Source organism: Primulina huaijiensis, chromosome 17 (genome assembly GCF_012295235.1).
Source record: "Primulina huaijiensis isolate GDHJ02 chromosome 17, ASM1229523v2, whole genome shotgun sequence".
Lineage (NCBI taxonomy): Eukaryota > Viridiplantae > Streptophyta > Magnoliopsida > Lamiales > Gesneriaceae > Primulina > Primulina huaijiensis.
Window position 1 is genome coordinate 7,887,683 of NC_133322.1, and position 72,089 is coordinate 7,959,771.

The following is a 72,089-nucleotide window of genomic DNA, read 5'->3' on the forward strand; positions in this document are numbered from 1 at the left end:
TAGATTTTCTGATCTTACATCTTTTCGTAACAGATTGTATATTTTTGCAGCTTAGCTTTGTCATCACCAAAAAAAAGAAATTTTTAGAATATTTTTATTACCCTTAATTTTTTATGATTGACAAAATACTACCAAAAAAAAAGGAAATTTTTAGAATATTTTTATTACCCTTAAAATCTTTTCGACAGTTGAACACTAATATAAATATGCAGTGCATTTCAAAGAGAACACTACCAAAACTATTTTAAAATCACCGACACTTTCAAGAAATCAAGAGCCTGCATATTTCCAAGATTTTTTAGCACACATAAGAGTCCTCATTTCAGACTCATCAACCAAGGCACACACTTATCAGAATATATCAAATCTCAAAAGATCAATTTGTGCTACCTCAACCAAGTCAAACAGTTACAAAACTGACCATTATGTCATTGTTATCTGTTTTGTTATGTTGTCTGGTGAACTGATGGTTCTTAAATATCAAGGTCTTGTAAAGTGATAACTAAGAGTTTCAATTTAGACAATGTGATAAGTCTTAACTGAAGCGGGCTATTACAAGACGTTGTAAAATCAACATCTTTAAGTGGAAACCTTTCCAAGTTGAAGAAAAGACGACGTAGAAGTTTTATCTCCGAACATCCATAAAAATCTTGAGTCATTTACTTATGCATTCTACATTCTTGCATATTAAAGTTTTCAGACCGCTTTTTGTTGAAACTGTCAATTGTTTTTATTTATCACTAGCCAAACCAGATAATTTCTACACTTATTTTAGTCTAAAGTGGTCCAGTTAAGCTAGTCGTTCAATAATAATTCTTAACAGTTCAAAAACTGTTGAGAACGGTTTAAAGTTAAAAGAATTTTTTAAGAGTGTTTATTTACTCCCTCCTCTAAACACATCTCCGATGTGGGGACCCGGACGCTAATTCATTTCTTAATCATTCTTGGACATAATTCGATCATTTAAATAAATTGGGTCTAAAATTTACAGTGCGGAACATAATATAATCAATCTGATATAAACATTAAAAGTAATAGTACAAGTCTTTTACTAAATACATTTACATCAAACTAGGGTTCAACCACTACATCTCAAGTGTCGAAACCAAATCTACTTCTGGGCTCGGATCTCCACGCTAATCTGTAATCTCTCATCCTCTTCTCACCCTGATCCTGTCCCACCTGTTTTTATGCACACATACAAACACAACAATAGCTGGATAACTCCGGTGAGAATAATATTCCCAGTATAAACAATGTATACATGCAATCATATAAACCGATATAAAAGCATGAAACAGATATCAAAAACATGTATCTGATCTGACAACATGAATCGATATAAAACTGTAAATAAACTCGTGACTCAACACCTCAAACTCGACTCTTCTCTACTCTAGGGATCCCGGTTCTAGGACATTGGCATAATATACCGAATCTCCGCAATAGAAGCTGATCCGCTCCTATGCAACATCGATATAAACCAACATCCAGTGTCTTGGCATATCCGTCAAAGACTTAGCGCCTCCGCCATTGACTAGGCGCCTCCGCCCATGACTGAATACATGCTTTGCTATAACTCAATAGACTAAGCATATCAATCTCAGGAATGGCAAACATCAATGCAATAAAATCAAACCCATAAAGATGCGTATCTCTGGTACAGATGTCGGTCTCGGCCAACTGATCACGGTCTCAACTTTGCTAGGATCGACAGAAATCCCATCTCCAGATATAATGTGTCCCAAAAACACAACCTGTCTCAGCCAAAACTCACATTTCGACAATTTGGCATACAGTTTCTCAGCCCTCAGCGTATTCAATATAATTTTCAAATGTTCAGCATGATCAATCATATTCTTCAAATATATCAGAATATCATCAATGAAAATAATCACAAACTCATCAAGGTACTTCTGAAACACACGGTTCATCAAACCCATAAATACAGCTGGAGCATTTGTTAAACCAAACGGCATGACTATAAACTCATAATGTCCATACCTGGTTCTGAAGGCTGTCTTGGATATATCAGATTCTCTGACTCTCAGCTGATGATAGCCAGATCTCAGATCGATCTTGGAATATAAAGAAGAACCCTGCAACTGATCAAATAAATCATCGATACGAGACAAAGGGTATTTATTATTTACCGTAGCCTTGTTCAGTTGCCGATAATCAATGCAGAGTCTCATTGAACCGTCCTTCTTTCTAACAAACAATACTGGAGCACCCCAAGGAGAAACACTCGGTCTGATGTAACCCTTGGCCAGTAAATATTCCAATTGATCTTGCAATTCTTTCAATTCAATCGGTGCCATTCTGTACGGAGCTCTAGAAATAGGAACTGTACCTGGTACCAGCTCAATGCTGAAGTCTCTCTCTCTGACTGGAGGCAATCTCGGAATCTCATCTGGGAAGACATCAGCAAACTCACATACCACTGGCAAATCAGCCAATGATGGGCTCGATTTCAGTACGTCAACTGCATATACTAGGAATCCATCTGCTCCTTTCTGCAATAATCGAGTTATAGAAATAGTAGATATCAAAGGAATTCTAGCTCTAGAACCTAAGCCGTAGAATTTCCATTAATAAGCCATATCAGGTGTGAATCTTACAATCTTATGGAAACAATCAACGGTTACTCTGTACTTGGTCAGCATATCAATACCGATAATACAGTCTAAATCAGATAGTCCAAGTACAAAACAATCTAATTCAATCTCATGGCCATCATACTGCAGTTTACAATGTTTCACAACATTCACTGATATAAGACCTCTCCCCAACGGTGAAGAGATAGATACTACAGCAGATAATGACTCAACAGGCAATGCATGTCTCAATGCAAATCTTTCAGAAATTAAAATATGGGAGGCACCCGTATCAATCAATACATAAGTAGGATAACCACAAAGAGAACAGTTACCTGCAACAACATCATCTGATGCTTCATGTTCCTGTTCCTCAGTCAAAGCAAATACTCTGGCTTGTTGTCTAGGAGGTTGGCTAACTATCTGAATTCCTTCTGGCCTCTGCTGTGACAGAGTAGTAGTCGGTGGGGGCTGGAAAGAGTGAACAGCTGATGATCGTCTATCAATCTGTGCCATTGATCCAGCTGATTCTGCTCCCTGAGATCCTGGGAACCTCTCTGTGGGCATACTCTAGCAAAATGTCCCTGCTGTCTACAGATGCGGCAACTGCCAAGTACTCCTTGGCATTGCTCTGTGGGATGTCTCCCTCCGCAAGTCCTGCAATAAGCCCTGGTATAACTCTGTCTGGAACCACTGGAGCTAGAAGAACTGCTGCCAGACTTCTTAAACTGTTTCCATCTGGCTTTCAATTGATCTCTTTGTCCACTGCTGCTACTGCCACTCTCAGATCTGGGAGGGGGTTGCTGTGGTCTCGGTGCTGGAAGAACATATGAAGCTCCTTTCTGCCTAATCAGGCCCGCTTCTGCTCCTATGTCTCTGTTCAGGGCATCAACAAAGTGATTTGGTCTCCCAATGTTCACCAATGTAAAGATCTCAGGATTCAGCCCATTGATGAACTGATCGGCCACAGCTTCGTCATTCTCAGCAACATGTGAAGTAAATCGCAACAAGGTAGAGAACTTGACAACATATTCCTCTATGTTCAGTTGACCCTGTATCAAATTAGCAAACTCTGCTCCCTTGTCTTTCCTGTACGATACTGGGAAAAATCATTGATAGAATTCAGTCTTAAAGATTTTCCATGTAATAACGGTACCTCTATGCTCCAATGCTATCTTGGTTGTAAGCCACCAACTCTTTGCAACATCATGCAACTGGTGCCCAATCAGTTTGACTTTTCACTCATCTGTACAATCCAATGAATCAAATAATATCTCGATGTCATCCAACCAACTCTCTCAATCAACAGATGTCTCAGTTCCTTTCAGAGTCGGTGGTTTGAATGACTGAAATCTCTTCAGCAGTGTTTCCATCGGTGTTGCTGTGACATCCATCGGATTAGCTGAGGTACTACCCTGTTCTGGGATTCTTCGAGGAGGCATATCTGATTATCAAAAGGGTTAGTAATCAAATTTGACAAATCTGTCTCAGTCCCCTTCTGATTATCTTACCTATGATCAAGAATCGGTTCTGATTCATTCTCAATAATACATATTTCTAATCAAATTAGATAAGTTAGGTAAAAATGTATTAAAGCAATAAAACATGCTATCACCGCAAAAGCAGGAAAGAAAACTCAATCTACCCCGCTCATTCTCTTCTATCTCAGTCTAAAGAACCTACTGCTCTGATACCACCTGCTGTGTAACAAACCTCCTAGTTTCTTTCTTTCGGCTTTCACCTGTTGGCGATTCAGACATCTGGATACAAACTCTGCAATATCTGCTTTCATCTGTTACCACCAGAACTGTCTTTTCAAATCATTATACATATTTCTGCCACCAGGATGAATACTAAATCGATTATTGTGCGCTTCTGACAATATCTGTTGTTTCAACTCTGACACATCGGGCACAACTGGACGATTATTCACATATAACACATCATCACGAACCTGATATTTGGATTGATGTCCTGTTCTGACCATCGCAATCGAGTTCTGAACATTCTGATCACAAGAGTCTGAAGTATCTATTTTCACGGTCAGAACTGAATATGAGACAAAGAAGATGGCTTGATTTACTGAAAGATTTTGATTGTGAAATCAAGTACTATCCGGGAAAGTCAAATGCAGCAGCTGATGCACTAAGTCGTAAGATATGTTCTTTATCCTTATCGACGATTGGTGTTTCACATTTGATAGAAGATTGATGTTTGTCTAGATTAGTATTTGAAACAGATTGTAAACCGTTGAGACTCTATGCTATTCAAGTCGAACCAAAGCTGATGTTGAGAATTAAAGAAAAACTCACAAAGTGGCAAAAAATCTCGTCAACTAGTGCCAAATCTAGCACTACAGTTCTCAGCATATCCTCCAATGTCTGGATAGTCCGCTCTGACTTTCCATCGGTCTGAGGATGATATGCGGTACTCAGATGTAACTTCGTACCTAGAGCCTGCTGCAAACTGTGCCAAAAGTGCGAAGTAAACCGAGGATCACGGTCTGATACAATCGACTTCGGCACTCCATGTAATCTGACCAATTCTCTGACATAGGTCTCTGCCATCTGTTCATGTCTGCACGTCATCTTGTATGGGATAAAACATGCTGATTTGGCCAATCTGTCAATCACGACCAAAATCGCATCACAACCTCTGGAGGAACGTGGTAGCTTTGTCACAAAATCCATGGAAACGTTATCCCATTTCTATTCAGGAATAGATAAGCTCTGCAACAGACCTCCTGGTTTCTTTCTTTCCGCCTTTACCTGTTGGTAATTCAGACACTTGGATACAAATTCGGCAATGTCTGCTTTCATCTGTTTCCACCAAAACTGTCTCTTCAAATCTGAAACATCTGGCACAACAAGATGATTATTCACATATAAAACACTGTCACGAACCTGATACTCGGATTGATATCCTGCGCTGACCATCAAAATCGAGTTCTGAATATTCTGATCAATTTTCTGAGCTTCTTTAATTCTCAAAATCAGCTCTGATTCGACTTGAATAGCATAGAGTCTCAACGGTTTACAATCTGTTTCAAATATTAATCCGGACAAACAGCAATATTCAATCAAATGTGAAACACCAATCGTCGATAAGGATAAAGAGCATACCTTACAACTTAGTGCATCAGCTGCTGCATTTGACTTTCTCGGATAGTACTTGATTTCACAATCAAAGTCTTTCAATAAATCAAGCCATTTCCGTTGTCTCATATTCAGTTCTTACTGTGAAAATGGATACTTCAGACTATTGTGATCATAATAAATCTCAAATTTCTCACCATATAGATAGTGTTGCCAGATTTTCAACGCAAATACAATGGCTGCCAATTCAAGATCATCAATTGGGTAGCGAGTCTCATGTGGCTTCAACTGTCTCGAGGCATAAGCAATGACATGGCCTCGCTGCATCAAAACACAACCCAATCCTCTGTGAGACACATCACAATAAACAACAAAATCACCAGTATCTGACGGAATAGTCAACATCGGAACACTGGTTAGTCTTTTCTTCAACCATAAAAAACTGGATTCACACTCCTCTGACCAAACAAATGGCGCATTATTCTGAGTCAGTTGAGTAATCGGCTTAACAATACTGGAGAAATCTCTAATAAATCGTCGATAATGTCCTGCTAATCCCATAAAACTGCGTATCTCTGGCACTGATGTCGGTGTAGGCCAACTGATCACAGCCTCGACTTTGCTAGGATCGATAGCAATCCCATCTCCAGATATAATGTGACCCAAAAACACAACCTGTCTCAGCCAAAACTCATATTTCGACAATTTGGCATATAGTTTCTCAGTTCTCAGAATATTCAATACAGTTCGCAAATGCTCAGCATGATCAATCATATTCTTCGAGTAAATCAGAATATCATCAATAAATATAATCACGAAGTCATCGAGATATTTCTGAAATATGCGGTTCATCAAACCCATAAATACAGCGGGAGAATTCGTAAGACCAAACGGCATGACAATAAACTCATAATGTCCATACCTGGTTCAAAAAGCTGTTTTCGAGATATCAGAATCTCTGACTCTCAACTGATGATGGCCAGATCTCAGATCGATCTTGGAATATACAGAAGAACCCTGCAACTGATCAAATAAATCATCGATACGAAGCAAAGGGTATTTGTTCTTTACCGTAGCCTTGTTCAGTTGCAGGTAGTCAATGCAGAGTCTCATTGAACCGTCTTTTTTTCTGAAAAATAATACTGGAGCACCCCAAGGAAAAACACTCGGTCTAATGTAACCTTTGGCCAGTAAATCTTCTAACTGTTCTTTCAATTCTTTCAATTCAATCGGTGTCATTCTGTACGGAGCTCTAGAAGTAGGAACTGTACCTGGTACAAACTCAATGCTGAAGTCTATCTCTCTGACTGGAGGCAATCCAGGAATCACATCTGGGAAGACAACAGCAAACTCACATACCACTGGCAAATCAGCCAATGATGGGCTCAATTTCAGTACGTCAACTACATATACAAGGAATCCCTCCGCTCTTTTCTGCAATAATCGAGTCATAGATATAGTAGATATCAAAGGAATTCTAGCTCTTGAACCCTTACAATAGAATTTCCATTCATCAGCCATATCAGGTCTTAATCTCACAATCTTATAGAAACAATCAACGGTTGCTCTGTACTTGGTTAGCATATAAATATCGATAATACAGTCAAAATCAGACAATCCAAGTACAATACAATCTAACTCAATTTTATGGCCATTATATTGTAGCATACAGTGTTTGACAGCATTCACTTTTATCAATTTTGTCCCCAAAGTAGAAGAGACGTATACTACAACGGATAAAGACTCAACAGTTAATGCATGAATCAATGGAAATCGTTCCGAAATAAATGTATGGATGCACCCGTATCAATCAATACGTAAGCAGGATAACCACCAAAAGAACAGTTACCTGCAACAACATCATCTGGGGCTTCATGTGCCTGTTCCTCAGTCAAAGTAAATACTCTGGCCTGCTGTCTCGGAGGCTAGCTAACTGTCTGACTTCCTCCTGGCCTCTGCTGTGACGGAGTAGTAGTCGGTGGGGGTTGGAAATAGTGAACAGCTGATGATCTTCTATCAATCTGTGCCATTGATCCAGTTGATTCTGCTCCTTGGGCTCCCTGGGAACCTCTCTGTGGGCATACTCTAGCAAAATGTCCCTGCTGTCTGCAGATGCGGCATCTACCAAGTACTCCTTGGCATTGCTCTGTGGGATGTCTCCCTCCACAAGTCCTGCAATCAGCCTTGGTATAACTCTGTCTGGAACCACTGGAGCTAGAAGAACTGCTGCCAGACTTCTTAAACTGTTTCCCTCTGGCTTTCAACTGATCTCTCCTTCCACTACTGCTACTGCCACTCTCAAATCTGGGAGGGGGTTGCTGAAACTGAGTAGTAGATGACTGTTGTGGTCTCGGTGCTGATGCAACATACGAAGCTCCTTTCTGCCTGATCAGACCTGCTTCAGCTCCCTTCACTCTGTTCAAAGCATCGGCAAAGTTATTCGGTCTCCCAGTGTTCACCAATGTAAAGATCTCAGGATTCAACCCATTGATGAACTGATCGGCCACAGCTTCGTCATTCTTAGCAAAATGTGGAGAAAATCGCAACAGGGTAGAAAACTTGGCCACATATTCTTCTATGTTCAGTTGACCCTGTATCAAATTAGCAAACTTTGCTCCCTTGTCTTTCCTGTACGATACTGGTAAAAATCTTTGATAGAATTCAGTCTTAAAGATTTTCCATATAATAAATGTACCTCGATGCTCCAATGCCCTCTTTGTTGTAAGCCACCAATTCTTTGCAACATCATGCAACTGGTGCCCGATCAGTCTAACTCTTCGTTCATCTGAATAATCCAATGAATCAAACAGCAACTCAATATCATCTAGCCAACTCTCACAGTCAACAGATGTCTCAGTTTCTTTCAGAGTCGGCGGTTTAAATGACTGAAATCTCTTCAGTAGTGTTTCCATCGGTGTTGCTGTGACATCCATCGGATTAGCTGAAGTACTATCCTGTTCTGGGATTTTTCGAGGAGGCATATCTGATTATCAAAAGGGTTAGTAATCATATTTGACAAATCTGTCTCAGTCCCTTTCTGATCATCTTACATCTGATCAAGAATCAAGAATCGGTTCTGATTCAATCTCAATAATACATATTTCCAATAAAATCAGATAAGTCAGGTAAACATGTATTAAAGCAATAACACCTCATAAAATAATGCAATGCTAGCATGTAGAAGCGGGAAAGAAAACTCAATCTATCCCGCTCACTTACTTCAATCTCAGTCGCAAGAACCTACAGTTCTAGAACCTACTGCTCTGATACCACCTGCTGTGGGGACCCGGACGCTAATTCAATTCTTAATCATTCTTGAACATAATTGGATCAATTAAATAAATTGGGTCGAAATTTTTTTTTTCAAATACAGTGCGGAACATAATGTAATCAATCTGATATACATATCAAAATTAAAAGTACAAGTCTTATACAAACTACATTTACATCAAACTAGGGTTCGACCACTACATCTCAAGTGTCGAAACCAAATCTACTTCTGGGCCCGGATCTCCACGCTAATTTGTAATCTCTCATCCTCTTCTCGACCTTGATCCTGTCCCACCTGTTGTTATGCACACATACAAACACAACAATAGTCGGATAACTCCCGTGAGAATAATATTCCCTGTATAAACAATCTATACATGCAATCATATAAACCGATATAAAAGCATGAAACAGATATCAATAACATGTATCTAATCTGACAACATGAATCGATATAAAACTGTAAATAAACTCGTGACTCAACATCTCATATTCGACTCTTCTCTACTCTTGGGATCCCGATTCCTGGACATTGGCATAATATACCGAATCTCCGCAATAGAAGCCGATCCGCTCCTACGCAACATCAATATAAACCAACATCCAGTGTCTTGGCATATCCGCCAAAGACTTGGCGCCTCCGCCATTGGCTAGGCGCCTCCGCCCATGACTGAATACATGCTTTTCTATAACTCAATAGACTAAGCATATCAATCTCAGGAATGAAAAACCTCAATGCAATAAAATAAAGTATGTGATTTAGTGAAACTCAAGTCAGATCTATCTCGAGTTATATCCTCCCGGTTCAACATTGATTTATACCTTTCTTTCTATCAGTCTGACAAAATCGAAGTCCTGGATTCGAAGCTGTCAATACTCAATCTGGCAATGACAATCGAATATACAATATTACCATCCCATTCAAACAAGATATCTCAATCTTATCAAAGTCTGACGACATAACAGTGCAATCTCAAAATACCAGCAATACAAAATCAGTATATATCAATCTCAATATCTCATAATCAATCAATAACACAAACTGATACCAAATCTGTATAATCTCAATCAAATCAAATCTGATGATCATAACAATTTCAGACGGTATCCGTTCCTCAATCCGGTTTCGATTATACGATGTCTCATATGTCAAGAACACCATATAGTAATCATATCATGATTCCTTCACTGTCATATTTTCAAATCATAACAAAACATAAGAAAACTTTCGTCCTTGTGAAGCCTTCAACGAGAGGATCACGGTACTGAGCTTAGATCGAAAATCAAACGGACGGATCTTGTATAACACTCAAATTCTTAAAAGGAAAAGCTGGAGGATTTTTGCTAAGGAATTTCGATCTTCTCATCTGCAAATCTGAAGGAGTGAATGCTTGTTATATATATCTCATGCATGGCAAGGCTAGGTGGCTTAATCTATGTACTGCACGTCTCGCGCATATGCGCGACCTTCCTCCGCGCATATGCGCGAGACCTACTGGTCTCTGCGCATCAAACTCTTCTGCTCGCGCATATGCGCGCCCTCTTCTCGCGCATATGCGCGAGACTTACTGTCTCGGCATAATTCAAGTCCACCAGCTCGCGCATGTGCTCACCCTCTTCTCGCGCATATGTGCGAGGTTCTCTGCCTGCCTCGCGCATATGCGCACCTTGTGTCGCGCATATGCGCGAGGTGGTCTGTCCTCGCACATCACATATCACATGATATCTCGAATCGTGCCTCAGAAATGGTCCGGCTCTAATCACATCATTTTGTAATCATTAATCTCGGATTAACAGAATAAAATCTCGGGCATTACATCCGATCCTAACAACTTCTATACACAAACGTCACTTGAAGATAAGTAACAATCTTTGACGGTTCATGATTTGATTGACACAAACTTGCGACAGTGGAATTTTACTTTGTCGCATGTCATATTTAAGCCTATAGATATTGATGAAATCACGAGTATTCATTTTTTTATCAGTTTCCTCGGAGGACATACATGTGTGGCACTTAAGCTGAATTGGATGCTACACAGTTAAGCCTGTTTATAGGCTTCTCACGGAAGACATTCATTTACCACTTAAAAGTGCAAGAAACTGCCTTCTTATTTGGCAAAATTTACGTGATCGTGGTATTGATGTACCATCTCTTCGTGTTCTATGCGGTTCAGGGAGTGAAAAACACTTAATTGCATCTTTTATTGGTTGTCCCTATTCACGGACTTATTGGAGTTTGACAAATTTGTTGCACCTTGTGAATGATTGCACAAATAACATGAATTATTTCTTACAATGGTTCTTTTGTTGTTTGAATTGTTCTCCTCTTCAGGTAATGTCTATGATTCTATGGAATACATGGAAATCACGAAATGACATATGATAGACCAGCAAGTGTCAACATTTCTTTAGCTTCTTATTTTCTCAAGCAATGGATTACCACTCGAACATCTTCTCAATCCCCACACAAATTTACATCTTTACTTGATGAGGTTCTTAGATGGAAACGACCTCCATATGACTATATTAAAATGCAATATTGATGTTGTCATCTTCAAGGAGGTACATCTGGTTGGAGTTGCACCAGTAATTCAGGATTCCAAAGGTGATTTCTTTGTGTGTATATCATGGGCTAATTTAGGTACGTGAAAGCTGAGGTAAATGTGTTGATTGATGCTATAAGTTGGGCTTGTAGCATGTCATATTTGAAGCATATTCTAAATCCGTGGTTGATGATTTTTTTTTTCATTTTGATGGATTACATCGAGTTTGGATCAATTATTATTGAGTATTGTTCGATCTCTTCTCTCACAAGAAGTTTCTTTGTCAGACAACAAGCGAATGTGGTGATTCATACACTTGTTAGTGCAATTAATTTTTATGTTAATCATTGTGTTACAACACTCTTGTTTTTTTCTATAATGTCTTGCTTACATATATATATATATATATATGCACATATCATATTTAATCTTTTATGATATATTTTATTTAAACGGATACAATAGTTAGTGTAAGGGGTCGATTAGGGGTGGGCACGGGTCGGGTTTTTCGGGTTTCGGGTAATTCGGATTGGGTACCCGATTTTTTCGGGTAGCTTTTTCATTACCCGAATCCGATCCGATTTTGGACAATACGCGCCTTTTCGGGTACCCGATAAGGTCGGGTTCGGGTTTTTTTTTGACAAAATAACATTTTATCATATTGTGTCTATCAAATAATATGTGATGCGAAAATAGGCTTATCAAAATAATATTGTCTCGTGAATGTCTACAAAAGTTAAACATAAAAAAATCGAGCATAAACTATTTAGATGCATATATAAGAAATTAACAAGTCTAATCTTGGAATTGATATATATGTTCAATGCTAAGATTTAATTCATTGGCTATGAAAAGAATTCCAGAAGAAAGCGAAACCTACATAACGCATCGCATTGTTGTTACATCTACCAAAGCTTTATATATTGTCCAACTAATTAGCTTAGCGATGATATATTACATGTACAAAATTAGTTTTTTTTTTTTAAAATTTAAAAAAAAAACAGTGATTTTTTTTATTATTAAGGGAAAACGAGTTGGAGAGGTTCTAATATTGAATAGAGAAGAAACACAATCGAGAAAGCAACAAAAGTGATAAATTTTGTATTAATAATGGAAAAACCCAAGAAACACAATAATTTATTTGTTAATGACCTAATACCAAATTGATAACTTGTAAACAGAATGACATCCCTAACACACTAGTGAACAATTTGCAGACTTTCGAGAATAACAAACCAGCAACTGTGAAAAACCCAGCGAAGCCAAGATTCGAGCAAATCCAGTGTCGATTTCAACATGTCTCCAAGAAATAGCGATGGCCGATGTAATCCTAAACTCCTGCCGACCCTCGTTCTAAGTAGATTGGAAACAAACGTACAGCCCATATTTTTTTTTTTTTTTGGCAAAATGGTTTTCCAATTTATTAAACTGGACCGGTCCAATTATAAGTCCATATGTTTTTTTTATTTTTAAAAAACAATCGGGTACCCGATCGGGTAATTCGGGTAGCAATTCTATACCCGAACCCGAGCCGACAAAAATATAATCAGGTTCGGGTACTACCAGAACCCGAATAATTATCCGATTTTATCCGACAATTGCACCCGATCGAGTTCGGATCGGGTGGAACCCGAAAAACCCGATCCGATTGCCCGGGTCGATACTCATTATTGGTGGTGCAAAATAGATGAGCGAGCTACTGAGCAATTCATAAATGTATCTTTCTAGAAACCTCTACGAAATTGCATTAAACCCCCTCCATCGAAAACCTTAATCCCCTAGGGTTTTGTTATCTTCTCTCNTTTTTCTCATTTTGCTTTCGAATAAAAACCCATTTGTATCCAACAGGTTTTACACCTTCAGGTGTAAGGACTATAGGTCCAAAAACATTACGTTTATTTAGCGAATTCAATTCAACCTGATTAGCATCTTTCCATTTTATCCAATCCTGCCGATTTTTACATTCACCAAAATATTTTTGTTCATGAACTTCGTTATCATTTATGATGTCTATTGCCACATTATAAAAAAATATATCATCAATTTCTTCTATATCTTTTTGGTTCCATATTTTTCCAGTATTAATATAATTGATAGAGATTTCACGATTCTCGTCAGTTTCTGGTTCTGACAGAACATCTTCATCATCATGTGTTTCTTCGGGAACAATATTCTTTATTTTGTGATCATCATCGTGTTTGTTCGAGAACATCATTCTTTATTTTGTGACCATCGTGTTTCTCTATGAATTTTCTTTTTCGAGGATTTTTATCAGTGGAACCGACTGGCTTTCCACGCTTCAGGTGTTTAATGACATCATGAGTATCTTCAATTTGTTTCTTCGAAATTTCAATTCGAGCAGGGGCATTTGCAGCATGTATATATGATTTAGTTATCCTTTTTGTGTCTGCAAACGCATCTGGTATTTGATTTGCTATTCTTTGCAAGTGCACAATTTGCTGTACTTCTTTTTCACATTGTTTTGTTCTTGAATCCAGATGTAACAATGATGATACATACCATGTAATTTCTTTTTGGGTATGTTTATGTTCTCCCCCTAACATTGGGAAGATTTTCTCATTAAAATGACAATTAGCAAAACGTGCTGTGAACACGTCGCCTGTCTGAGGTTCAAGATATCGAATGATTGATGAACTATCATAACCGATATAAATTCCAATTTTTCTTTGATGTCCCATTTTCTTTCGTTGCGGTGGTGCAATAGGCACATACACCATACATCCAAAAAATTTCAGATGAGAAATGTATGGTTCTTTACCAAATGCAAGCTGCAATGGGGAGTATTTATGATATGCCCTTGGTATGATGCGAATTAATGCAGCAGCATGTAAAATTGCATGTTACCATATAGAAATAGGGAGATTTGTTTTCATAATCATTGGTCTAGTAATCATTTGCAGACGTTTAATCAATTATTCAGCCAATCCATTCTGTGTATGTACATGAGCAACTTGATGCTGAATAATGATTCCCATAGACATACAATAATCATTGAAAGTTTGGGAAGTAAATTCACCAGCATTATCAAGTCTAATTTTCTTGATTGTATAATCGAGAAATTGATTCCTCAATTTTATTATTTGAGCAAGTAATCTTGCAAATGCAACATTTCGAGTTGACAATAAACATACATGTGACCATCTGCTGGAGGCATCAATCAATACCATAAAGTATCTGAATGGTCCACATGTTGGATGGATTGGTCCACAAATATCACCCTGAATACGTTCAAGAAACATTGGTGATTCAGTTTGGATTTTGGCTGGTGATGGTCTTATAATAAGTTTTCCAAGAGAACATGCTTTACATTGAAACTTATTATTCTGAAAGATCTTCTGGTCTTTCAATGGATGACCATGTGTNCAAAGCATCATTGATAAAAAATTTTGTATCATTAGGTAAAAAAATTGTGCTTTACCACAACCTTTAATCAAGTCTACAGGACCTGATATTGTATTCACCATTGTTTTTGTTGGTTTTAGTTCCAAGAAATATCTTTTATCTCGGAGAATAGTGCGTGTTGTACCTCTATCAAAAGGGCATCACGAAATAATTTCATCATCACACACTAATTTTCAATATTCAATACCTAATTTTCAACANATTATCCGATTTTATCCGACAATTGCACCCGATCGAGTTCGGATCGGGTGGAACCCGAAAAACCCGATCCGATTGCCCGGGTCGATACTCATTATTGGTGGTGCAAAATAGATGAGCGAGCTACTGAGCAATTCATAAATGTATCTTTCTAGAAACCTCTACGAAATTGCATTAAACCCCCTCCATCGAAAACCTTAATCCCCTAGGGTTTTGTTATCTTCTCTCCCCAACAAATTGTACATCGTAATTCACAACCCACCTCCCACAAGACTCTCTTCTCTTGATTCCGCAATCATATTTCCTACTCGGTATTAGCTACTTTTTTTTCCCAAATCAACTGTTGTTGGCACTTTCTGGTTCTTGATTTGATGGGTTTTTTTTTTTTAATTTTCTTTAGATTTTTCGCTTTGAGAGCAGGAAATGGCGACTACCCAGCTGACTGCTGCTGCATCTTCGATTTCAGCGAAAGGGTTTACCCCGTTTGGAGGTCTGAGGGCTTCAAATGCAGTTAAAGTGTCTTCTTTTTCACCTTTGAATCTGAACGGCGAGGCCCATAGGTCGTTCCGTGGTCTTGTTGTTAAGGCTGCTACAACTGTTGCGCCGAAGGTATATTCTTCGAGTCCGTATACGTGGTCCTTTGTAGTCCACACCTTTTATGCTCTTGGTGCTTTTCTTTTGTTGAATTTCTGATCATGTTTTCATTGATTCTAAGTTTATGTTGGTTTTTTTGTTAATTCTCTAGAATGCTGTTTTATTAATTATACTATTGGTCGTAAGATAGCTGGATATTGTATAATCTATGTGGTGTGTAGAACTGGATCTGATGCTTTTGATTAAAATCTAGCGAATGGTTTCCTTATTGACTATGTTTTTTGTGGTGAGAGGGAAACTTTTCTTTGGGTTGGTTGATCGAGAATTGCCGTTGATCTTTCTTGCTTCTGTCTTCCATCTCTGTAGTTTCACATACTGTTCATTCACCTTATTGTGTCTTCATTAGGTGGTGTAAACTGAACTTGAACGTGGATTTTTTAGAGGTCTAAAACTAGGCAACACACTGATTTTGATATGCACACTAAGTTCTAGGTTGATTGAGCGATAATATTTACCTCTGCACCAAAATGTATTGGTGTGCTCTTGTTTTTTGTTAAGGCAATGCTACTGCTGACTAATCTTTATGTTCCCAACTCTTCAGTATACATCACTCAAACCTTTGGGTGACAGAGTGTTGGTAAAAATTAAGGCGGCTGAGGAAAAAACTTCGGGTGGTATCCTGTTACCAACCACTGCACTATCAAAACCTCAAGGGGGTGAGGTGGTTGCTGTTGGAGAGGGTCGTACAATTGGAAAAAATAAGGTGGAGATTAGTTTGAAGGTATGATCCGACCTTTTTAGTCGTTTTTATGTTTAACGGTAAATACTCAGACTTAACGGTTGATACCGTGTTCAGACTGGTACCCAAGTGGTTTACTCGAAGTATGCGGGTACAGAAGTGGAGTTTGATGGTTCAAATCATCTCATTCTGAAGGAGGATGATATTGTTGGTACTCTTGATACTGATGATATAAAGGATTTGAAGCCTTTGAATGACAGAGTTCTCATAAAGGTAGGTTATTCATCCAGCTCCCTATTTCTACTTTTAATCAATTTATATTTTTTATACTAGCATTGTAAGATGTAGCACACATAGTGTGTGTTTATTATCAATTATTCGACCGACACATGGTGTATTTTAAATTTGAAAATTTTTCTAATCAACAATTTTATCATTTTTGTAAATTCAAATGATGATATTCTAAAAAGATTCGAACTCGAATTTCATGTTACTGATTAAAAATGTTACTGATTAAAAAATTGAACTTAATAAAATGCCTGATTTTTCCTGGATTATTGACATAATCCAAAGCATCCCTAGTAGTGATACGATGAAATTACATGTCTTTTCATATAACATCATAATCTTCAATCTTGGGTAAAAGCAAGTTCAGCCTACCTCGATTTCAGTGTGCTGTACTATTACGATACTCACTGAACGTTTATTTATTTTTAGGTGGCTGAGGTTGAAGAGAAAACTGCCGGTGGATTGTTCTTAACCGATGCGAGCAAGGAGAAGCCTTCAATTGGCGCAGTGAGTGGCTGTTATTGAACTTATCCTTAATATGAATGCCTTATGGCTCAATGGAGGTCGAAGTTCCTTGTTCCTTGATGTGCTTCGACCGATTAATAACATGGGCCGGAAGTTAAGCGTATTGGGCACACAAACTTTACTATTTCTATTCTTAAATTACAGGTTGTAGCAGTTGGGCCTGGCCGACTCGATGAAGATGGTGTTAGGAAGTCATTGTCAGTTGCCCCAGGAAATACAGTTATGTACTCAAAATATGCAGGCAACGATTTCAAAGGTAGTGATGGTTCTGATTATATAGCACTGCGTGCATCTGATGTAATGGCTATCCTTTCCTGAGTTCCCATCCTGTCTTTCGTTCATCCCTTCTGTATCCTGCAAATGATGAAAATAGACACTCTTGTAATTTAGAGCCGAACACGGCTTTTTATGGTTCTATGAAATGTAACAGTCCTCAGATTTTTGGCATAAATTTTGTTGGTTTACAAAGAGTTGCTCGTTTCTTGCTTCCAGGGTCTTGTCGTGTATCTTGTTTTCAATGTTTCATGATTGAGCTAATAAGAGTAGAGCGTTCTCGTAGCATTTTCTTTGCATATTACGTGTGTAAAATGATGTTATTTGGGACACCGTTTATTATTGTCATATTAAGAGATTGACGTGTGATGCTCACGGGAAATTTAGGGTCCGATTCCGGCGAGTGTCACTAATCCAGACGCAGGTTCTGAAATAATCCTGAGCCTGAAATCACAAATGAGACCGTTAGAAGGGNACATTTTCAACAGTATTGAGTTGTGTATTTAATTTATTAATCTTTTTTGTGAAGATTGAAGAACAACAAATGGGACGCAAGTGGGAAGTTAAATAGGAACCCACACAGTTGCTCCATTTGTCAACGAAGTAGTTCTTTCAGAACATTTAAGTTTTGAAATTCGAAAAAGGTTGTAGATTCAACATATAATTATAGAGCTTAATTAAATTGAATTTAAGCAAAAAACTGAACATTCAAGACAAATTTTTTCTAAAACTGATTATCGAATCAAGGTGATAGTATAAGACAAAAGAGATACTGATAGGCAAACTGATATAAGGACAAGTGATGAAGCCCAACTGATAGCAATTTATTTCAGTGGACCAGCCAGTCCAAATCCAAGCATTCTATGAAGAATATCATTGTATTCAGTGATTAAGAATCATAGTTCAACTGAAATATCGGATAAATTTTTCTGTACTAACAATCACTGATTCTCGACAGAATGCCAGAATTCATGCGCACTACCAAAATCTCTTAGAAAAGATGATGATACGACAACAACGACATCTGTAATTAAAAACAAATATATGATCTAAAAAGATGACTATTGCATATGAAATCTATAGATAGATCGGTTTGACAAGCTATTAAGACTCTTCAACTCTCTGGAATTCTAATTCTCCGATCTTCTGTATTTTTTTGGAAAAGCTTTTTACATGCCAAATTGATCAAAGCAGACACACACTAATAAGTTATTATCTGATTAATTGATGCATAGAAATTTTTTTTTGAAATCCTTGTAGTTGAGAGTATAGAAGTCTTACCGTTCACTTTGATTAAAATTGAAGTTTATTAAGAGTTTCATTAGCCGACTTTGTTGTACTTTTGTGTATTTTTTAAATTATTGAAAAAATTTATTGACCACCACTCTAAATTTATGTCAGAATCTCAAGTTTATCGCTTTCTTTTACTTTGGTGTATGATACTCACGGGAAATTTAGGGTCCGATTCCGGCGAGTGTCACTAATCCAGACGCAGGTTTTGAAATAATCCTAAGCCTGAAATCACAAATGAGACCGTTAGAAGGGGGCCAGGAGGGTGTTCTGAAAGAGACTGAGGATATATGAGGGGAGCAGCTAAGGGCGCTGCTGAAAACAATATAGTAAAATGAATAATCATACGCTCAAACCTGGTATTTATAGGAGAATACCTGAGCTGCTCATGAGCCCTTCACCTGTGGGCCGTAGAGATGGGCCGGGAGTTTGGGTCTGACCTTGAAGGGTTCATCCCTGGGGTATCACCAGTCTCCCCCTCTCGAGTCGAACTGAATCGTAGGTTCAAAGTTCGATTAATTGCGTTGTTATCGGTTTACAAGGCGTGAGTTGTACATTCTTTCTTTGATGCTCACTAGTCTCCATAAGTTTGGAAACAAATCAAATCGCAATCTTGTTCTGAATGGAAAGATTTGGTCTGAGCTCATCCATAAATAATCATCCACTCCCCCTCTCCTTCTCACTTCTCCCACACAGAATTTCCTCTGCAATTCATTTACCAGCTCTCCCTCGCCTGGCAACCGCACTCTCCCACCTATTCGCGTGCTCATCCCCTCACCCCTTCGCTCACAATCGCGCCCCGCCTCAAGCCAGCAGCCCTCGCCCATCACCATCTCGCCCCGGCCTCGCCCCATAGCTATCTCAGCTCGACAGTCCTCGCCCCTCCATCACCTCGCCTGCCTTCGCCTGCTGCGCTCTCACCTCTCGCCCGGTGTGTCTTCCCCTCGACCGCGTCTCGCTCGCGCCTTCTCACATCACCTCGTAGCATTGGCTAGCTCCTCGCCCCGATCTCCTCGCACAGTCGGCGCTCATCACGCCTAGCCTCGCCCACTCGCCTCACCGCCTCTCCTCGTCAGCCGCGCGCACTCGCCCCCTCACCAGCCTCACTCGTCTCCTTCGCCAGCGCCCTGCCTGGCCCACATGCCCGCTCGCCTCACCACCCCTCCTCGCCCGCCGTGCGCACTCGCCCCCTCGCCCACCTCGCTCGTCTCTCTCGCGAGCGCCCAGCCTCCCCCTCACGCCCGCTCGCCCCTCGCCCCTCTCCCCTTATTGCCCAGCCTAGCCCCTTATCTCCCAGCCTCACCCGCACGCCCGCTCGCCCCTCATCGCCCAGCCTCGCCTTCAAGCCTGCTCGCCCCTTATCGCCCGCCTCGCCCACAAGCCCACTCGCCTCACCACCCCTCCTCGCCAACCTCGCTCGCTTCTCTCGCGAGCGCCCACGTCGAGCAGCGTCGCCCTCTCCTCACCCTCGCCATATTCCACAGCCTCGCCCTCCGTCGATCCCCGTAATTGTCGCAGCGGCAAACATTGTTCGTTAACGACAAACGGAATAAAATTTTCTAACACAGTATGCCTTCGTCGCGCCCATCTTCCAGGTCCTCTACTAAGCTTTTGAAGGGAAATAGTTTCCACTTCCCCGTGCCCTTGACTTCTCTGCCAAAATAGTTCTTAGCAGGAAAAATAAAATTTCAACATCCTCACCATCTAACTCCTCTGCTAGGCTATGCATTAGCAGGAAAATAAATATTCTCCACCCTCACCCTCTAACTCCTCTGCCAGGCGACGTCTTAGAAGGAAAATAAAATTCTCCACCCTCACCTTCTAACTCCTCTGCTAGGCGACGCCTTAGCAGGAAAATAAAAATTCTCCACCCTCACCCTCTAACTCCTCTGCTAGGCGACGCCTTAGCAGAAAAATAAATATTCTCCACCCTCACCCTCTAACTCCTTTGCTAGGCGACGCCTTAGCATGAAAATAAAAATTCAACACTTCCACTCTCTAACTCCTCTGCTAGACGACGCCTTAGCAGAAAAATAAATATCCTCCACCCTCACCCCCTAACTCCTCTGCTAGGCGATACCTTAGCAAGAAAGCAAAAATTCACCACCTCCACCCTCTACCTCCTCTACTAGGCGACGCCAATAGCAGGAAAATTTAAATTCAACACCTCCATCCTCTAACTCCTCTACTAGGCGACGCCTTAGTAGGAAAGCATAAATTCACCACCTCCACCCTCTAACTCCTCTACTAGGCGACGCCAATAGCAGGAAAATTTAAATTCAACACCTCCATCCTCTAACTCCTCTGCTAGGTGACACCTTAACAGGAAAGCAAAAATTCACCATCTCCACCCTCTAACTCCTCTACTAGGCGACGCCATAGTAGGAAAATTTAATTTGTCTCCTGCCCTCTGCTCCTCTACCAGGCGATGCCTTAGTAGGAAAATAAAATTTTTCTCCTTCACTCTGCTCCTCTACTAGGCGACACCATAGTAGAAAAATTTAATTTCTCTCCTGCCCTCTGCTCCTCTAACAGGCGATGTCTTAGTAGGAAAACAAAATTTTTCTCCTTCACTCTGCTCCTCTACTAGGCGACACCATAGTAGTAAATGTTACTTTCTCCCCCGCCCTCTGCTCCTCTTACCGACGATGTCTTAGTACGAAACCAAAATTTTTCTCCTTCACTCTGCTACTCTACTAGGCGACGCCGTAGTAGGAAAATTTAATTTTTTTCCTACACGCTGCTCCTCTACTATGCGACACCATAGTAGAATAATTTAATTTCTCTCCTGTCCTCTGCTCCTCTCACAGGCGATGTCTTAGTAGGAAAACATAATTTTTCTCCTTCACCCTGCTCCTCTACTAGGCCATCCCTTAGAATGAAAATTAATTTTTTCTCCTGCCCTTTGCCCCTATACTAGGCGATGCCTTAGTAGAAAAATGAAATTTTTCTCCTGCCCTATTCTCCTCTACTAGGCGATTCCTTAGTAGGAAAATAAGAGTCAACACCTCCATCCTCTAACTCCTCTGCCTTCCGATGCCTGAGCAAGTAAATAAAAATACATCCCCTCCTCCCTCCAGCTCCTCTACTAGGCGATGCCTTGGTAGGAGGATAAAATTTACTTCTCCTCCTATACTCTGCTCCTCTGCTAGGCGAGGCCTTAGCAGGAAAATATAATTTCTCTCCTCCCCTCTGCTCCTCTACTAGGCGCCACCAAAGTAAAAAAATTTACTTTCTCTCCTGCCCTCTGCACCTCTACCAGGCGATGCCTGAGTAGGAAAATAAAATTTTTCTCCTGCCCTCTGCTTCTCTACTAGGCAATGCCTTAGTAGGAAAATAAAATTTACTTCTCCTCCTTTACTCTGCTCCTCTGCTAGGCGATGCCTTAGCAGGAAAATAAAATTTCTCTCCCCCCAACTCTGCTTTTCTGCTAGGCGATACCTTAGCAGGAAAAATCAAGCTTCAACCTTCCCACCCCTGACTCCTCTACTAGGATCAGCCTAAGTAGGTAAAATTTAATTTATATCATCCTCATAATACTACATCCACGAACTTAATATAAAAACTCGGCTTTATTAAATTTCAATTGATAACGTAAGACAAATTCAGAAACGAAATACTCCAAAAATAAAGTCAAGATTAATATTCTCTAAGGTGGTAAGCGTTCCCGGGCCTCTTTAGAGCCTTATCCAGCGCATTCTCCAACTTTCCTCTCTGCTCCTCTTGTACCTCCACAGGACAAAGTTACCCACTTAGAAGCTTCTCCGAATGACTCTATAACTGTAAGACTGAGCTTAAGCTTCCATGCGAATGCTCGCGACCTCTCTTTTCTTCTTCCTTCACGATTCTTTCATAACACCGACGCGCGACCTTTTGGTCCCCGCACAAGACTCCAACCCCCTTCCCCACAGGAAACTTCAGCTTCTGATGATATATGGACGCTACTGCTCTGAAATCCTTTAGGGCTGGTCGCCCCAGAATTCCAGTGTAAGCGGATGGGGTGTCCACCACGGTAAATGTCACATCTTTGTTATACGCAGAGTTTCGTGTCCCAAAGATAGAGGGATGAACATCTGACCCAAAGGCAGGATGGCGTGTTCTGCAAACCCATACAGCGGGGTGGAGACCGGCTCAAACTCAAATCCCTCCACCTTCATTTGATCCAACGTGCTTTTGAACAAGATGTTCACGGAGCTTCCATTATCAATAAATATCCTCGCCACATCATAATTGGCAATGGTGGCCGTTACCACCAAGGCATCGTTATGTGGAGTCACAACACCTCGGAGGTCTTCCGCCCCAAAGCTGAGGGCGGGGTCTTGTGGTAAGTCTGCACCCTAGATATCTCAAAGTTCTCCAACCTTCTCCCACGTGCCTTCCGAGCTCGCCCCGAGTCTCCATCAGTAGCACCCCCCGAGATCATATGAATCATTCCTCTCGTAGGGTGGTTATCCTCATTCATTCCCCTCCTCGGTTCGACGGGCTCCTGAGGGACATCTTGACATCGACCTTCACCTCTCTACTCCCCGATCCTCTGATTTATCCATGGAGGGCCTTGACCACGCCTAGGGGACGAGTGAGACCTTTGTCGACTCCTGGATGAGGATCCTTCTCGTTTATCCCGCGAAGGCAATCTAGCACTGCACTCAACCCTTTGCGACTTCTCCCACCTCCCCTCGGACTCCCTCACTTCCATCACCTTGTCCCGACTCCCATCCAGAGGAACATGGGATGAGAATTGTCCTATGCCCCTAGCCTTATCATCCTCCCTCTCGGCCGCGCCTCTCTTCCTACTTCCTCTTTCCGCTCCCTCAACTCTACTTCTCCCAGGTCGCTGCTCCATCCTCTTATGCCGTTGGGCATCTTCGAGATTTACATATTTTTCCGCCCGAGATAACAGATCATCATAACTTGATGGAGGTTTCTTCACTAACGATTTAAAGAACTCTCCTCCTCTAAGTCCCTGGGTAAAGGCACTTATCATGATGTCAGGAGTGGCCGCTGGTATCTCCAACGCTGCGTTGTTGAAACGCTGGACAAACTCTCGCAAAGTTTCAGCTTCTTGTTGTTTCACCACAAACAGGCTCAAATAGTTTTTTTGGTGTTTTTTGCTGCTAGCGAATCTGTGCAAGAAAGCAGCGGAAAAATCCTCGAAAGATCGTATGGAGTTGGGCTGCAAGGTGTTAAACCATTGCTGGGCTGACCTCACCAACGTGCCCAGAAACACCCTGCACTTGACCCCATCTGAATATTGATGTAACAGGGCCGCATTCTCAAACCTCCCCAAGTGTTCCTCGGGGTCAGTATGTCCATCGTACTCACCCACATTCGACTGTCGAAAATTTGGAGGAAGCCCTTCTTCTAAAATGGCTAGTGAAAAAGGACTTCCTCTCTTGGGTGCCGGCGCTCTGCTTCCCAACTGCTGCCTCAACATCTGTATTTCCTTCCACGTTTCTCCTATCTCACTAATCTCCCCCCTTTGGTGGGGCTGTGGCTCTTCAACCCTGCCCTGGTGGCCCTCAGCATCTTCCTCACGCTCCTGACGGGCTACCTGTTCCTCTACAAACACAGACTCTTGATTCCTTTTCATGGCCTCATCCACAGTCCGGGCGATAAATTGGCCCAGCTGTTCCAGGGTCAAGTTCCCCACGTTCTCATTAGGACGGGTTTGTTCGACCCTTGTCTCGTGAAGGGGCTGCTCGGCTCTTGTCTCTTGACGAGGTTGTTCCTGTCTCTTCTCCACATGAGATGATTCGGGTTCCCTCTGAGGACGCGATGATGCTGAGGTAGCTCTTCTACTTCCTTTCTTGCCTACCATCTCTACGTCTCAACGCAAGATTTCCCACAGACGGCGCCAAGTGATGCTCACGGGAAATTTAGGGTCCGATTCCGGCGAGTGTCACTAATCCAGACGCATGTTTTGAAATAATCCTGAGCCTGAAATCACAAATGAGACCGTTAGGAGGGGGCCAGGAGGGTGTCCTGGCGTAGCCCCTCCGACGCTCAAGTCAGAGACTGAGGATATATGAGGGGAGCAGCTAAGGGCGCTGCTGAAAACAATGTAGTGAATGAATAATCATACGCTCAAACCTGGTATTTATAGGAGAATACCTGGGCTGCTCATGGGCCCTTCACCTGTGGGCCGTAGAGATGGGCTGGGAGTTTGGGCCTGACCTTGAAGGGTTCATCCCTGGGGTATCAACGTGAATTAAGTAGTTACAAAATTAGTTGAAATTTGAGATATGTGACATTCAATTATTGTTATAAGCAACAATGTTGAAGTAGAAGATTGTCCTTGAATCAAGCCTTTCTGAAGACAAGATCATACGATTTAGACCAAAAATGTAACTTGAATTAGGCCAAATCATTTTAGGATAACACCGACAATTTGCATATCCATTTACTAACATTTATTCTTCTTTTTAACTTTTAAAAATTATCATTAAAATCACTCATTATTGTTTAAATTATTATAATGTTGTACAAACATTTAAACTTACATGACAATAACAAGTCAAAAATAGATAATCTCAAGAGTTAATTATGTTTGATAAATCTCATATTTTAATTTCATCTATAAATAAATATTATTATTTTTAAATATGATCGATCTATTTTATGAAATCAGTAGAATTATTCTTTGATTTTTAGTTTTATAACGTATCGACGAATCAAATCAGTTACTACTTGAAACCCACACATGACGAAAATTTGTGTGAGAAGGTCTCACATGTCTTATTTTGTGAAACAGATCTCTTATTTGGGTCATCCATGAAAAAATATTACTTTTTATGTTAAGAATATTACTTTTTATTGTGAATATCAGTAGAGTTGACCTGTCTCACATATAAAGATTCGTGAGATCGTATCACATTAGTCCTACTTTTTATATTTTATCATATGTTATCCATACTTTATTTATTACCACATTGATACTCTTTTCAAACGGTACCAAAGACATTTTTACACTACACTACTCCCATTTCGTTCAATCGGCTGCGCAAATCCTCAGATTAACTCACATTCGGGGTAAACTATACAAATTGCCAGCTTTTTTCCCATGGAATCGGAAGATGGGGTGGCTGAAATCGACCGTCTGGAGCGGGGTTTGTTACTGCACGAGGCGGATACCGACATTGATGACCAGGATCCGGTTCTTTACGCGGCGTCTTTTGAAGAATCCGAGGAGAATTTCGTGAATTACCAGACGGCTTACTGGGTTTTGTACTCGTTGCTGTTGGTACTTGCTTGGGGCTTTGGATTTTTTATGCTCATTTATTTGCCCCTGCGGAGGTACATTTTACGAAGAGATATCCACTCCAGGAAACTCTATGTCACTCCCAATGCCATTGTTTATAAAGTAATTCGCTATCATTCTTTGTTCTTTCTGAAGTTTGAACTTGATTGCGTTGTATGTATGGTAGCTTTAGGAATGATGTAACTTTTTATGCTAATTTGTCTCTGAGTTTGGATATACTGAATGATACACTAGAACATGCGTGAGAGTATAAATTTCATTTGCAAGCATACATCATTAGGAAAATGGAACTCAAGTACTCGTCTGGTTTAAGCAAAGTCGATCTTATTGATGCTGTAGGCCTGGTATCGATGTCAATTTGGCGATGGAATATGAGGTCGGTTGGATACACTTTGAGGGGATATCTATCTTTGAAAGTAACTACATTCTCATATTTTCGTTTGAGAAACATCTTGCCACCTTATGTCTCGTGCTACACTATTATGCTTATTTACTTTGGATTGCTTTACTCGTTTCATTCGACTGAAAATTATTCAACATTCTGACAAGGGCCATAAGGCACTCAGCTTTTGGTTGTTTATTGAATGCATGTGTAAAAGAAAATAGGAGGGAATAAGGTTAATCAACCAGCAGCCCTCATAGTTTTACATGATTCATAGCATTGCTTTATTTTTGTGGTTCTATTTTTCATTACGTACTGTCAGGTAAGGAAGCCAGTGGCATTTCCATGTTTTGGGTTGTTGGAGAAAGAGAAGTACATCCTACTGCCTTCTGTGGCAGATGTTGTAATTGAACAGGGTAAATATTGCCCGTACATTTATTTCCTTTTTTTGGACAAGTAAAGGAGTTTTTCCCATAATTACAGTTTGTGTCTTGAAAATGCATTTAAATTTGTCGATCAAAGATGGTGTGATTCCATTGATTTGGCTTTTTCATCACAACTGGTGAAAATCACAAATTGCCTTTAACGTTTTGATGTGAATGATTTAGCGTTATTGTTGTGACTTCATTTCTTGTGAAGCTAATTGAAGTTTGACATAACAGTCTAACACCAGTCAACGTTTTTGACACTTGGGTAATGTTTGGATGTGTTTCTGGTGTTCCTGTAAATTTTGGAAATATACTACAAGCGAGATTGAAAAATGTGATGCACTGATATATGTTGGTCATATTTCATGAAAGGGGTAGTTTATCATGTGTACATTATGTCATGTCAAATTGTCTTGTGTATTTAGTTATTTAATAGTATACCAGTTTCTTTTATTTCAATGTAAAGTGTCTTGAGATAGAATATAATACAATAAAAATTTCTTTTTAAAGCGGTGGAAAGTTAGAATTTAAAATAATGATCATGGATGGAATAAAAACATGGGAGAGGTGTATTTTTCGGAAAGAGTTTTAATCAGGTGGGTGTGATATGTCGGAATATGTTTCCAAAATAATGAATATATTTTTCGGAAACACAAACATTGCCTTGGTGTCTTTTTGGGGTCATATTTAAAGTTGTAGCCAGAGCAATCCACCCCAGTTGATAGGTGTATCATTCTTGAACCAAACCTTAATTTTGAAAAGCAAATGATATGTAAGTTTACAACTTGGTCCTTTATGATGTTTTCCCCACATTTATGCCGTATTATGAAATGTTTCTAAGAGAGAAATTGCCTTGCGTTTTCCTGAGCCAGCTGGAAAGCCCTTGCTCTCCTCTTGTCTAAGTTGTTACAAACTCTGTACTTTATCAGGGTACCTTCAGTCCCTGTTTGGCATATACTCGGTCAGAATAGAGAGCGTTGGAGTGCGGAGGCCTGCAAGTGATGATGTTAAAATCCAAGGTGTTCCCAATCCTCTTGCTTTCAGAAAGGTATTAGTTATAGTCGAATCATCCTCACCGAGAATTACTTGCTTGACCTTGTCTAAAGTTAAGTAACTTTTTCTACATCCTTTCTGGCTTTTACCTCCTCCAGGTTGTTCTCTCGCAATTATCTAACATGAGAGACGAATTTTTCTCCAGACAAGCTTCCGCCATTGAAGAAGTTTCAACTCCAAGAATTGGTCATTCGTCGGTTGCTTTGGTACGCCGAAATCCTTATTTAATGAACTTCACTGGCAACTAATTTGAATTTACATCAGTATCACCTTTGCAAAATCAGTTAACTCTGATCACTAGACAAGTTCGTTGCATTATCGCTTACATTTCTCTCATCCTGGCAAGCCTTCCTCCATAATCGCATACATCTTTTTTTCTAAAATTTACATTGCATTTTGCAGATGTCCCCACCTACAAAATCACCGGGGTTTGATTATTTTTCTCAGCTTGGTGATACGACAATTTTGCAAAAACTGGAGGAAGTTAGCAGTTCAGTAAAGGTTAGTTGGGATTACAAAAGGTGCATGTTTTGTTGGCTTTTTTTTTCTCAGTCACATGCCAGTAATTTAGAATTTCTGGCAGAGAGTTCAAGCTTTGATTGAAGAGCAGAACCTTCAAGCACCAGCATCAGCAGATTAAGCGTGGCCCTTGTTTTTCTTTTTCAAATTCTGACTGTATGTGGGTACTTCTGCTTGAACCCAGCCTCAAAAATCGACTGCATGGGGGTTGGTAGACTCTTGCATGCCCATTCGTATTCAATCGAGCAACATCTCGAAGTTGACTCGAGCTTGGGAGCTTGTTTGAGTTTTAAAAGTATTCAAGAATTGTTATAATGAATATTTCATAATTCACCAGTATATCACAAGTTATTGCGTAAATAATTCTGTTTAAATCTAGTTCAAAATATTTAGCCTCAATTTAAATACCATTGTTTTAACACCCTTCTTCTATACTTGACACGATTAATGATACTTATACTCGTAATCAAAAAAAGGTGACGATATCCTTTATTATGAAGTAATTCAAATAAGAGTATCAATTTGATGGTTTATAAAAATTTTGGCATGATATCCCTACATTTTGTAAAAGCCAAAAACTCAACTCAAGCAACATCAAGCATATTTTCATACACAAACATACACCGTATTATTGTACATATAGTCATAAACATTGTGAAACTTGTTTCAAACACTGACACAAAATCTATTATAATATATATGCGGAAGCTATACAATAAGATATCAAGGTTCTTGTCGAGGTAAGGCATGTCAGAAGCATCCATTGGAGAACCGACATCCTATGTATCTTCATTACCTGATCCTGTAATATATGAGCTACGTGAGTTTATAAAACTCAATAAGTTGGCACTTATATGTATCAATATGCATCGAAGAATTAAACATATCAAGTCGTGATCAACAATGAATCTTTAAATCATGTCATACCATAGCATATATTCATGTTCATTTTTGTACTTGAGCCTCATTAGTTGACCTGTACTACTGTGCTTGCTTTATTGTATAGCTACTACTGTGTTGGACGTCAGAGAGCACCTTTGACAAACCCACGCCCCATGAACATATATTGATCAATAGGTTTGGTGGACTTAAAACCACCCATGATGTCAACAAGCTCGTATATCATATAAAAATCAGTCATTTTCTGACTCTTTTATGTTCATGTTCATGACATAGTACCCATCTTCAATATTCATGAATGTCTTTCATATTTTATATTTTATGTTCATGTTCATGACATAGCACCCATCTTCAATATTCATGAATGTCTTTCATATTTTATATATAACAATGGAATATGGTGCTATATTTCATCAATTAACGTACTAACAATGTACATATAGCAATAATCAATGGGAAACATTTGAAATTCATAATATTACTCATGTATTACTTCAAGAACATGCCAACTTACAGTCCAAGCATAAGAACACTGGTTTGAGACGATGTTTCTCGCTCCTATACTGCCAAATATATAAAAATCCAATCAGTATGTCTATATGGTCTTCTACATATATAACTTCCATTAAAATGATGAAAACTTACAATTATAGGATGCTCTTGTGATCGAAAACTCATTTCTAACTTAAGATGTGGAAGAAGAAGAAGGAAAAGTTCACTTGGAGGAAGAAATCTTGCTTTCTTTCGTGTGTTTGCTGCTACATAAGAGAAAGAATGGTGTAAATGCTTAGAAAATTCGAAACTTAACTTTTATTATACTCAGCGGCGCTCGGGCGGTAAGATCTTACCGTCCAGGCACAGAACTTTCTGTCCAAACACTAAAATTTTCGTGCACCGGCTTTCGGACGGTAAGATCTTACCGCTTGGGCGCCACACATTCTGCCTCTGTGCACATTTTCATCAAATATCGCTCCAGAAACGTCTCTTCCTTTCATAATTTGAAAAAGTGGCAAACATAAAAGTTGTAGCCCTATGTCTTAACTTGCTTATCCAATTAGCCTCATATCATTTAAAGGTCCGAGTAAAAAATTATGCTCAATCTACCATAATGTGTCATTATAGGAATGACGATATATACGACACACTTTGGGGTGCTTTTGGCTTGTCTTCCACAATGATTTGGACAAACTAAAAACATAAAAGTTGTAGCCTTATATCTTATCTTTTTAATGGTTATGGCCTCACACAATTTGGATCAATATCCAAATCATTATGCTAAAACCCGTAAGAGCTACCATGATTTCATCTCATTTCCTGCAATTCCATATCAACTTTCATTACACTAGTTTATCTACACATCTTATTATCATTATTTAAACATATATTCATTCTCAATACACCATAGAAAATATATAAATCATATTAAATCTCAAAATTGATACATCAATCAACACGTGGAATATAATGAGCCAACTAACCACATAATAAATTATATAATGCATCATTAATCATTTGTACGAGCAATCGGGCATTACAATTCTCCCCTTCTTCAAAGAATTTCATCCTCGAAATTTGATGTACCGTATAGTTTAGGATATCTCTGTTGAATTTCGTTTTCTCGTTCCCAAGTTGCTTTTTCAATTGCATGATTGCTCCATAATAGTTTCACTAAGGGTATTTCCTTGCCTCGTAACACTTTGGATTTTCTGTCGAGGATTTGGATCGATTGTTCTTCATACGAGAGATTCGATGCAAGCTCCAATGGTTCATAATGAAGAACATGAGATGGATTGGCCAAATACTTCCGTAGCAAGGAAACGTGAAAAACATTATGAATATTTGACAAGTTCGGTGGTAAAGCAACTCGGTATGCCCTGTTTCCTATTCTGTCCAGGATTTCAAATGGACCGATATATCTTGGACTTAATTTTTCCTTCTTACCAAAACGCAAAATGCCCTTCAATGGTGATATTTTTACAAATACATGGTCATCGACATGAAATTCCAATTGACAACGTCGCACATCAGCATAACGTTTCTGTCGGCTCTGGGCAGTGTGCATTCTTTCTCTGATTTTGGTTACCAATTTTGCTGTCTGTCGCACCAATTCAGGGCCTAATAACTTTTTTCTCCTATTTCATCCTAATGTACTAGAGATCGACATTTTCTACCATATAATATAGTATAGGGTGTCATTCCAATACTTGACTGATAACTATTGTTATAGGTAAACTCAGCCACCGGTAATTTACTGTCCCAACTGCCTGAAAAGTCAATAGCACAAGCCCTCAACATATCTTTTAATATTTGATTCACTTGTCTGATTGTCCATCCATTTGAGGGTGGAATGTTGTACTAAATGCTAATCGAGTTCCCATAGCATGATGTAAACTTTTGCAAAATGCAGACATAAATTTGGGATCTCTATCATATACAATGGACACTGTGATACCATGAAGCCTCACTATCTCTTTGATTTATTCTTCAGCATATTGATTCATCGTTTATGTGGTCTTCATCGGAAGAAAGTGAGCTGATTTTGTAAGCCGATCGACAATAACCCATATAGCATTGAATTCTCTTTGTGTTCTTGGAAAACCAAGGATGAAATCCATTGTATTATGTTCTCATTTCCAATCAGGAATGGATAATGGTTTCAGGAGTCCTGCTGGTCTTTGATGTTCAGTCTTGACCTATTGACAAGTGAGACATTGTGCAACAAATTGAGCAATGTCCTTCTTCATACCTAGCCACCAAAATAATGGTTTTAAATCTTTGTACATTTTCGTATCTCCTGGATGAATCGAATAGGGTGTAGCATGAGAATCTATAAGAATTTTGGTCCTTATCGTTCCTTGTTTTGGCACACACAATCTACATCGATATGTCCAAATTCCTTCCTCGTTCAATTCAAAGTTCAAATTTTCTTTTTCCTCATCTCGCTGTCTCAGTTGTTGTAATTCATTATCTGCACTTTGTTCGGCCTTGATCCTGTCTACAAGTGTTGGTCGAACCATGAGGGATGATAATCGGATTGAAGCTCCTTTTGGAATAACCTCAATCTGCAAGTTCTGTAAATCCCATAAGATTTGCTCTTATACTTGTATTGCGGCAGTAGAACTGGATTTTCGACTTAACGCATCTGCAACAACATTGGTTTTACATGGATGATAAGTAATAACACAATCATAATCCTTCACTAATTCCAACCAACGTCGTTGTTGCATATTCAGTTCTTTTTGCGTGAAAAAATATTTCAAACTCTCGTGGTCAGTGTAAATTTCACACCTCTCACCATATAGATAATGACACAATATTTTCAACGCAAATACCACTGCAGCCAGTTCTAAATCATGTGTGGGATAGTTCTTTTCATATTCCTTCAACTGTCTTGATGCATAAGCAATCATCTTCTCGTGCTGCATTAGGACTGCTCCTAAACCTTGTTTTGAAGCATCACTGTATACCACAAAATATCCTGATCCTTCTGGAATAGCAAGGACCGGTGCTGATGTCAATTTTATCTTTAACTCTTGGAAACTGCGATCACATGCTTCGTCCCATACAAATTTCACATTCTTTCGTGTTAAAGAAGTCAATTGCAATGATATTTTTGAGAATTCTGCTATAAAACGACGGTAATAACCAGCTAATCCAAGAAAACTACGTACTCCAGCAACAGTATTTGGTCGTAGCCAGTTATTAACATCTTCAATCTTGCTTGGATCCACATATATGCCTTCTTTTGAGATGATATGACCCAAGAATGCTACTTGTTCAAGCAAAAATTCGCATTTCTTCCATTTAGCATATAAATGTTTATCCTTCAAAGTTTGCAAAACTAGTTTCAGCTGTTCTCGATACTTCTCTACAGTTCGTGAGAAGATGAGAATATCATCTATAAACACAATCACGAACTTGTCTAAAAATGACTTGAAAATTATGTTCATTAAATCCATAAAAGCAGCTAGTGCATTTGTTAGTCCAAATGGCATTACAAGAAATTCATAATGCCCATACCTGGTTTGAAAGAAAATCTTTGAGATATCATCTGACTTTACTTTTAATTGATGATAGCCTGATCGTAAATCAATCTTCAAAAAGATAGCAGCTCTTTGTAATTGATCAAACAAATCATCAATCATGGGGAGTGGATATCTATTTTCGATTGTCACTTTGTTTAATTTCCTATAATCAATACATAGACGAAGGGTACCGTCTTTCTTCTTCACAAATAAAACAGGTGCACCCCACGGTGAAAAGCTTAGTCTAATAAATCCTTTATCAAGTAACTCTTGTAATTGTTCTTTCAATTCCTTCATTTCTGTTGGAGCTAATCGATAAGGAGCTTTCGATATCGGCTGAGTTCCTGCCACAACATCAGTCACAAATTCGATCTCTCTATCTGGGGGTAAGCCTATTATATCGTCGGGGAATACCTCTGGAAATTCACAAACAACATCTGTATCTTAACTCACGAACATGTGGGTCAATTGTTAGAATAGATGCTAAATATCCTTGACACCTCTTCTATAGTAATTTGCATACCTTCATACAAGAGATTATCGGAAGAGATAAGGATATACATGCACTTGTTATTGTGAATGGTTCAGATCCTACTGGCGTAAACTTGATCATTTTCATGCCACAGTCAATAGTAACTCTGTACTTCGAGAGCCAATCCATTCCCAATATCACATCTAAATCGGTCATTTTCAGAACTATCAAATTAGCATACATCTGATGGCCTTGGACATATATTAGACACCCTCGCACAATCTGATTTGTCTGTAATTCTTGTCCAGAAGGTAAAGCTATGGAGAGTTGTGTCTCTGTTCTACTTGCTGTAATGCCCAGTCTCCTCTATACAAACGATTCCGAAATGAAAGAATGTGTGGCTCTTGAATCTAGTAAAACAATCGCAGTGATACCAGAAATCAAGAACATACCAGTGATAATCGATGTATCAGCATCCACTTCCTCTTTGGTCATCGAGAAAAGGCGTCCCTGTACTTTCTCGGAACTTCCTGGACAATTTCTGGCGAGATGCCCCGGCTTTTTGCAATGATAACAATCATTGGTACCTTGCATACATTCACCTCCATGGGGTTTGCCACATTTAGGACAAGGTTGTCTGTCCTCTTCCTTACGTGGAGGGGGACCCTTGCCACGGGGTTCCTCTGGTCGAGTACCTTTGCTATCGGTTTTTTTGCCTTGTCCTGTTCCTTGACTCTTTTGAAAGTACTGCTGCCTTCGCTGTTGCATGTCTCTGTCAATGTCTTGTTCATCCTGTTCTGCCATAAGTGCTCTTTCCACTATCTCCCCATATGTAACAACTTTCGACATTCGTGCATCTCTTTTAATTTCATAGCGAAGTCCCCGCATGAAGTGTTCGCCCTTACTTGTGTCATCATGTGCAATATATGGTACATACTGAACTCCAGCTTGAATTATTGTATATATTCGGTCATTGGCATGATTCCTTGCTTCAGATTGAGGAAATCACTTGCTTTCTTGGCTCGTACATCTTTACTGAAATATTTGTTGTAAAACGTGGACTTAAATGTATCCCATGTCAATGGCTTCGCAGGTAATGCCACTTTTGCACTCTCCCACCATATTCTTTCATGTTTTGTTAACATAAAGATGGCACAAGTTACCTTCTCAGTATCTTCCATATGGAGGTACGAGAAGATGGACTCCAATGACTTCAGGAGGATCCATTCTTCTGCTACTGCCGGATCAGTGCTTCCCATGAATTCAGGAGGATTCAGACGTCGAAAGCGATCATACACATCCGTCTGAACAGGCACATGTTTGGGTAGCATGGATTGTGCTTGCGCCTGCTCATGAGTAGTCCGTTGCATCTCCAGCAGCTGCTATATCTATTCACCATGGACTTTCGCTGGTTGTTGGAGTACCTGAGCAAAATTGTCTATAGGTCGTGGAGCACTGCCTTCACCTTCGGTTACTGGGGCCTTGCCCTTAGATGACTCTCCTTCATGTACCTTGCATTTAGGTGGCATCCTCTTTTATCCTACACGTAGGTCACGTAGAAGCACATTACTTAGCATAAACTATGGGATACCAAGATACTTACTTGCCGAGTTCCCATGTATGGATGAAGTGTAGTGTCTTACCTGTCGAAGAACCCTGGGCTCTGATACCAATTTAAAGTGTAACACCCTTCTTCTATACTTGACACGATTAATAATACTTATACTCGTAATCAAAATAGGGTTTGACGATATCCTTTATTATGAAGTAATTCAAACAAGAGTATCAGTTTGACGGTTTATAAAAATTTTGGCATTATGTCCCTACATTTTGTAAAAGACAAAAACTCAACTCAAGCAACAACATCAAGCATGTTTTCATACACAAATATATACAATATTATTATACATATAGTCATAAACATTGTGAAACTTGTTTCAAACCCTGACATAAAATCCATTATAATACATATGCAGAAGCTATAGAATAAGATATCCAGGTTCTTGTCGAGGTAAGGCACGTCACAAGCATCCATTGACAAACCGGCATCCTATGTATCTTCATTACCTGATCCTGTAATACATGAGCTACGTGAGTTTATAAAACTCAATAAGTTGGCACTTATACGTATCAATATGTATCGAAGAATTATACATATCAAGTCGTGATCAACAATGAATCTTTATGAGACGTACCGTACTTTTACTACTTAAAATTTGCGGAAGAATTAAAATTTTCTTAAATAAAAAGTGAGCATTCAAAATTCGATAAAAGAAATAAAACTGTACGTCTCTCAAGTTGTTGCAACAAAAGATTTGAAATTTAAAGTTTGACATAAGAAATAAATGTTTTAATAAAACTTAAAACAAGGCGGTCCTCGGGTTTAGCCTCCCGCTCAGTCCAAGTCTGCTCCTTGGTCGCCACCTCCTGTCTCCTCATAGACATCCTCACCTACATCGATCAAGTCTAGTGAGTCTATAGACTCAACACATATAAACTGGAATAGCAAGTAATACATAATAAAACCACATGCAACTTTAAAATAGGACCTACATACTTGAAATTTGAACTTGCAAAATGAACTTGAACATACGTACGTACATAATTAGACGTGCCGTCAACATAAACTTTCTTAACATGCTTGCATACTTGAACGTACTTGAACATACATAATTTCATCATTTTTCGTAGATGCATGATTCAAAGCAAGTGACCCATAACATACTCGCCTGATCAGACAAAACCACAGTACTGTGATGACAGAGACGTATCCACTGCCACTTAAATGAGATCCCCGTTCATAATTTAATGGGCTGATTGGTCCACGTTCATAATTTAACGCTTTCCAATCTCGATCTAAACCCGTTTATAATTTAACGGGCGGATTGGTCCCCGTTCATAATTTAACGCTTTCCAATCCTAAACATAATTTGGTCACAAGACATTTAGCATACCTCAAAATTTTAAATATTTTCTTGCACGTCATACATACTTACTTGACGTTGAGGGATTCGTTGGACTTCGATCGGGGCCGTCGCTGCTGCACGGACTAACATGAAACTGCATACTTAACTTGCATAGCTTAGACGTACTTATCATGGTTACTCTCAAGCTCACTCATTTCTTAGGACATTCTAAAATTTCCCCTGACTCGACCTTGATAATCCTTGCACTAAACCATGACATCAAACCCCAAAGCAAACATTAAACTTTTCCCAAAAACGTGAGTACACGGACCTCGTTACCGGGTCCGTATACGGGTCCCTCTAAGTACGGTGGAAAGAATACTCGAAAAGAAAAAGGGGCACGGACCCCGTGCTAGGGTCCGTGTAGGGGTCCGGGTGGCTTCGCGAATTTTGACACCGAAAAGAAACAAAGGCACGGACCCTGTGCCCTGGTCCGTGTAGCTACTGTGAACACGTACCTACGAGAATTCATGTGCTTGTGGCTTCCTCTTCCTATTTCGATCACCCAGCCATGACTCGACACCTCGAGACCCGTCCTAGGATGTCACGACATTGTACCAAACCCAAGTAAGCCATTATAATTGTATGTGTTTACTGGTTGGTCCCAAATAGAAACAGGACTCAAAAAAGAGAAACTTGCGTTGACTGGTTGATTTGGCGACCCACATGATTTGCGAATAAAACTGTCTGAAACACAAGCTAGAAAGATCCACAGCACACACGATCACACCTCTTGGAAAAATACAATTGTGTTGTGAGGTTCTGAAAAAAGGGTGGTGATGTATGTTGTGATTTGACTAAATGGATGTGGTTCACAAACCCGCTCAGGCCGTAGATGCCAGTTTATTACTTCACCATCAGTTTAGCTATTTTTAATTCTCTTCACTCTTTGTTGGTTGCATGTGAGTTGTAGTCCGTAACCTATTTGGCTTGAGGACAAGCCAAAGGTTAGTATGAGGGGGTTGATAGAAGTAGTTTTTACGTCTTTTATTGCATTAGTTGGTGTGTGTTTGCATTGTGCATGCGTACATTTTGTTTACATTTTGTTCATTTTAGAGTAAACATTTGCATTTAGTCATGTCTCACCTGGACGTAACGAATTGGCAGGTAAACTGGTGGGAAAAAGGAAATCGGAGCAAAGTGTACCAGCAAGAAGACAATGGACAGAAGAGACGGCGCCCGGGCGGTAAAATTCTACCGCCCGAGCGCGAGAAGTAATTCACGAAGAAAAATTACAGAATATGTGGCGCTCGAGCGATAATTGTCTACCGCCCGAGCGCTGGAAGCCGCACTCCCCAAGTGTTTTACAGAGAGTGTGGCGCTCGAGCGATAATTCTTTACCGCCCGAGCGCCACCTAAGTTTGGCAAGATTTGGCAGCCGATTCTTTACCTTATTTTGGGAGTGTGGCTGATATGGGAAGGAGAGGTACGAGATTTGAGATTGATTCAGACATATTTTCAGAGCCGCCACAAGCTTGGGAGAGAATTGGGCGCTTGGATTGAAGATTCGACACTTTCCGGGCACCGTTCTTCATGTTTTCGTCAATTCTAGTATTTCTAACTTAGTTTTTATCTTCAAAACTTTGTTTTGCTGATTTCAATCATGAATTCTAGTAGCTAGCTTTAATATTTGTTGCGATTTGAGGGGATCCTACCCCAAAACTCTGATTTAATTTAATTCAATTTCGATTTCGGGTTTATTCTTGATTATGCTATTGTTTTTCTTCGTGTTGTTAGAGCAGAGCTAATTTTAACAACGAGTTTATATCGTGAGTGAGTTCGAGAGAATAGCTTGTGATAGGAACGAGTAGTACAATCCGTCAATCTACAATTTACATAGACATATGAGATTGGATACGCGCCGATAGTCATAGTCCTAAGGGTCGAAAACTAGGGGATTTCACAGATCGACATGCGATTCACTCATGATAAATAATTAAAGACATTTATTATTTCATTGAGTCGAATTAGTTTGGCATAGCTCTAGAGAGTATGTTCAATTGAATAGGAAATCCTGTCGGAAGCGTAAATCAATATAGAACGAATTAATTAATTAACGAGGGGTAGGTGAACCGATATTCCCAACAAATCCTTCTTTTCATTGAATTTTAATCAACCATTTTAGATATTATCTTCCCTCAGTTAATTATTGAATCTTTTTATTTGCATATTTGCTTAAGAATAGTAGTGTTAAAACAATCAAATCAATTTTCGTTGCTAAATGTTCAATAACTGAAAATAACCATTGTTAAATACAGTCTTCAGTGGAACGATACTCGTACTCCGGTACATTATACTATTACTTGACATCGTGCACTTGCGATGAATTTTGAGCATACAAAACCATATTTTTATTAAGGATTTCACAGTGCAAGTTTTGCTCGAACAAGTTTTTGGCGCCGTTGCCGGAGACTGTTAATCTACAATTTTATTTTTAGCTATTTTCTTTAGCAGTTTTTTTTTACTACTTTTATTTTTCTTTTTTGAACTAACGCTCCGTATTCTGTTCCAGATCTCTTGTCCAGTGCATGCCAAGGTCTCTCGAGTCTGAATTAGAGATATTCGATCCCGAGATTGAAAGAACATTACGCAGATGACAACAACAGCAGAGACTTAGAGACATAATGAACAGAAACGAACGTGAGGAGGAGCATCACGAAGATCTAAGGATCGAAGAGCCAAGGCGCATACCCATGCTTGAGTATGCGCAACCGTCGCTTGACGGGGCACGTCCAAGCATAGTGCGCCCAACTGTCAGGGCAAACCAATTTGAGATCAAGCCAGCAATAATTCAAATGATCCAGAACACTGTCCAGTTCGGGGGGAATACGCTGGATGATCCGAACACTCACATCGCCGACTTCTTAGAAATTTGCGATACTTTTAAATTTAATGGAGTTTCAGATGATGCTGTTAGACTACGCTTATTTCCCTTTTCTTTGCGTGATAAAGCTAAATCTTGGTTGAATTGTTTACCTGCAGGTTCAATCACAACTTGGGATGATATGGCCAAGGCATTCCACTTAAAGTACTTTCCTCCATCAAAAACCATGAAGCTGCGAGCGGACATAACCACCTTCTCTCAATTTGAGCAGGAGTCACTCTACAAGGCGTGGGAGCGCTACAAAGACTTATTGCGAAGATGCCCACATCATGAGTTGCCTCTTGGGTTAGTGGTCCAAACTTTTTACTATGGTTTAATTTCATCTAACCGGACCATGATAGATGCTGCGGCCTGCGGAAATCTGTTGAGGAAAACGGCCGAAGAAGGGTATGAGTTACTAGAGGAGATGGCTGCTAGCAGCTATCACCCTCAATCCGAAAGGAACACTCAGCGAAGGACTGCAGGAATACACCAGGTAACTGACTTTTCAGCTGTCACTGCACAATTAGAAGCACTCAACAGGAAAATAGACAGCATGAACACAAACGGGACAGCGATGCGCCTGCAAGAGATATTTTGTGAAAAATGCGGAGGGGAACACTATGTTAAAGACTGTCAAGACAGTGGCCCTTTCTATGTAAATGAGGAGGCACCAGTGAATCAAGTGGGGATTCAAAACCGTCCGAGGAATGATCCTTATTCAAACACATATAATCCTGGATGGAGACAACACCCCAACTTCTCATGGGGTGGCCAAGGCAGTCAAACGCGACCACAAGGAGGACAGCAGTATAGTAAGCAACCGATGTATCGAAATGAAACTCGAGATGAAAAATCAAACTTGGAGCAAATGATGTCGAAGTTCATTTCATCCACTGAAACTAGACTCCAAAACCAAGATGCATCGATAAAAGGACTCGAGAATCAGATTGGGCAGTTAGCCAAAATGATAGCCAGTAGAGAGCCAGGCACCTTGCCTAGTAACACGGAGACTAATCCAAAAGAGCAAGTGAAGGCCATTGAGTTGAAGAGTGGAAAGGTTCTAGAGTCACGGGAAAAAGAAAAAATTCAAGCAGGGGATGAGCAGACTGCAACATCTAAAGGTAAGTCTTCTAACTCTACACCAGCACCCACTGCACAGTCTAAGATTGTTATCCCTCCACCTTTCCCTGCAGCATTGAAAAAAGCAAAACTAGATGCACAATTCGGTAAGTTTCTAGAGGTGTTTAAAAAATTGCATATCAATATTCCTTTTGCCGATGCTTTGATGCAAATGCCTAGTTATGCTAAATTTTTGAAGGACATCTTAGCGAACAAGAGAAAATTGGAGGATCACATGACGGTAAGTCTAACTGAAAACTGCTCTGCTTTGATGCAAAACAAGATCCCACCGAAACTCAAAGATCCAGGGAGTTTTTCTATTCCTTGCATGATTGGTGATGTTGTTTTTCATAAAGCGTTATGTGATCTTGGTGCAAGTATCAACCTCATGCCTTTTTCTGTGTTCAGGAAACTTGGATTGGGAGAACCTAAACCGACAAGGATGTCTTTACAACTGGCTGACAGATCTGTCAAGTATCCAAGAGGAGTGATTGAGGATGTGTTAGTCAAGGTGGACAAATTTATCTTCCCTGCAGATTTTGTGGTGCTCGACATGGAGGAGGATATGGAGATGCCTCTAATTTTGGGGAGACCGTTCCTTGCAACTGGCAAGGCTCTGATAGATGTGCAGGAAGGGAAGTTAAGATTGAGAGTGGGAGAAGAGGAGATTACTTTTGACGTTTTTAATACACTTAAGCACACTTTGCATGCTGATAGTTGTTATAGAATTGATGCTATTGATTCTCTTGTGTCTAACTATGTGCAAGATGCTCTTAAGGACCCTTTGGAGGCCACTCTCACTACTGAAATGGGAGAAGATGAATTGGATGAAGAAAAAGTTGAAATAGTGGCATACTTTAACGCCAACCATCCATGGAGAAAGCCCATGAAGATGCGACTAGAGGATTTAGGAGAGCGAAGAGATTTGACACCGCCAAAGTCAAGTATTGAATAACACTTTACCTGTCATTATTTCTGCTGCTTTGACAGATGTGATGGAGGACAAACTGTTGGAAGTTTTGAAAGCGCACAAGAGTGCATTTGCGTGGAAGGTGACAGATATCAAAGGAATCAATCCATCAGTCTTCATGCACAAGATCTTGATGGAAGACAAATACTCACCTCTTGTGCAACCTCAGAGAAGATTGAATCCAAAGATGCAAGAGGTGGTGAAGGCTGAAACGATTAAGCTTCTCGATGCAGGTATTATCTATCCTATATCTGATAGTGCATGGGAAAGTCCTGTTCAGTGTGTGCCGAAAAAAGGTGGGATTACTGTGATCACAAATGAAAATAATGAATTAATACCCACTAGGACTGTTACGGGATGGCGTGTGTGCATTGACTACAGAAAATTAAATGATGCCACCCGTAAAGACCACTTTCCCCTTCCCTTTATTGATCAAATGCTTGAGAGGTTAGCGGGTCACGAGTATTATTGTTTTTTGGACGGGTATTCTGGGTATAATCAAATCACTATTGCACCTGAGGACCAAGAGAAAACCACTTTCACTTGTCCTTATGGAACTTTTGCTTTTCGCCGTATGCCTTTTGGTCTTTGTAATGCACCGGCTACATTTCAGCGCTGTATGACTGCTATATTCCATGATATGATTGAAAATTTTCTTGAAATATTTATGGATGACTTTTCTATCTTTGGTGCAACGTTTGATGAGTGTTTGCATAATTTGAGATCTGTGTTGAGGAGGTGCGAGGAGACGAACCTGGTACTTAATTGGGAGAAGTGTCACTTCATGGTGCAAGAGGGAATTGTCCTAGGGCACAAGATTTCGGAGAACGGAATAGCGGTGGACAAGGCAAAAGTCGAAGTTATCAAGAACTTACCACCTCCGACATCCATAAAGGGAGTTAGAAGTTTTCTAGGCCACGCCGGTTTTTATCGGCGTTTTATCAAAGATTTTTCTAAAATTGCCAAACCTCTATCTTCCTTACTTATGAAAGATATGCCCTTTGATTTTAATTCTGACTGTTTACAGGCATACGAGGATTTGAAGGAGCGCTTGGTGACGGCTCCTGTCTTGGTGGCTCCAGATTGGGATCTACCATTCGAGGTCATGTGCGATGCCAGTGATACTGCGGTGGGAGCTGTGCTTGGCCAGCGGCAAAACAAGGTATTTCATACAATCTACTACGCAAGTAAGACCTTAGATGAGGCTCAATTGAATTATGCGACAACTGAAAAGGAATTACTTGCAGTAGTATTTGCTCTTGACAAATTTCACTCATATCTTGTTCTGTCCAAAGTCATTGTTTACACCGACCACTCTGCACTTAAATATTTACTTGCTAAAAAAGATGCAAAGCCACGCCTTCTTCGATGGATTTTACTGTTACAAGAATTTGATTTAGAAATAAAAGATAAGAAGGGTGTCGAGAACGTTGTGGCGGATCATCTGTCTAGGTTGGAGCTGGTTAATAATGACAGTGTAGATCAGGTTATATATGATTGGTTTCCTGATGAGCAACTATTTGAGGTGAGACACTGTCCTCGGTATGCGAATTTTGCTAACTTTCTTGTCACAGGCACACCACCACCAAATCTATCATTTCACCAACGAAAGAAATTCTTCTCTGACGTAAAACATTACTTTTGGGAGGAACCGTTTTTGTTTAAGATTTGTGCAGATTATATGATAAGAAGGTGTGTTGCAGAGGAGGAGTTTGGGCAAATTCTCAATCATTGTCATGACCGTGAGGTAGGTGGTCACTTCGGACCAACAAGGACGGCATCTAAGGTACTCGAATGTGGCTTTTATTGGCCAACCCTATTTAAAGATGCTCGTTCTTATGTGCTAGCCTGTGATAAATGCCAGCGGACATGTAACATCTCTAACCGTCATGCAATGCCATTGAATAACATCATTGAGTGTGAGGTTTTTGATGTGTGGGGGATAGACTTCATGGGACCGTTTCCCAGTTCATTCACGAAAAAATATATTTTGGTGGCGGTTGACTATGTGTCTAAATGGGTAGAGGCAGAAGCATACGCCACCAATGATGCTCAGGTGGTCTTGAAATTTTTGAAGAAAAATATTTTTAACAGATTTGGAACACCGAGAGCAATCATTAGTGATGGTGGCACTCATTTCTGCAACAAATTATTTGAAAAACTCTTGAGCAAATACGGTGTCACACACAAGATCTCTACCCCCTATAACCCCAGACAAGTGGTCAAGTTGAGGTGTCTAATCGAGAAATCAAGAGAATTAAAGAAAAAGTGGTGGGTGTCAGTAGGAAAGATTGGTCGGTGAGGTTAGATGATGCTCTTAGGGCATATAGGACTGCTTTTAAAACACCTATAGGCACTACACCATATAGGCTGTTGTTTGGTAAAGCATGTCATTTACCGGTAGAATTGCAGCATCGAGCGTATTGGGCCACAAAAGCATTGAACTTTAATTTCACTGATGCAGGTGAACGACGTCTGCTGCAACTGGATCAGTTAGAGGAATTCCGGAACCTGGCATATGATCTTGCACTGTCATACAAGGAGAAGACGAAGAAGGCCCATGATAAGCGGATCATCGAGAGGGAATTCAAGGAAGGAGACAATGTTTTACTCTACAACTCCCGATTGCGACTGTTTCCTGGAAAATTATAGTCACGATGGTCTGGACCATTCGTGATCTTTAAAGTACACCAATCGGGAGCCGTGGAACTGCACGATGGGAAGGATGGGACATTCATGGTTAATGCCCAGCGACTGAAGCACTACATGGGTGGCATAATGGAGCCACAACTTGGAATCACCCGGTTCCAAGACAATTCAAACTGAGACCAGCCGACAGTCTAGCTCTCGACTGTAAATTGAGAACTACTTTTCTTTCCCCTCTCTTGCATTTAATTTGATTTTTCTTTCTTGTCAAGTTTGTTTTATTTTATCTTACTGTTGTTTCGTTTTTATAGTAAAAAAAAAAAAGAAGACAACCAAAATTTTTTTCCAGAGAGCTCGGCGCTCGGGCGGTAATATTTTACCGCTCGAGCGCGGCCATTCATTTCACGAAAAGACTTCCAGAGAAGCGCGCCTGCAGATAAAAAACGCGAAAATCCTTTCCTCTCTCTCATTCTGCGAAATTTTCCCCAAAATCCCTAACTCCTCTCACCCTTTTTTTCAATTTTCCTGTGCAGGGGTTTCAATCCTTACCCAAATCCGCGGCACGGTGGAACAATCTTCGTAGGGAAACAAGAATATTCATCGCTCCGGTCATCTTCTCCGATTCAAGGCACAATTTCCGTCAACACCACCATGGCACCAAAGAAATTGAAAGGGAATTCTACGCTAATGCAGGTGAACGGACTGATAGTAGGGCGTTTGTTAGAGGAAAGCTTGTGCCGTTTGATTCTGCCACGATCAACTCCCTCTTAGAAACGGCTGAGGTCGATGACTCTAACTTCCAGGAGTTGGTGGTTGCTCCCGACTACAACTTGATTATCGAGACTCTATGCCACCCGGGTGCGATGTGGAAACCGTTGGGCGGACCGCCAAGCTGTTTTGACGAGAAATACTTGAAAGCTAACATTGCCCTATGGTATTTGTTTGTGGCCCGTAGGATGATGCCAGTCTCGCATAAAAGCGAGGTGCAAAAAGAACGAGCGGTGCTACTTTTTGCTTTGACCCAAGGATATAACATAAATGTGGGCAAACTTATAGCTTCCCAGATCATGTTGAGTGCTCGCAACAGCCACGTTGGCCTTTTCTTTCCAACCATCATATCCGAATCGTGTGCACGAGCAGGGGTAAACTTCCAGGACGACGAGGAGTGGCTTCAACCGATGAAGCCAATTTGTCATGACGATGAACAGCGAAAAAGGGCAAAAACGACAGATGGACTTCCCCACTCAGTCGGAGGAAGCCGATGGATCCAGCGCCGCCGCCCCTCGTCGCCAGCAGCCCCGCAGGCGCACTCAGAACGAGAAAATGGACGAGAGTCTTGCCTTCATGGCCCACCAGGAGCAAGTCAACAAAAACTTTCAGGCACAGTTTACCCACCTCGATTCCATGATGCGCACCATGCTTATCCACGGGGGCATGGACCCAGGGCCCATACCACCACAGCCGTCGTTCATTCCTCCCTATCAGTTCCAGTATGACTATCCCCCGCAAGGGGATGCCGCGGGAGTACCACCACCGGAGTACGACGAGGAGGAGCCTTGATCAGGGGAGTTTACTGTTTGCCTTTCGTCTCTTTTCTTTTCTTTTGTCTACTGCATTAATTTTGTTTCAGCATTATTGTTCGTTCGGTCAGATATTTTTGCATTTGTTGCTGTGTTTGCATTCATGTTTGCATTTGTGTTCCTCATCTTTTGTGCAATGGGGACATTGCACACCTTTAGTATGAGGGGGTCGTCTTTCGTTTTAGTTTTCTTGCATATTTGTCTTGCATGGGTGCCAGTTGATGGTGAAATTAGACGATTGGTAGCCAGTGATGATTTTGGGCTAAATGAACAGCATGTTACTTAGTCTTATCACTCGTTATAAATCCCCCGGTATATTGAATTTTGTTTATGCACACCTAGTGGATTTTAATAGTAGTGTCAATGATAGTTAAGTTCAATATAAACTGTGAGGGTAACTGGAAAAACAGAAGATGCGAGTAGAACTTGAATGAGCACATGTCAAAATGAGTAACTAACCAGTAACATGAACTCAAATAAAAAATCAAAAGTATTCCTCAAACATCCTTCATCCAATCGTGCATAGGACCTATAAATTCGCTCTGAGGCCAGATTAATAAACATACACCATATCCAAAGCCTAGGGAGTACGCATGAGAAAACTATGCACTAAAAAAAAGGGATGTAAGGTGTGGGGGAGCCAAAAAAGGGTGAAATCCTACCCCATGGTTAAAAAGGTGGAGATGTAAGGCGTTGAAGAATGTCAGAGAAAATTTCTGATAAGTGTATAGTGAAAATGATCTACGTACTCCCCATCTTTCTAACCCACTTGAGCCCGTTGGCTATTGACTCCCTACATTTTGTTGTTCAACTACGAAACTCTACCACCGTATGTGTTTACTGGTTGGTCCCAAATAGAAACAGAACTCAAAAAAGAGAAACTTGCGTTGACTGGTTGATTCGGCGACCCACATGATTTGCGAATAAAACTGTCTGAAACACAAGCTAGAAAGATCCACAGCACACACGATCACACCTCTTGGAAAAATACAATTGTGTTGTGAGGTTCTGAAAAAGGGGTGGTGATGTATGTTGTGATTTGAATAAATGGATGTGGTTCACAAACCCGCTGAGGCCGTAGATGCCAGTTTATTACTTCACCATCAGTTTAGCTATTTTTAATTCCCTTCACTCTTTGTTGGTTGCATGTGAGTTGTAGTCCGTAACCTATTTGGCTTGAGGACAAGCCAAAGGTTAGTATGAGGGGGTTGATAGAAGTAGTTTTTAGGTGTTTTATTGCATTAGTTGGTGTGTGTTTGCATTGTGCATGCGTACATTTTGTTTACATTTTGTTCATTTTAGAGTAAGCATTTGCATTTGGTCATGTCTCACCTGGGCGTAACGAATTGGCAGGTAAACTGGTGGGAAAAAGGAAATCGGAGCAAAGTGTACCAGCAAGAAGACAATGGACAGAAGACACGGCGCCCGGGTGGTAAAATTCTACCGCCCGAGCGCGAGAAGTAATTCACGAAGAAAAGTTACAGAATATGTGGCGCTCGAGTGATAATTGTCTACCGCCCGAGCGCCGGAAGCCGCACTCCCCAAGTGTTTTACAGAGAGTGTGACGCTCGAGCGATAATTCTTTACCGCCCGAGCGCCACCTAAGTTTGGCAAGATTTGGCAGCCGATTCTTTACCTTATTTTGGGAGTGTGGCTGATATGGGAAGGAGAGGTACGAGATTTGAGATTGATTCAGACATATTTTCAGAGCCGCCACAAGCTTGGGAGAGAATTGGGCGCTTGGATTGAAGATTCGACACTTTCCGGGCACCGTTCTTCACGTTTTCGTCAATTCTAGTATTTCTAACTTAGTTTTTATCTTCAAAACTTTGTTTTGCTGATTTCAATCATGAATTCTAGTAGCTAGCTTTAATATTTGTTGGGATTTGAGGGGATCCTACCCCAAAACTCTGATTTAATTTAATTCAATTTCGATTTCGGGTTTATTCTTGATTATACTATTGTTTTTCTTCGTGTTGTTAGAGCAGAGCTAATTTTAACAACGAGTTTATATCGTGAGTGAGTTCGAGAGAATAGCTTGTGATAGGAACGAGTAGTATAATCCGTGGATCTACAATTTACATAGACATATGAGATTGGATACGCGCCGATAGTCATAGTACTAAGGGTTGAAAACTAGGGGATTTCACAGATCGACATGCGATTCACTCTTGATAAATAATTAAAGACATTTAATTACTTCATTGAGTCGAATTAGTTTGGCATAGCTCGAGAGAGTGTGTTCAATTGACTAGGAAATCCTGTCGGAATCGTAAATCAATATCGAACGAATAAATTAATTAACGAGGGGTAGGTGAACCGATATTCCCAACAAATCCTTCTTTTTATTGAATTTTAATCAACCATTTTAGATATTATCTTCCATCAGTTAATTATTGAATCTTTTTATTTGCATATTTGCTTAAGAATAGTAGTGTTAAAACAATCAAATCAATTTTCGTTGCTAAATGTTCAATAACTGAAAATAACCATTGTTAAATACAGTCTTCAGTGGAACGATACTCGTACTCCGGTACATTATACTATTACTTGACATCGTGCACTTGCGATAAATTTTGAGCATACAAAACCATATTTTTATTAAGGATTTCACAGTGCAAGTTTTGCTCGAACACGGTACATAACATCACAAATGCTAGTCTCGAGCTCAAGTGATCTTTATCTCTGTTTTAGGCGGCTGAATAAACTAGGAACGAATTTAGAATATGCAGTGTTTACAAATGAGTTTCAACATCGAATTACGATTCATTTGTATTAAAGCATAATCAAGGACTTTATCTATGCTGCTTGCATGGGTATACAGATAAAGTATAACGAAACTATTAAAAATTAAATTATATTAAAATAAAGATTGTTTATTACAACTGAATCAATAAAATCCCTAGCCAACAGTTGGCTTACAGAGAATCTACTTTAACAAGAGTGTGATGCATGGAAGTTTAGGCGTGAGTTATTTGAGTCCAGGAGAGCCTAGAGTAGATGAGATGTGATTGGTGGAGGGCTGTTTTTGGTGGAGGAGGTCTAGCACTAAAGTTTAAAGGGATGAGTAAGGGTATACGTGTCTTGTTGGGAGGGATTATAATCAAATAACATGCTGGATTATCAGCCGTAAGTTTAAGGGGTTGAGGTGAAAATTTTAGGAGCTTTATAGGGTTTGTAAGGTGTGTTAAAAAGTTGGGAAAAATTTGGTTGTGTTTCGAGTCGATTCGGATTAAAACGAGACTCTAGTCCAAGTTTTAAAACAAATCGATTAAGTTTCGTTTTAGGCTCGAACTTACGTCTAGGAATACTTGTTAAAAAAAATTTTTGGGACATTTTAAAGAGTTTGGTAATCTTCGGGTCAATTTTAGAAGTCCAGGGATGAAACGATAATTTTCGGGTTTCCAGGGGCAAAATAGTCATTTTGCACCCGAGGTGAGATTTTGGTCTTGCAGGGCCCTGAGCACAAATATATGATATTTTAAATGTTTATGCATCATTTTTACGATTTTACGCAATTATGATAAATACGTTGTATGCTTGGTTTAAAGGAAAAGTTACGCATATGCATGTTTTTATTAAGTGATGAAAATGATTATATTTTTGAAGGATGTGAATTGGTTGTGACTGACGATGTATATATATACGATGACATGAGATATGATGAGCTGAGGCCGGAGCTCAGTGGGCGGGTAATGCTGTCGCTGATGTCCCCCGCCGCCGGGTACCACGGTTTTATAGATGGATCCATCGATAGAGCTGATACGATAGTCACAACTAATGAACTGAATTCAATCAAAAAGAAAATGTATACATTTATGATGAAATGATTTGACACGAGAATGAAAATGTATACGTATATGATGACATGAGATGACACGATTTGAAATGTTATGATTTTATACGACACGTTTATGTTATGTTTTTAAGTTCATGAAAGATATGTTGAGTATGATATTTTTCACTGCTGTGTGCTATGTATATGTACTTGTTATTCTTGGTACAAGTGTGTTGAGTCTTTAGACTCACTAGGCATGTGTGATGCAGGTGAGCTTGATGGTAAGGAGACTGGAGGTGCCGAACTCTGAGTAGGCAGACCTGGTGCTGCGACACGACCCGAGGACCACATGTTTTCCGCATTACGATTTATGAGATTGAGAGGAGATGAATATTTTTCCACTTTGATGAATTTAAGATTTTTACTCATTTATGTTTACGCATGATTTTGGGATGAGTTTGTTTAATTTAAACTCCATTGTTTTTACTGTCAAATAATTACGATAATTTTTAAATGTTATTTCAAAACTAAGAGCTTTTAAAAAAAAAAAATTTCCGCACTTGTAAAATGAGTAGACGTTTCAACTTTAGTTGGAACTCAGTTTAATAGATACACAGATGTCTTAAGAGTTTCAGCCCACAAGAATTTAGGAAGTTTGGAGCTGCTAAACATGCTCCTCATCATGTCCAATAATATTCGATTTCTCCTCTCAGCTACATCATTTTGGTCCTAGTATATTGGGCAACAATCCCGTGTTCCTGGAGAAACTTCGCAACGGACCATGTGCCTATCCATTCTCAATATATCTATCGTAATATTTTCCACCTCTATAAGTTCTCACGATCTTAATCTGTTTTTCACATTGCTTCTCCATTTCAGCCTTAAAAACCTTAAAAGCTTCTAGTGCTTCGTTTTTATTATGAAGCATGTAAATATACATGTATCGTGAATAATCATCAATGAAAGAGATGAAGTATTTTGGATTTTGCATGTCCATATCTAGACAATAAATATCTGAATGTTTGATTTCTAATATTTCTTTACTCCTACTGGCACATTTTTTAGACTTATTGGTCTACTTTCCCTTAATGCAGTTCACGTAAGTCTCAAAATTAGCAAAATCTAAAGTACTAAGTACTCCATCATTTACTAATATATTAATTCTCTCCATGGAGATGTGTCTCAATCTCCGATGCCATAGTATAGAAGAATCTTCATTTATAACACATATTTTGATACCTCTTTGAACATGCATAGTGATATTATTTCTTAAAGAAATAGAGAAAAAAAACCATCAATCATTGTACAATTTCCAAAAAGATTTGATTTATAAAATAAATTTATTGATTTATCCAAAAACTGAAAGGAATAATCAAGAGATACAAGTTTTGAAACTGAAATTAAATTCTTAGAAAAACTAGGAACATAAAATGTCTTTTTCAATTTTAAACTAAAACCACTATCCAATATAATGCAGCAAGTCTCAATAGCTTCCACATGTAAAGACATCTTGTTTCCTGAATAGATGTTCCGCTCATTTCCTTGCGGTTTCCTTAGGTTTTACATACATTGCAAGGTATTTGTAACATGGATTGTAAAACCAGAATTAATCCACCATGTGTTATAAATCATATTAATCATATTAGGTTCATAACAGACAAATAAAATAGGAATTCCTTTCTTTTCAAACCAATCCTTAAATTTATTGCAATCCTTCTTCACGTGTCTCGTCTTTTTATAGAAGAAACACTTGGATGATTTCTTGATGTCAGGTTGGGGTAGAATTATTCCTTTTCCTTTTCCATTGACTTTGGCTTGCTTCTTATATTTTTCTTGTGTAGTCATAAATACATTATCACCTGTTTCCATCAACAACCTTCCTTCCTCTTGAACACACATGGTTATTAATACATTGATTGACCATTTATCCTTATGTGTGTTGTAGGAAATTTTGAAGGGTGCAAAAAATATAGTGCACAAGAAAAGTTTCAGACATTTCCACTTCAAGTGTCTTTAGTCGAGCAGCTATGTCCCGCATTTTCATTATGTGCTCTCGTCCACCTCTCACACGAGTGAGCTTTAATGAAGAGAATTCCATAATTAGGGTGCTGGCAAGTGCTTTATCTGAAGATTGAAATTGTTCATCAACAGCCTTCAGTAATTCTTTGACATTATTAAGTTGATCGAAAAAACCACACATACTTTATGAACATTACACAGAGTCGAGTAGATCGCTACCAATTTTCATAAAGATCAACATCATGTGAAATGTTGTTTTCAGTAATAGAAGATGGTTTGTCTTTCCGTACAGCATAATCAATATCCATCCATCCCAACTGAAGAAGAATTCTTTCTTTTCATATTTTATAGTTATCGTCTTTTAGTTCGGAAATGTCACACTTCATATCAGAAAAACTCACAGGTTGCATAAATGCAAAAAATATAATATGCTTAAAATTTTGAGACAATATCATGTTTTACCAATGTAATTCATGTTTTTAAAATCTAGTGACATAAAATTTTCCTGGGGTTAAAATTTTAATTCAATAAGATTTTTCTGTAAATTTGTGATAAAACTATGAAAATGTATTTTTCCTTAACTCCAATGGGTAAATTAAGAAAAATATAATTTTAATATTTTAGCCTAATTAATTATATAAATATAACAAAAATCCATGTGGGGTAAAATTTATTGTGTTTATATAATTATTACAATTGATGTCCATTATGTGATCCAAATCCACTTAAAACATAATTTTTCATAATTAAGGATGTTGTGACTATTTCCACAATTATTTAAAATTATATAGTTAATTGAACAAAATTTTGGCTTTACTTAATCCTTTATATAATAATTATTTAGTGACAGTCAACACTTTCCAAGAGTGCTCTCAGGAAATATAGGTAGGGCTAAGACCCTTTAAATATCTAACTCCTAGACAGAACAACGTTCATCAGTGAGACCAGTGGTAATTCAAGGCAGTTTAAACCGATCTATGAAGAATTCCCTCAGATTATGTTTTCTCATGTCATCTTATAATTATTATTCAACTTAATTATTCACATTTATATGAATCTTTATAAGTCAAATTTTTCATTAAATAACTTTATATTCACATTTTACTTGATATGTTCATTTTAAAATTATAAACCATTTAATATAATTTATTATGAACATAATGTGAACCCCAGGTACAAAATATTTTTCAATATAATTTGCGTTTCGTGACTTCAATAATAAATGCAAACATAATATTAAATTTGTAGGTCCATATCAAATAAATACCCATAATATCTAATATACAAAAATAATTTCTAAACATGTATTAGAAATTGCATTGAACTTGGAACAATTAAAATCTATTTCCAAATAAATTATTATTATTTAATAATAATAATAATAAATAATTGAAAAAATTAAATAATTGACAGAATAATTGAAGGCAAAGTTTGTCTTCAATTGTGGGTCACAATCCACGTTTAATTTTAAAATTGTCCATATTCAATTGAAGAATATGGGTCACATTATACATAAAACATACACGTTATTGAATTCAAAATTCATTATTGAAGCCAGAGTTATCTTCAACCTCTTTGAATATTATAAACCAGTTGCACACTTCATGTTTTGCTCTCAAATTTTTTTTTACCAGAACTTCAAACTGCAATCAAGAAGAAAATTCTCCGAAGAAATTTTCAGGTAAATTTCTTAATTTATGATATCCAAACTTCCATTTTTGCGTAAAATTTCAAAAATCAATTTCTTAAAGTTCATGATATCCGATCTTCAAGCTTCTGACGCAAATTTAAGAAAGAAATTTTTCAAATTTCATGATATTGGATTTCCAGAAAATGAAAAACAAATTTTCAAGGCAGATGTATCATTGCTTTGCTACCAAATATTATAATTTTTCTCAAAATTCATGTTTCAACACATTTATAAACATGATAAACAATATGCAGAAGCAGATCGAGCGTTATCTCCAGCCATCGAATGATTAGTAATTTTTCTGATTTCCTCTGATTGAAGTATTCTAAGCACTCAAGTAGATGATGTATTTTATTCTTCTTATGTGTGTGTTTAGGAACCTCAATCATTGTGTGGGGACCCGGGCTCTAACTCGATTATCTTTGGGATTAATTGGATCTTTACTAGAAAATGTGGGTCAAAATTTTACTTTTAACATTTATTCAAATGTATATAAACAAGCACAAAACATTATATAAAATAATGTCATCTATTTCAACTCTAAATAACATTCACGTGTTCGTCTACAATTAACATACTAGTGTTTATAAATTCAGTACATGTCTAGTAAGAAACCACTAGTAATCTTCTACGCCCGTAATCTCCACGCTATCTTGATCTCTCATCCTCTGCGTGACCCTGATCCTGTCCCACCTGTTGTTATGCACACATACAGACACAACAACAGCCGGATACTCTGGTGAGANACAAGTCTGCCAATGACTCTCCTATCTTAAATACTTGAATATAAATCTATAAACAAAGCATCAACATATAAAAAGTTAACAATCTAGTATGTGATTTTGGGAAACTCAAATCAGATCTAATTCGAGTTATATCTTCCCGAATCAACATGAATTATACATTTCGTTGTCGTAATCTTTGTCGTAATAGAAATCTCGATGTCGAATCTGTCAGTATCCACTCTGAAATGATACATTCATGATGCATTCTATCACTTTCTAACTCAACTCAACACATATATAAATCACTAATCAATCTCGATACGATTCGACGGCATAACGGCGTAATCTTGCGATACCAATCAACTCAACAACAATCGATACTAAATTACAATCACAATCAAAACCATAAACATGTCAAACTCTGAAAATCTGCATACTTTCCCTTCAATACATGATGGAATTTCATACAAATTCATACGGTACCATTTCTTTGATCCGATTTCGTTTCTACATATCACAACATATCAAGAACACATCATAGAATCAAATCTGTTTTCTCTCCAACAACATATTGCCAAATCAAATAAAAACATAAAAAAACTTACATCCTTTAGAAGCCTATGATGCAAGGAGCTCAAATATAATCTCGGATCGAAAATCGGATGGTTAGATCTTTCACAATTCAAACTCTAGGCTATGATGAAACTTTGAGGATTTCTGAACTTTCTCTCGGTGCTAGCTGCTGAAGAAGGAAGGAAATGAAGACAATACAACATTATATATCCATGGCAAGGCAAGTGTCTTATTTTTCATTCAACACGTCGCACCGCGGGTGCGCTCACTTCTGACCGCGGGTGCGCTTAGCTCACGGCATCCCCATCTAACATTCAGAAACAGCGACCGCGGGTGCGGTATGTCTTGGACCGCGGGTGCGGTCGCTCTTGTATTCAAAACTCTACTCTCTACCTTTACACCGCGGGTGCGGTAGAAACTGGGGTGCGGGGGCGGTGTCCTTTCATGCAAACTTCATAATCTCATCTTATCAACCTACAATTCTTGGGCATTACATTTCTCCCCCTCTTAGATATGAGTCCGTCCTCGAACTCGCAAGCAATCAATCAATGCATGTATAAATGATAGATAATTCAAAACTGATTAAATACTTACATCATGCGAATAGTTCTGGATATCTCTGTCTCATCTCTGATTCTGTTTCCCAAGTCGCTTCTTCAATGCCATGACGATTCCATTGGACTTTCACTAACGGAATAGTCTTTGTTCTGAGCTGTTTCTCTTTCCGATCAAGAATCTGTATCGGTTGCTCAACATAGCTCAAGGTCTGATCAAGCTCAGCTTCGTCAAGCTGAATGACATGAGAAATATCTGGCATATATCTACGCAGCATCGATACATGAAAGACGTCATGTATCCCAGACAGAGAAGGAGGAAGAGCAAGTCTATACGCACGATCGCCAATCTTTTCAAGAATCTCGTACGGACCGAAGTATCGAGGAGACAACTTCCCAAGCTTGCCAAATCTGACCACGCCTCTGATAGGAGAAATCTTCAAAAATACTCTGTCTCCCTGCTCAAACACTAACGGTCTACGTCTGATGTTCGCGTACTTCGCCTGTCTATCTTGTGCCGTCTTCATTCGCTTCTGCATTATCTTTACTTTCTCAGTCATCTCACGAATCATATCAGGCCCAAGTTCTGGTACCTCTGAGATGTCATCTCAGTACAACGGAGCTCTGCACTTCTTTCCGTATAACGCTTCGAACGGTGCCATCTCGATGCTAGTCTGGTAGCTGTTGTTGTACGAGAATTCACAAAGAGCTAGTGAATCTTGCCAACTAGTACCAAAATCTAATACTACACCTCTCAGCATATCTTCTAAAGTCTGGATAGTCCGCTCTGACTGTCCGTCTGTCTCGGGATGGTAAGCAGTACTCAAGTGTAAACTCGTACCTAGAGCCTGCTGTAGACTGTGCCAAAAGTGTGAAGTGAATCGTGGATCACGATCTGATACGATCGACTTCGGCACACCATGTAATCTGACAACCTCTCTGACATATATATCTGCCATCTGATCATATCTGTACGTCATCTTGTCCGGAATGAAGCATGCGGATTTGGTCAATCTATCTATCACAACCCAAATCGCATCACAGCCTCGGGATGATCGTGGTAGCTTCGTGACGAAATTCATGGAAATATGATCCCATTTCCATTCAGGAATAGCTAAACTCTGAAGTAACCCTCCGGGCTTCTTTCTTTCGGCCTTCACCTGTTGGCAATTCAAGCATTTAGACACAAACTCTGCAATACCTGTCTTCATCTGTTTCCACCAGAATTGTCTCTTTAGATCATTGTACATCTTTCTGCCACCAGGATGAATACTGAACCGACTACAGTGCGCTTTTGACAGTATCTGTTGTTTCAAATCTGTACTATCTGGCACTACAAAACGGTTATTCACATACAGAAAATGATCAAGTACCTGATACTCAGAAATATGTCCTGCTCTGACCATATCAATCGACTTCTGAACACTCTGATCGGTTCTTTGTGCCTCTTTGATGCGAACAATCAAATCTGGTTCACACTGAATAGTGGCAAGTCGCAACGGTCTACTATCTGTATCAAAGGCTAATCCAGAAAAGCAACAATCTTTTATCATATTCGAAACACCTATCGTCGACAAAGATAAAGAACATACCTTTCGACTCAAGGCATCCGCTGCTGCATTCGACTTCCCTGAATAGTACTTGATCTCGCAATCAAAGTCTTTTAGCAGATCAAGCCATCGTCGCTGTCTCATATTCAACTCTGACTGAGAAAACAGATACTTCAGGCTTTTGTGATCAGAATAGATCTCAAATTTTTCCCCATACAGATAGTGACGCCAGATTTTCAATGCAAAAACGATAGCCGCCAATTCAAGATCATGAATTAGGTATCGAATCTCGTGTGGCTTCAACTGTCTCGAAGCATAGGCAACAACATGCTGTCGCTGCATAAGAACACATCCTAACCCTTTGTGCGATGCATCGCAATATACAACGAAATCACCTGTACCTGAAGGTATCATCAACACTGGAGCACTGGTCAATCTCTTCTTCAACTCTACGAAGCTCGACTCACAATCTTCAGACCAGATAAAAGGCGCATTCTTTTGAGTCAACTGAGTGATTCGCTTCGCTATACTGGAAAAATCTCGAATGAATCGTCGATAATACCCTGCCAGACCCATGAAACTACGTATCTCTGGCACAGAAGTTGGTCTAGGCCAACTATTCACTGCCTCGACCTTGCTCGGATCAACAGAAATACCGTCTCCAGATATGATGTGACCCAAGAAGACAACCTGTCTCAGCCAAAACTCACTCTTTGACAGTTTAGCATACAGTTGCTCATTTCTTAACGTCTGCAACACAATTCTCAAATGCTCAGCATGATCAGTCTCATTTTTCGAGTAAACCAAAATATCATCTATAAAAACAATCACAAACTCATCCAGATACCTCTGAAAGACACGGTTCATCAGACTCATAAACACTGCTGGCGCATTCGTTAAACCAAAAGGCATGAAAATAAATTCGAAATGTCCATACCTGGTTCGGAATGCAGTCTTCGGTATATCTGAATCTCTGACTCGTAGCTGATGATATCCAGATCGCAAGTCGATCTTGGAATAGACAGAGGATCCCTGCAACTGATCAAACAAATCGTCGATGCGAGGCAATGGGTACTTGTTCTTTACTGTTGCCTTGTTCAGTTGCCGGTAATCGTTACACAATCTCATCGAACCGTCTTTCTTTCGCACGAATAGCACTGGTGCGCCCCAAGGAGATACACTCGGTCTGATATATCCCTTGGCCAGCAAATCTTCAAGCTGTTCTTTCAATTCTTTCAACTCTATCGGTGCCATTCTATAAGGAGCTCGAGAAATAGGAACCGTACCTGGTACTAGGTCGATGCTAAAATCTACCTCTCTGACTGGAGGCAATCCCGGAATCTCATCGGGGAACACATCTGCAAACTCGCAAACCACTGGCAGATCTGCCAATGCTGGGCTCGATTTCAGTAAATCTACTGAATAGACAAGGAACCCCTCTGCTCCTTTCTGTAGTAATCGAGTCATAGACAATACTGAAATCAAAGGAATCTTAGCTCTAGACCCTTTGCCGTAGAACTTCCACTCTTCAGCCATCTCTGGTCTAAATCTAACAACCTTGTGGAAACAATCTACTGTCGCTCTGTACTTGGTTAGCATGTCGATACCAATAATGCAATCAAAATCAGATAACCCAAGTACAATACAGTCTAAATCTATCTCATGCCCATCATACTGTAGTAAACACGATCTAACAGATGTCACTGATATCAACCCTGTCCCCAAAGGAGAAGAGACAGACACTACAGTAGTCAACGACTCAATAGGCAATGCATGTGTCAATGCAAAATGCTCAGATAAGAATGTATGTGATGCACCTGTGTCTATCAGTACATAAGCAGGATAACCGCAAATAGAACAGTTACCTGCTATAACATCATCAGGGGCATCCTGAGCCTGCTCTTCTGTCAATGCAAACACTCGAGCCTGCTGTCTGGGAGGTTGGCTCACTGTCTGGCCACCTCGAGCTCTGGGCTGTGTCGATGCAGGGGCTGGCTGGAATGAATGAACAGAGGAAGCTTGCCTCTCTGGCTGAGCTACAGAGCCAGATGCTCCTACACTCTGAGTCTGCTGTGCACCTCTCTGTGGACAGACCCTGGCGAAGTGGCCCTGCTGTCTGCAAATGTTGCAGCGACCCATCACGCCCTGACACTGCTCGGTGGCATGTCTACCTCCACAAGAACTACAGTAAACCCCTGTATACTCTGATCTCTGGCCCGACCCTGTCTGTCTCGGCCCACTGGAGCTCGACGAACTGCTCCCTGATTTCTTGAACTGCTTCCCCTTCACTTTCAAACTGTCTTTCCTCCCGCTGCTGCTACCACCACTCTCGAATCTGGGAGGTGGTTGCTGATACTGACCCGAGGGCTGGGGTGGTCTAGGAGTCTGAGTGGTATAAGAATTGCTTCGTTGCCTAAGCAACCCGGCTTCTGCTCCCTTCGCCCTGTTCAAGGCATCAGAAAAATTGTTGGGTCGTCCCGTGATCACCAAGGTGAATATCTCCGGATTCAGGCCATTGATAAACTGATCCGCAACGGCCTCGTCATTCCCAGCAACGTGGGGAGCAAATCGGAGAAATGCAGAGAACTTAGCAACATATTCTTCGATGTTCAGCTGTCCCTGTCTCAAATTGGCAAATTCAGCACCTTTGTCTTTTCGGTAGGAGACGGGAAAGAACCGCTGATAAAACTCTGTCTTGAACACCTTCCAAGTGACCTCTGTGCCACGATGCTCCAAGGCTCTCTTCGTGGTAAGCCACCAGTTCTTGGCAACCTCTTGCAGTTGGTGCCCAATCAACTTCACTCGCCGCTCATCAGTATAATCAAGGGACTCAAATAACATCTCAATGTCATCTAACCAGCTTTCACAGTCCACTGAATTTTCCGTACCCTTCAGTGTCGGTGGTCGGAACGACTGAAACCGCTTTAACAACGTCTCCATTGGTGTTGCAGTAACATCCATAGGGTCATTCGAAGTACTGCCCTGTTCTAGTGCCCGACCTGCTACTGGTTGCGGTACTCGTCGAGGAGGCATATCTGATTATCAAACGGATTAGTACACAATCTATACAATCTGTCTCAGTCCTCCTCTGATCATATACCTCTGATCCAGAATCGGTTCTGATTCAGTCTTTGCAATTAGATGCTGAAATCAACTCAGATAACAATACAACATATCATAGGGAAAGCAATAAATCATGCTAGCACACAAAAGCAAGGAAGAAGGCTCATCTACCCCGCTCAATCTATTCTATTTCAATCTAAAGGATCTATCGCTCTGATACCACCTGTTGTGGGGACCCGGGCTCTAACTCAATTCGTTTGGGGATTAGTTGGATCTTTGCTAGAAAATGTGGGTCAAAATTTTGCTTTTAACATTAAATCAAATGTATAAATGAAGCATGAAACTATTCTTTATTCGATTAAACAAACATAATGTACATACAACTCTGTTTTAGTACAATCATATACTAGTGTTCAGAAAATCCAGTACACGTCTAGTACAAAACAACTAGTAATCTGCGATGCCCGAAATCACCACAATATCTTGATCTCTCATCTTGCTCGCGACCCTGATCCTGTCCCACCTGTTGTTATGCACACATACAGACACAACAACAGCCGGATACTCCGGTGAGAACAAATCCCAGTATAAAACATGTATACATGCATGTCATGCGATTAAACACAACATAATAAAACATAAATCAATGTTTATAACACATTAGTGAAAACAGATAAAACTCTTCGACTCTTATTCTTTGACTCGACTCATATCTACGTCTAGGGATCCCGGTGTGAATAAGACGTAACAAGTCTCCCACCTACTCTCCCAATCGTGGTGGCGGTACGTCTTATTCCTAGACTTCGGTCCTGTCTGTATCGAGTGTCTACAATCGGAGGAAATCTGCTCCTATGCGTCGATATCACCGAACGTCTAGCTTGGCAAGTCTGCCAATGACTCTCCTATCTTAAATACTTGAATATAAATCTATAAACAAAGCATCAACATATAAAAAGGTAACAATCTAGTATGTGATTTTGGGAAACTCAAATCAGATCTAATTCGAGTTATATCTTCCCGAATCAACATGAATTATACCTTTCGTTGTCGTAGTCTTTGTCGTAGTAGAAATCTCGATGTCGAATCTGTCAGTATCCACTCTGAAATGATACATTCAAGATGCATTCTATCACTTTCTAACTCAACTCAACACATATATAAATCACTAATCAATCTCGATACGATTCGACGGCATAACGGCGTAATCTTGCGATACCAATCAACTCAACAACAATCGATACTAAATTACAATCACAATCAATACCATAAACATGTCAAACTCTGAAAATCTGCATACTTTCCCTTCAATACATGATGGAATTTCATACAAATTCATACGGTACCATTTCTTTGATCCGATTTCGTTTCTACATATCTCAACATATCAAGAACACATCATAGAATCAAATCTGGTTTCTCTCCAACATCATATTGCCAAATCAAATAAAAACATAACAAAACTTACATCCTTTAGAAGCCTATGATGCAAGGAGCTCAAATATAATCTCGGATCGAAAATCGGATGGTTAGATCTTTCACAATTCAAACTCTAGGCTATGATGAAACTTTGAGGATTTCTGAACTTTTTCTCGGTGCTAGCTGCTGAAGAAGGAAGGAAATGAACACAATACAACATTATATATGCATGGCAAGGCAAGTGTCATATTTTTCATTCAACACATCGCCCCGCGGGTGCGCTCACTTCTGACCGCGGGTGCGCTTATCTCACGGCATCCCCATCGAAAATTCAGAAACAGCGACCGCGGGTGCAGTATGTCTTAGACCGCGGGTGCTGTGACCCTACTGTAATTCTTCACGTTTCTTGAGTTACAACCGCAGGTGCGGTATGTCTTGGACCGCGGGTGCGGTCTCTCTTGTATTCAAAACTCTACTCTCTGCCCTTACACTGCGGGTGCGGTAGAAACTGGGGCGCGGGGGCGGTGTCCTTTCATGCAAACTTCATAATCTCATCTTATCAACCTACAATTCTTGGGCATTACACATTGATATTTATAAGCATTTCTCATACCATCGATGGGCTTATTGGGAGCTCGAGAGTCAAAAAAAGAGGCGCATGCGCGTCTCAATTTTATAAAGTTGAGGCGGTGCATGTACTGTTTTTCAAAATTGTAGGCAATGGTCGTCGCTATTTCCTACACGTCTTTTATTCTTCTGATATGGGTCACTTTTTCTTACACAACCAGTACCCACAATTTGTTCTTGTGGTTTTTTTGTTTGCTTCTACTTGATTCAACTGCTTCGTTATGTGTTTAATTAAGTGATTTGGCTGCATGAAGCATGTTTTCGGCTTATGGTTGAAAGGGTTGTGCACTATCTATTTTCATGCAATTTTTGCTTCTTCTGTCTTTCTTGCGCATGTGCATGGACGTGATTAATATGGCAAAGACGTGAAATTTGCACCATTTTTCGACTCATTATTTTTTTGTTGATGTGAAGCTTCCTATATCTTTAGTCCTGAGTTATGTCATATGGAGTCGTAAACCCAACAATCAATGCTTTTTTGATGTTAGTCGTCTCACATCAGCTGAATTAAGCTCTTGCGATTTGTATATATGGACTTGTACAATCCTCTCTATTAAACTAGCTTTTGGGGTGAATTTAGGCCAAAGTCCACGATGTTAACAGTTGAAGTGAATGGATCAATAATAGTTTATCTTCTTGTTGCCTCATTAGTTGATATCGCAATTTGGATAACTTGCCATCCTGATGGATCGTGTGAACACCTGCTAAGGTTCTTCAAACACAATATTCTCCATTAGCTTCAATAGCTCATGTTCTAAGAATGTATACATCAATGAATTACATCGAGTTTGGTGTTAAACCAAGCAAAAATATTCGAAGTAATCTTTTGCTAAGAAAGATGACTAATTTGAAAGCAATTTAACTTGTGTAAACTGATTAATTGAAATAACAAGAACCATTTCTCGCATATATCAGTTCAGTTATGATGAGAACTGAAATGATAACTGCTTGAACTGATCAAATCAGTTTGAAAATAAATGTTAAACAGTTAAGTACACAAGATATGTTTATGGATGTTATGAGACTTCAACTGCTCCTACGTCATCCATTCTACCACCTCGGGTAGGATCCACTAGAAGACTTTGATTTATACAACATCTTGTACAAACCCACTCGGCTTAGGGCTTACCCTACTGCCTAACTGAACTCCTAGTCTAGACTGAAGACAGCACCTTCCAGCCAACACTTGTTTAACGTCTATGTGTCGAAGACTACATACACAAGTTTAATGTCTTTGTGCAAGCCTCACTTAGCTAATCTTTTAAGCTCTACTATCTGATATATGTGAGTGATAGTGTGTGTGTGTGTGAGAACTGAACAATGAATACAACGGGAAGATGTTCTCACACATTGAGGGAAATAAGCTTCTAAACTAAGCTGATACAACTTTGGTGTATTTCCTCGACTGGGCTGATTGCTTCCTTGTATACTGATATGCAATATGCGTGCCCTTTCTTTTCTCTCTTGTTTTCTCGCTTACTTCTCACTGATCTACATCTTCTATTTATAGGCGGGAAGCTTGATCGTACAGTGAGACTCAATTATTGTATTTTTTGCATTTTGAATTCGTTCCTTGAATTGTGTTTTGTCTTTTATTGACTCTGGAACGTTTTGTCTTTAAGCCCTGATGCAACGTTTATTATTGTTCTTTGACTGTACAATTGCGTTTATGTAAGCTTGTCGGCAACTGCAAACTAGTTTGCTCCTAACTGATGTTCTGAATTAGTCAGTTGAACTGGTCTTGTTCTGATGAGGTTAAATTAGTTTGCTCGTCAGCTGAACTGATTTCATTGATTCAGTTGGACTGGTCAGATGGGCTCTTCATCAGCTGGCCGGGCTTCTGAAGGTCTTCTTCTGAACCACTTATTAGCTGGACAATCAGTTAAACTTTTCTTTGATACATAAGTTGTAGCTTATTCAGTTTGTGCAATCAATTGGCGCTTTCAATTTGTGTCTCCATAGCTTCAGTTTTGACTTGATAACTAATCAGTTCGAATCCTGATCAGTTTCAGTTTCTGCGCAATTAGGTAAATTCATTAGAAACAAAATAACAAGTTTTGTTAACATCAAAATCAAGATTGTGAACATGAAATGTTCCAACACATCCGCATTTTATGTTTTCTAACTTGTGTTGATGGTAGTATTGGACTTTAGTCAGTTGATGGCGGTGATAAAACATGTTGGTCGTTTTGGCCCATTGATTGCTTCATTCTTGTGTTACTCATATAGGAGATGAAGTAAGGCCGTGGATGTAAACTCAACAATGGAAATTACGTCCAAGAAAGAACCTCTAATCAAGCAAGACGAGTTGTTGTTACCGATATGGGTGTGGAGACGCCACTAGGTCGTGATCCAGATACCTTCTACGATAACTTTCTAGAAGGAGTCAGTGGCATTAGTAAGATAGAGGCTTTCGATTGTCACCAACATCCAACTATTGGTATTTATTGTTTCTCACTTTTGTTGTTCAAGGGGATTGAATCCTGTTTTAATTATCAGTGGTTTCAATCACAAAAGATTGCTGGAGAGATCAAGTCATTCTCAACAGAACGTTGGGTGGAACCTGAATTTTCCAAAAGAATGGACGAGTTCACGCTTGACATGATGACTGCTGCCAAGAAGGCTTTGGAATACGGAGGAATCACGGAGGTTGTCATGGACGAATTAAATAAATCAAGATGTGACATACTCATTGGCTCATCTCTAGGTGAGATGAAGGTCTTCATTGAGGCACTCGATGCTTTGCAAATCTCATATAAGAAGATGAGTCCATTTTGTATACCTTTTTCAATTACAAACATAGGTCTACAATGCTTGCTACAGATTTGACTAAAAAATATGTACTTTGATCGTATTAGGTTTACAATTTTTCGGGGTCATCCTATGCTTGATTAATTGTGTGTTACAAGGATGGATGGGCCCAAACTACTCAATATCTACTTATGTGCAACAAACAACTTCTGTATATCGAATGTTGCTGACCACATACGCAAAGGTGACGTCGTAAGTCACTTGCCTTCTTTTTCAAGCTTTAAACTATAGTTTCATCGGAGATTCAACCTGGAAAATCTGAACATTGGCCATCCTGATGTTATTACAATTGTTGTTGATGCTCGATGACATTTTTTAGGACTTGATGCTTTTTGGTGGTTATGATGCAGTAATTATAGCGAGTGGTAGTTCTGCCTTCCTTTTATACCGATCCATTATTGCCTTGCTTTCACAGAGATTGATAGTTTTATTTATTATTTTAGATCTTTATCGAAAACCGATATTTTCAGTGCAAAATCATTAACTTTGGTGCTGGATTGGGAGTCCTTGTTGTGTGTGGAGCACTGTCTCGGAGGAAATCTGATCCTACCAAAGCCTCAAGCCCCTGGGATAGAGTAAAGTTGCCACAAAGCCTCATAGATGAAAATTAGAAATTCTAACTCATATAATTCATGTTTTTCGTCGACATTGCCATGTCTGGCGGTTGTTATTCTTAATATCTTAGGACCTAGAGTGCAACTCTTTTTCAATGTTTTACCTACTGTTACGTTGCATGGCAGTTAATTTAATCTTGATATATAGATTATCCTATACTTGTATTTCAATGCTTGATTTATCAGTTGTTATACATGGATAGTTTTAAAATGCTTGAATCGCCGATGAAAATGTCATCTAAGTTTTGTTGGATTAAATGTATTGGGTGTTTATGGGCTTTCCATGTGAGTGAATGAAAATTTGAGAAGGTGGGTTTGTCCCACATCGGAAAAATAAAATGGTATAGATGAGTTTATATCGTGTTTCACTTTATGGAAGCGTAACAATAATTGGTCGAGAGGCTTTCTCGCGCGCACGTCGGCGTAGAGGGTGCAAATCATGGGCCCAATTTTAAATGAAAAAGGCTTGACTTGTGTACAAGCATACGAGCATGACCTGTATACGTCGAATGTCAGACCAATCAAGGCAAAAATCACCTAGCTAGTCTATGCCACCTTTTGCAAATTTTTTTTCGGAAGAGACCTTTCACATGCCCTGACTGTTGGTGCTTCGGCTGCCCTATTGATGGCAACCTTTGGTGCTTCGGATGCCTCTTGATGGCAAACTTTGGTCTTTCTTATGGCTGCTATCAGCATGTATAAATAGAAGATGTGCCAAGGCCAGAAGACACACCAAAATCCACTTTCACTCACATCTCTGCATTTTACTCCTGTTTGCTTGTTGCGCTTCTGTTCCTCTGTTCCTGCACTCTCCACTAATAAAGTTCGGGTATTATCTCGTTCGCCAGTATAGTGATTTGTGCAACATCACTGTGGGTCTGCCTGTTGTATCCTGTGAAACAAACGTCCGTTGTAACCTCGAAGAAAATACAGGAGGAGACAAATCTGTTTTAAGAAAACTGTGCATGCTATAGGCCTTGGTTTGGATTTGTTTTTCCTTACGATACTCATATTGTGAATAGTACACTTATTTCTGTTACTGCATCGTCTTCACGAGTTTATTTCTATTCTACTGTTATTAGCATTTTCGCCAACAAACTTAAAATAGATTTACTCATTTCGTGGTTTGTTTCAGATATGGCTACTGAAACCAACGTGAAAAGGGAAACTGGTCATGTTGTCCCTACTATACTGCCTCAAGTTGTCCCTCTTTTTACCCCAACGTGCTGCTACGGTTGCTGTCTCAGCCAGTCACGGTGAAAAACCTGAAAATTTCAATGGTGTGGACTTCAAAAGGTGGCAACATAAGATGATGTTCTACTTGGCGATGCTGAACCTGGCCAGATTCCTATCTGAGGATGTTCCTAAACTCAAATATGGTGAGGGAGATGTTGAATCTATTAGTGTGGTGGATGCGTGGAATCATTCTGATTTCTTATGCCAAAACTATGTACTGAACGGATTGATCGATTAGCTCCACAATGTTTTTTTGCGAAAAGAAAATTGCTAAAGAGCTACGAGAATCCCTTGACAGAAAGTAAAAAACCGAGGATGTCGGGGCCCAGAAGTTTCTTGTAGGCCGTTTTCTGGATTATAAAATGGTGGATTCAAAGCTAGTTATCAGCCAAGTTCAAGAACTCTAAGTGATTCTTCATGAGATTCACAGTGAGGGATGACTTTGAATGAATCTTTCCAAGTGGCTGACATTGTTGAGAAGCTACCACCAGCTTAGAAGGACTTCAAAAATTATTTTAAACACAAACGCAAGGAAATGAATGTTGAAGAGCTCATTGTTCGACTTTGCATTGAAGAAGACTACAAGATTTCGGAAAGATGGCTGTTTTCTCCTGTTGCTGCCAAGGAAAATGTTGTCTAGCATGGTTAAAGCTCGAAAAAGATAACATTTTCCTTCTCCAACAAGATGAAACTGAGACCCAAAGGAGGCATTTCGAAGAAAAACTTCTCTGGAAAATGATACAACTGTGATGGTATGGGTCACAAGGCCTCTGAGTTCAAGAAGCCGAAGAGAAATTGAGAGGCGAGTGTGGTAGAGAACATTTCTCAGGAGGTTTCGAACATGAATTTCTGTGTTGTAATATCAGAAGTTAATCTGGTGGGTTCAAACCCAAGGGAATGGTGGATCGACACTGGCGCCACTCGTCATGTTTGCTCGGACAAAGAAATGTTCGCAACTCTTGAGGAATCTGAGAATGGGGAAAAGCTATTCATGAGAAATTCTGCTACTTTTGAAATCAAGGTCATGGAAAAGTTGTTCTAAATATGAAATCTGGAAAAGAACTGACTCTCAACAATGTGTTGTATGTACCAGACATCCGCAAGAACTTGATGTCCGGTTTGCTTCTTAACAAGCATGGATTCCACATTTTCTTTGAGTCAGATAAGGTTGTTTTGTCGAAAAGTGTAATGTTTGCTGGCAAAGGTTATGTTTGTAATGGTTTATTCAAACTCAATGTAATGACTATTAAGCCTGTGATGAATAAACTTAATACTTTTGCTTACTTGCTTAAGTCTTCTTGTTTGTGGCATGGTAGATTTTGACACGTTAATTATGATATAATTCGTAGACTAATTAACATGAAAAGAATTCCTGTATTCCAAATTGATAAACAACACAAATATGAAACTTGTGTTGAGGCAAAACTAATGAGATCATATTTTCGAACAACTGAAAAAAATAATGAACCACTTGATCTAATTCACAGTGATGTAAGTGATTTAAAAGGTGTGCAAACACGTGGTGGAAATAAATACTTTATTACTTTTGTTGATGATAACACAAAATTTTGTTATGTCTATCTTCTTAATAGTAAAGATGAAGCAATTTAGAACTTTTTCCAATATAAGAGTGAAGTTGAAAACCAACTTAGCAAGAAAATTAAGGTGCTAAAAAGTGATCGTGGAGGTGAATATGAATCATCATTTTCTGAGTTTTGTGCTCAACACTGTATAAAACATGAAAGAACTGCACCATATTCTCTATAGCAAAATCCTTATTCTCCTCAGCAAAATGACATTGAAGAGAGAAAGAATCACACCTTGAACAAAATGATGAATGCGTTGTTATTGAGTTTTGGTTTACCACAAACATGTGGGGGGAAGCTGTTCTAACAGCAAATTATCTTTTAAATAAAGTGCCACGAAAGAAGAAAGATAAAAGTCCATACGAGTTATGGAAAGGTAGAAGACCTTCCTACCAATACTTGCGAGTGTGGGGGTGTCTTGCCAAGGTAGCAGTTGTAGAACCCGATAAATCAGATTACGTATAAGCCATGCATAATTACTATTATTTTACTTAAAATGATTTTTCTTGCATGAGGGTTTAAATTCATTTTTTTTAAAATTGTTGAGTTATGATTATTTATTTTACGCAGTAGTTTAGTTTTATCTTTTCGGGTAAATAAGCAAGGTCGGACTGGAGTTGGAGTATTGAGATAAAATTTAATAGTAAGAAAATATTCTTAGAATTTATTTAATATAAAGAATGATTTATTTTAATGTAAAAGAAGGTTTAAGGATTTATTTAATTAATTGGAGTTAAGTAGTAAATAAGTTCCTTTATGTCCAATAATTTAATTAAAAGCCTAAATTAAAATGTGTGACCAATTGAGATAAATTAATCTAGGCTTATTTTATTTAAGAAATTGTAACTTAACATGTTAGTAATTTATTTTTAAGAATTAGCCATGCATGCAAGAAAATTACTATCCTAAATTAATTTATTATTTCACTAAAATACATATTAAGTGTTTAAAACTTTAATGAGTTAAAATTCAATAATTAAGCAATATTTCCCTCCATTTAATAGCAAGAATCCGGCCACTCCCTTGTTAATATTTAATTAGTTTGACAACTCACCATTTTGATTCATTTCCTTATCCTTTCTTGGGAGATAATCTGCTCACATTTAATCTTCAATAATTAACAATTAAGCAATTTTTCTACCTTATTTTGAATGATAATTTCGACCATCTCACCCTTCAAATCAAATCATATCACACCTCATTCCTTATCTAACAAACACTAGGATAGAAGGATTTGATTTGCCATTTAAACTCTCTATTTAATTAGTAAACTCCATTCATTTCCTAGCCTTCATTCTCCCTCCATTTCCACTGAAAATTTCAGAGTAATTCACTAGCCAAAAATCGTGGGAAGCTCAAGGAAAAATAAGAGAGAAAACAAGTAAGAAAAGAGAAGTAATCGTTTGTTTTCTTTCAAAACAAATTCAAGGAATGTTTATATTATCTTTTGCTCTTCAATCAAGTCATATACGTATTTTAAATCATGTTATGTTCATGAATCTTGAAGCAAAAACTGAAATTATGTCACGAAATTTTCGACAACAAAGTGCAGATTTTTCGGCTCCCTTCCTTGTGCTTCACGGTTTTTGTTGGTTTTGTGCTTTCAGCGGTTGACTCGGTTCTGGGCATTCAAGGCTGCACCTAGGCATGTACTAGGATGTGTTAGGGAGATGTTGGTCCATCGGTTTGAGTCCCTTCGCCACAGTAAGACGAAATGGACAGCAACTCTCCATAGTTGCAATTTGTGAGTTTTGATTTTTGTTGTTTGGATGCCTAAGGTGAGGGTTTGGATTGTGTTTGGCCTAGGGCCTGTAGCCATGGTTAGAACCCTTCCTTAGCATTTCTAGGACATGACCAAGATTACCTTTCATGGCTTGGTTCATGGTCCCATCGGTTTTTAAAACAAGCAACACAAATGTCCCTCGATTTCAATTTTTCTGTTTCTTTCGTGTGAGTGAGTTTCGATTTGTTTGGGGTTGGGGTGGATCTTGGTTGGCTTCTAGCCCTTAGCCATGGTTCACATGATACCTCATGATGCTTAGATCAAGCCATGATCAATCATATGGCCACTGAAATTATATATGACAACAAAATGAAGCAACACCCTTCACGGTACAGCATGGTGTTCTCGGGTGGAACTTCGGATTGTCGTAGGTGTTTGTTTGGATTATGGTTGGCCTAGGGCCCTTATCCATGGTTCAAACCATACCTTAGGATGTTGAGAAGAGGCTCTGGTAGGTGGTTCAAGCCCCAATGACCATTAGCCTTGTAATTGAAGCGAAGCAAGCACAGTTGCTGCCGCTGGAATATTACAGCAGCTTTGCTGCGGTTCAGAGGTCACGTACGAGTTCTTGGTTGGCTTTTAGCCTATGGCCTTGGATTGGACAGTACCTCAATGAGTTATGAAGGCCATGTTTTTGGCCGTTTGTGATTTGGTTAAGTTTAGAAGTCGTACGAAAATTTATGGTGGAATGTGCCAAAGTGACTCTCGAAAGAGCGTTTCATGATTTTGGCCTCCATGCATAATTTTCTTGTATTACAGCCCTTGGTATTTATTTTCTATCATTTTAGGTGTATTTTAATCATTACTAAATGATGGTTTGATGTTGGTTCGGGTTGGTACGTAGTCATGGTTAGATACTAAGTTTGTTGGGCGTAATTGTCTCGTTTTTAGTTCGATTATGAAGTGTTGGTCAAGTTAAGTTTATTTGCGTGTGTCTCATGTTAGAATTAGGTCGCAACGAGCCTGAGAACGATCCAACTCATTTGGTAAAAACAGGATTTTAATTATATTACGTGCATAAAAATAGAAATTGTTTATTTTGAGATATATGCGATATTTCTTGTGGCCACCTCACGCTTATGGGATTCAGCTTATGGGATTATTACTTCACCCGGTGACTTACGACCGGTTCATGTTCATGTATGGGTACGGATATCCAGCCCAAGGGCTGTGATGATCTCTACCACCCAGTATAATGTGGTTTAGTCTGATCAGACGATTCATGTTATGTTTTGGGCCACTTGCGTAGAACATTATCTCAACAAAAACAGGGCTCTATCGAGCAAACATTTTACGTATGATGTTTTAGATATGCACGTATTTATAATTATTCATGACACGATTTTCACGTTGCGCTTTACGATATGATATTTTTTTGCGTTACGCCAAATTTTATTATATATTTATTTGTTATTCATGATATATGCATGCTGAGTCTTTAGACTCACTAGACTTGATTGTTGTAGGTACTGACGAGGTCGGGGCCGAGGCCGGGGACCAGTGAGCTAGCTTGGTTCGGCAGTAGTAGGAACCCGAGGACCTCATTTTTATCATTTACTATTTTTGCTCAAACTCAGTTTTTACTTTGACGACTTATTTTTAAGTTGTGGTTTTTGAAACAGTATTTACTTCCGCTACTACTTTAAACATTAAGTCTTTTATCAGTTTATTTATGAATGAGGAATGTTATTTATTTAAAGAGAAAAATTTAAAATTATTCCGCAAATTTTCAAATACGAAATACGGGCCTCGACAGCAGTACTCATTCCGAAGAAAGTAAAGAGAGGACCAAAAACTGGTGATTGCATTTTCATTGGATATGTTCAAAATAGTAGCGCTTATTGTTTTCTTGCACACGAATCTCAAATACCTGACACTACAAAAAAAATAATATTTTAGGACCGATCTTCCAAGAATGTTTGCGTAATCGCTCCGAAAACTTATAGCTGCAAGAGCGATTCCTCAAAACCGTTGTTAAAATGTGAGAATCGTAGGAGCGACTGGAAAACCGTTGTAACTAAACACTTATTCATCGGTTATCC

General features: G+C 39.3%; 4 protein-coding genes across 6 annotated transcripts; 3 read left to right on the forward strand and 1 right to left on the reverse strand.

Annotated features, from left to right (window-relative positions):
* Nucleotides 1-15,266: 15,266 nt before the first annotated feature.
* Nucleotides 15,267-17,766, forward strand: LOC140963633 (20 kDa chaperonin, chloroplastic-like). 2 transcript variants are annotated; one of them, XM_073423025.1, is made up of 6 exons: nt 15,267-15,440; nt 15,530-15,738; nt 16,325-16,504; nt 16,580-16,735; nt 17,180-17,257; nt 17,420-17,766. In XM_073423025.1, the coding sequence occupies exons 2-6, from the start codon at nt 15,553-15,555 to the stop codon at nt 17,591-17,593; spliced, it is 774 nt and encodes a 257-aa protein (XP_073279126.1). In that variant the 5' UTR covers nt 15,267-15,440; nt 15,530-15,552; the 3' UTR covers nt 17,594-17,766. The 2 variants fall into 2 exon arrangements, with proteins under 2 accessions (XP_073279126.1, XP_073279127.1); XM_073423026.1 differs by having other exon boundaries at nt 15,292-15,440; nt 15,550-15,738.
* A 4,687-nt stretch (nt 17,767-22,453) lies between these two features.
* On the reverse strand, nt 22,454-25,027 carry LOC140963425 (uncharacterized). Its single transcript, XM_073422748.1, has 2 exons — nt 22,990-25,027; nt 22,454-22,552 (listed from the first exon to the last, which is right to left on the reverse strand). Exon 1 carries the CDS (start codon nt 24,654-24,656, stop codon nt 23,358-23,360), a length of 1,299 nt encoding a protein of 432 aa, XP_073278849.1. The 5' UTR covers nt 24,657-25,027; the 3' UTR covers nt 22,454-22,552; nt 22,990-23,357.
* Nucleotides 25,028-25,764: 737 nt separating this feature from the next.
* LOC140962291 (uncharacterized) lies at nt 25,765-28,856 on the forward strand. 2 transcript variants are annotated; one of them, XM_073421149.1, is made up of 7 exons: nt 26,073-26,198; nt 26,436-26,512; nt 26,801-26,894; nt 27,836-27,954; nt 28,058-28,165; nt 28,362-28,460; nt 28,543-28,856. In XM_073421149.1, the coding sequence occupies exons 2-7, from the start codon at nt 26,447-26,449 to the stop codon at nt 28,597-28,599; spliced, it is 543 nt and encodes a 180-aa protein (XP_073277250.1). In that variant the 5' UTR covers nt 26,073-26,198; nt 26,436-26,446; the 3' UTR covers nt 28,600-28,856. The 2 variants fall into 2 exon arrangements, with proteins under 2 accessions (XP_073277249.1, XP_073277250.1); XM_073421148.1 differs by lacking the exon at nt 26,436-26,512 and having other exon boundaries at nt 25,765-26,198.
* A 10,609-nt stretch (nt 28,857-39,465) lies between these two features.
* Nucleotides 39,466-41,781, forward strand: LOC140962581 (uncharacterized). Its single transcript, XM_073421533.1, has 3 exons — nt 39,466-40,933; nt 41,026-41,067; nt 41,183-41,781. The coding sequence occupies exons 1-3, from the start codon at nt 39,466-39,468 to the stop codon at nt 41,779-41,781; spliced, it is 2,109 nt and encodes a 702-aa protein (XP_073277634.1).
* Nucleotides 41,782-72,089: the final 30,308 nt, after the last annotated feature.

Coding starts and splice junctions, on each gene's coding strand:
- LOC140963633 (XM_073423025.1), top strand. CDS start 15,553: ATGGCGACTACCCAGCTGACTGCTGCTGCATCTTCGATTTCAGCGAAA. Junction 15,739..16,324: donor CTACAACTGTTGCGCCGAAG/GTATATTCTTCG, acceptor CCAACTCTTCAG/TATACATCACTCAAACCTTT. Junction 17,258..17,419: donor AGAAGCCTTCAATTGGCGCA/GTGAGTGGCTGT, acceptor CTTAAATTACAG/GTTGTAGCAGTTGGGCCTGG.
- LOC140963425 (XM_073422748.1), bottom strand. CDS start 24,656: ATGGTAGGCAAGAAAGGAAGTAGAAGAGCTACCTCAGCATCATCGCGT.
- LOC140962291 (XM_073421148.1), top strand. CDS start 25,899: ATGGAATCGGAAGATGGGGTGGCTGAAATCGACCGTCTGGAGCGGGGT. Junction 26,895..27,835: donor AGATGTTGTAATTGAACAGG/GTAAATATTGCC, acceptor GTACTTTATCAG/GGTACCTTCAGTCCCTGTTT. Junction 28,461..28,542: donor AAGTTAGCAGTTCAGTAAAG/GTTAGTTGGGAT, acceptor AATTTCTGGCAG/AGAGTTCAAGCTTTGATTGA.
- LOC140962581 (XM_073421533.1), top strand. CDS start 39,466: ATGAACAGAAACGAACGTGAGGAGGAGCATCACGAAGATCTAAGGATC. Junction 40,934..41,025: donor AAAACTAGATGCACAATTCG/GTAAGTTTCTAG, acceptor AAATTTTTGAAG/GACATCTTAGCGAACAAGAG. Junction 41,068..41,182: donor AATTGGAGGATCACATGACG/GTAAGTCTAACT, acceptor TTTTTCATAAAG/CGTTATGTGATCTTGGTGCA.